The 72,089-nt window shown below is 43.1% G+C and overlaps 2 protein-coding genes across 17 annotated transcripts; both read left to right on the top strand.

Annotated features, from left to right (window-relative positions):
• The first annotated feature begins 22,106 nt into the window (after positions 1 to 22,106).
• Positions 22,107 to 62,231, top strand: LOC139557836 (polyhomeotic-like protein 2). Of its 10 annotated transcripts, XM_071373112.1 has the most exons (16): positions 35,811 to 36,023; positions 38,063 to 38,125; positions 41,105 to 41,345; positions 42,357 to 42,515; positions 42,728 to 42,814; positions 42,919 to 43,086; positions 44,934 to 45,086; positions 45,350 to 45,632; positions 50,761 to 51,113; positions 51,289 to 51,481; positions 54,771 to 54,973; positions 57,793 to 57,925; positions 58,055 to 58,175; positions 58,303 to 58,423; positions 58,526 to 58,832; positions 60,760 to 62,231. In XM_071373112.1, exons 2-16 carry the CDS (start codon positions 38,115 to 38,117, stop codon positions 60,912 to 60,914), a joined length of 2,688 nt encoding a protein of 895 aa, XP_071229213.1. In that variant the 5' UTR covers positions 35,811 to 36,023; positions 38,063 to 38,114; the 3' UTR covers positions 60,915 to 62,231. The 10 variants fall into 10 exon arrangements, with proteins under 10 accessions (XP_071229246.1, XP_071229257.1, XP_071229213.1 ...); XM_071373145.1 differs by lacking the exons at positions 35,811 to 36,023; positions 38,063 to 38,125 and adding an exon at positions 22,107 to 22,256; XM_071373137.1 differs by lacking the exon at positions 38,063 to 38,125 and having other exon boundaries at positions 41,105 to 41,333; positions 42,728 to 42,805; positions 45,000 to 45,086.
• Positions 62,232 to 67,432: 5,201 nt separating this feature from the next.
• LOC139557806 (putative nuclease HARBI1) lies at positions 67,433 to 71,214 on the top strand. 7 transcript variants are annotated; one of them, XM_071373047.1, is made up of 12 exons: positions 67,435 to 67,893; positions 68,183 to 68,253; positions 68,341 to 68,517; positions 68,608 to 68,669; positions 68,752 to 68,838; positions 68,926 to 68,967; positions 69,036 to 69,209; positions 69,289 to 69,324; positions 69,423 to 69,977; positions 70,047 to 70,160; positions 70,257 to 70,368; positions 70,463 to 71,214. In XM_071373047.1, exons 1-8 carry the CDS (start codon positions 67,736 to 67,738, stop codon positions 69,322 to 69,324), a joined length of 807 nt encoding a protein of 268 aa, XP_071229148.1. In that variant the 5' UTR covers positions 67,435 to 67,735; the 3' UTR covers positions 69,423 to 69,977; positions 70,047 to 70,160; positions 70,257 to 70,368; positions 70,463 to 71,214. The 7 variants fall into 7 exon arrangements, with proteins under 7 accessions (XP_071229126.1, XP_071229118.1, XP_071229140.1 ...); XM_071373025.1 differs by having other exon boundaries at positions 67,433 to 67,893; positions 69,036 to 69,324; XM_071373017.1 differs by having other exon boundaries at positions 67,433 to 67,893; positions 69,036 to 69,977.
• The last annotated feature ends 875 nt before the right edge of the window (positions 71,215 to 72,089 follow it).

Here is a 72,089-nt window from a genome sequence, read left to right as displayed (position 1 = left end):
CTCTCTCTCTCTCTCTCTCTCTCTCTCTCTCTCTCTCTCTCTCTCTCTCTCTCTCTCTCTCTCTCTCTCTCTCTCTCTCTCTCTCTCTCTCTCTCTCTCTCTCTCTCTCTCTCTCTCTCTCTCTCTCTCTCTCTCTCTCTACGTGCGCATTGCCTCATATGTCCTCTCTCATTCTCTCTTCCTCTGAGTCAAAATGAGAAACCACACACCATGAGCTCTGTAATGGTCATAAGGATAGACCTAAAACAGACCATTATAGTAATTTGTCTTGCTCTCTCTCTCTCTTTCTCTCTCTTTGACTCTCTCTAGGCTCTCTCTCTTTGACTCTCTTTGACTCTCTCAAGGCTCTCTCTCTCTTTCTCTCTCTCTCTCTCTCTCTCTCTTTGACTCTCTCTAGGCTCTCTCTCTCTTTGACTTTCTAGGCTCTCTCTCTCTCCCCCTCTCTTTCTCTCTCAGTGATGGCAGACGTGCGCATTGCCTCATACGTCCTCTCTCATTCTCTCTTCCTCTGAGTCATGCAGTAGTGGGGACCTGGGCAGCCTGGTCCCCACTACTTAACTCATTCTTTTGAGGTGCCTCAGGTCTCTCTACTGTCTGCGTGTGAATGGGCCAAACCACTACATCATACCAGACATAGCAGCACTGCCACTAGCCTAGCGCTCAGCTTGGCCGTTCATGTTCACTCACCTCAGGTGAACCCATCGCTTGCATTCACAACGTTACATCAAAACACTCCTTATAATCAACTGAACCAGATGCAGCAGTGTTGCACATTTCCATTTGTATTTCAATATGAAGATTGATGCAAAGGCTATTTGTCCCTAATGATATGGTTTCTCACCATAATATTTGATGACACGCTAAATCTCTGGCTCAATTGCCATCCAGGTCCTCTATATCAGAAAGGAAGGCCCAGAAATTCCTTAAAGACTCTAACCATCCAAGCCATAGACCATTCTCTCTGCTTCCGCATGGCAAGTGGTACGGTGGCGGCAGGTAGCCTGGCGGGTAGGAGCGTTTGGCCAGTAACCGAAAAGTTGCTGGATCGAATCCCCGAGCTGTCAAGGTAAAAATCGGTCGTTCTGCCCCTGAGCAAGGCAGTTAACCCACTGTTCCCCGGACGCCGTGGATGTCGATTAAGGCAGCCCTCCGCACTTGGGTTGGGTTAAATGCGGAAGACACATTTCAGTTGAATGTATTCAGTTGTACAACTGACTAGGTATCCCCCTTTCCTTTCGGTGCATCAAGTCTGACACAAACAGGCTCCTGAACAGCTTCTATTCCCATGCCATAAGACTGCTAAATAGCGAACAAAATGGCTACACAGACTATTTGAGTTGACCTTTGTATTTTATTCTTATTTTTGCACTCTGCACACTCACAGGGCAATACACACTACACACACTGATACTCCATCACACATAGAAACACTCACTCCATCATTTGATCACACACACATAATATGCAGATACATTTATACTGACTCTGACACTCACTCACATGCAATCACCATATATGCTGCTGCTCTGTTGATCATATATCCTGATTCCGTCTCACCTTACCCCTATACATATCTACCTCTATCCATCCAGTATCCCTGCACATTGTAAATATGGTACTAAAACTGACCCTGCATATAGTATGCTTACTTACTTTATCATGTTCTTCTTATTTTTATATCTTGTGTGTCTTTGTTCTACCTTGTTATTTTTAGTATTATATTGTTATTGATTACTGCATTATTGGGGTTATAGCTAGCAAAAAAGGCATTTCACTGTACTTGTGCATGTGACATTAAAACGTAAAACTGAAACAGACTCTCCTTCGTTAGACTCTTTACAATGATACTGAGAAACAGCTAAAGGAATTTGTCACGGACGTACAGTATCTCCATTTCACTTGAAGGACAGGCAAATTAGTCTAAAAATGTTCGGTCGAGCACAAGGTAGTCTCGGAAGCTCAGGCTTTTCATGTTCTGTTACAATATTCGAGTCAATGAGAGGGGTTTCTAAATCAGCCCACCCCCCAAAATGAGAAACCACACACCATGAGCCTGTAATGGCCATAAGGACAGACCTAAAACAGACCATTATAGTCCTCTCTCTCTCTCTCTCAGTCATGGCAGACGTGCGCATTGCCTCATACATCCTCGCTCTTCTTCTCTCTCTCTCTCTCTTTGACTATCTAGGCTCTCTCTCTCTCCCCCTCTCTTTCTCTCTCAGTGATGGCAGACGTGCGCATTGCCTCATACGTCCTCTCATTCTCTCTTCCTCTGAGTCATGCAGTAGTGGGGACCTGGGCAGCCTCTGTCTCACTCTCTCTAAACCTGTCTAGCTACAGTGGTGTAACACTCTCAATGACATACTGTAACGGGAACAGATGATGTGTTCGTGACTACAAGCATGTTACATGCAGTCAGTAGAAAGATAACTCGCCACAACACGAAACTGGACCATAAAAAGCTTGTAGATGTAAGTTAAGCAAATGTTTCAGAGGAGCTAGTAAACCTCCCCTGTCACCACATTCCATCCCAGAGATTTTCACCTGCCCAAACAAGGACCTAAGGCTGCCAAGGAGGTAACTACTTGTTGATTATATAGGAATAGTTAATCATCCATTTACAGGAAGGAGAAACATTGACAGGGTCAATCACACTGAGATTGAGTTCTATGTTATGAACAACTGTTAAGTAATTTATGCAACACATATATTATTTTCAAAATGCTTTTCTCAGAAAAACAAGAAAAAGAAAAGCATGTCGTAATCCACATAATTAGATAATAATTGTATTTCAATGAATTGCGATAATTAATGTGTGCACTGTGTAAGGTCACTCAAGCGTGCCTCAGAGACGACAGAGACACCTTCACCTCCTAAGCTGTTATTTGTAAACCTGCCCAACGGGAAAAATAATACTTAAAGTATAGTTAAATATACTACAAATTCATAAAGTGTATTTTAATTTGCTGTTTTTCAGTCTTTAAGTCCAAAATTATTGGCACCCTTGATAAAGATGAGCAAAAAAGACTATAAAATAAATATTACAAATACTGAGCTATATTGTATGCTTCAAAAGATAGGGGTCAAAATTATTGGCACCCCTGTTTTCAATACTCAAGCTCCCCTTGTGATGATAACAACACTGAGACGTTTTCTAAAATGTTTTTGGAGATATGGACTGCCCTCTTCATTTCAAACCACAGGTTTTCAATGGGGTTCAAGTCCGGAGACTGAGATGGCAGTGTTTCTTTGCAGTAGCTTGGTGGTAAATAATAAACTAAATTCAAATCTTGGTAGTGTTTTCAGTATTTAATTACTTTTTTGCCATGTAGCGGTGTAGCTAAGTACTGGAACTACACACTACGTTTTTGCAAAAAGAAAAGAAAATATGTGTGAAGTAGGCAAGAATTTCCATATTTTTTCAGCATCAGACCAGCTTAATTCTCACTTCAAACATAGTTTTTGTGTTTAATAGGCTAAATTACCCATTCTGTTAACATCTGACTCCTCAGTGAACTGTTCTTGCCATTGAACAAAAATATAAACGCAACATGCAACAACTTTGAAGATGAACTGAGTTACAGTTCATATAAGGAAATCAGTCAATTGAAATAAATTCCGTAAACCCTTAAATCAAATCAAATCAAATGTATTTATATAGCCCTTCTTACATCAGCTGATATCTCAAAGTGCTGTACAGAAACCCAGCCTAAAACCCCAAACAGCAAGCAATGCAGGTGTAGAAGCACGGTGGCTAGGAAAAACTCCCTAGAAAGGCCAAAACCTAGGAAGAAACCTAGAGAGGATCTAGGCTATGAGGGGTGGCCAGTCCTCTTCTGGCTGTGCCGAGTGGAGATTATAACAGAACATGGCCAAGATGTTCAAATGTTCATAAATGACCAGCATGGTCAAATAATAATAATCACAGTAGTTGTCGAGGGTGCAGCACCTCAGGAGTAAATGTCAGTTGGCTTTTCATAGCCGATCATTGAGAGTATCTCTACCGCTCCTGCTGTCTTTAGAGAGTTGAAAACAGCAGGTCTGGGACAGGTAGCACGTCCGGTGAACAGGTCAGGGTTCCATTGCCGCAGGCAGAACAGTTGTAACTGGAGCAGCATGACTGGGCATGTGCAGCCATGGGTGGGCCTGGGAGGGCATAAGCCCACCCGCTGGGGAGCCAAGCCCAGCCAATCAGAATGGATTTTTCCCCTCAGACGATCCCGCAGGTGAAGAAGCCGGATGTGGAGGTCCTGGGCAAGCGTGGTTACACATGGTGTCCGGTTGTGAGGCCAGTTGGACACACTGCCAAATTCTCTAAAATGACGTTGGAGGCAGTTTATGGTAGAGAAATTGACATTAAATTATCTGGCAACAGCTCTGGTGGACAGTCCTGGCAGGAGGCATGCCAATTGCATGCTCCGCGAAAATTGAGACATTTGTAGCATTGTTTTGTGTGACAAAACTGCACATTTTAAAGTGGCCTTTTATTGTCACAAGGTGCAACTGTAATGATCATGCTGTTTAATCAGTTTCTTGATATGCCACACCTGTCAGGTGTATGGATTATCTTAGCAAAGGAGAAATGCTCACTAATAGGGATGTAAACAAATTTGTGCGCAAAATTTGAGAGAAATAAGCTTTTTCTGGGATTTTTTATTTCAGCTTATGAAACATGGGACCAATACTTTACATGTTGCGTTTATATTTTTGTTCAGTGTAGAAATGATAATTTATCACAAAGAAGTTTGGATTTAGTGAACTACTTTTTCAAAGTAACTTTAATTAAGTAAACTATGTTTTTCTTAAGGCTAGATTTAGTGTAGCTTAACTTCTTCCAGTGTGAAGTAATTGGTACGTAGCTTAGTAAACTATATTTGCAGAGCAGCTTCCCCAACACTGTAAGATGGTCATTGCAAAATGTTGATTTTGTGGAAATTTTGATTAGTGCTTGGGGTTATTGACTTGCATTAAGATCCACTTGCAGTCATTCAATTTATTTACAATTGTTCCAATTTAGATAATTTAAAATATACAAAAGTAGATTTATCATGGACATACAGTACTTCTTTCATGATAACACTATTCAGATGTTGACTTTTTTGGTGATTAATCCTTTTGGTGAATCCATCAGTCGCTGAAAGATTAATTCTGAGAATGATAACTCAGTGGGCCCAACAAGCCGTGCCCTCTTTGGCAGTATGACCAAAGTTAGGAAAATACTGATGAAATATGTGGTCAAGCTGTTTGTAACATATTGGCTCCCCCTTGTGGATCAAAACACAAGTCCAAGGTACATTACCACAGTATACTGTAAACACAGCAACAGACAGACATTATCTGGTCAAACTAAAGATGTTTTGCTCAAAATCATTAATGTTTTTTTCTTCCTATAATAATAGTAATATAGTAATAGTAATAATAGTCACATCTGGACATGGTAACCTCTGGGTTCTCCTGGACTGGGAAGGAAAGTATAGTACAGTAAGTACCGTATAGGGAAAGGGAAAGGGGGATACCTAGTCAGTTGTACAACTGAATGCATTCAGCTGAAATGTGTCTTCCGAATTTAACCCAACCCCTCTGAGTCAGAGAGGTGTGGGGGGGGTGCCATAATCGACATCCACGTCTTCGGCGCCTGGGGAACAGTGGGTTAACTGCCTTGCTCAGGGGCAGAATGACAGATGTTTACCTTGTCAGCTCGGGGATTCAATCCAGTAACCTTTCGGTTACTGGCTCTAACCACTAGGCTACCTGCCGCATAGTGTAGTGCGGGTATTCCCAAACTGGGGTACACGCACAATGCCGTCGAGGGTACGCCTGTAACGGTCGTTCTCCTCCTCTTCGTCTGAAGAGGAGGAGTAGGGATTGGACCAAAGCGCAGCGTGTTGTGAAGACATAATGATATTTATTTAAACAAGAATAACGATGACGAAACACGAAGCAGACTTTAAATTACAAAATAACAAAACGAACTAAACAGACCTGAACTTGAGAACTTACATATAACGAAGAACGCACGAACAGGAACAGACTACATACACGAACGACAAAACGAAACAGTCCCGTGTGGTAGACATACAGACACAGGAGACAACCACCCACAACAAACAATGTGAAACGACCTACCTATGTATGGTTCTCAATCAGAGGAAAACGTCAAACACCTGCCTCTGATTGAGAGCCATACAAGGTCAATTAACACTGACACTAAACATAGAACAAACACAGACTGCCCACCCAGCTCACGTCCTGACCCACTAAACACAACTATACAAAAAGGAAACAAGGTCAGGAACGTGACAACGCCAAATAAAAATGTGATTCACATTTTTTTTTAAATAAATAAAAAAAAACATAAATATACACTACCGTTCAAAAAGTTTGGGGTCACTTAGAAATGTCCTTGTTTTTGAAAGAAAAGCTACTTTTTTGTCCATTACAATAACATCAAATTGATCAGAAATACAAGGTAGACATTTTAATGTTGTAAATTACTATTGTAGCTGGAAACAGCTGATTTTTTATGGAATATCTACACAGGCGTACAGCCCATTATCAGCAACCATCACTCCTGTGTTCCAATGGCACGATGTGTTAGCTAATCCAAGTTTATCATTTTAAAAGGCTAATTGTTCATTAGAAAACCCTTTTGCAATTATGTTAGCACAGCAGAAAACTGTTGTTCTGATTAAAGAAGCAATAAATGTAACGATCTGGGTGTAGTGGGTGCGAAGTCAGGCGCAGGAAGCAGAGAGTTCAGTGGTAGTGCTAATTGAATGCACTAAACGGCGAACATAAGCCACCCCACAAAACACAGGGCGCACACAAAACAAATGCCCCAAAACCAGGGACTGCAACAGTCCAACAAAACCCACAAAACACGAAACACGTTTACCTCAAACGTGCACCCTAGTTACACAAACAATCCCGCACAAATAGGCGGGCCTGCTGGGTAATATAGCCCAACTAATTAACCAAACACAAAACAGGTGAAACCCAATAAACAGAAAAGGGGAAAAAAGGATCAGTGGCAGCTAGTAGGCCGGTGACGACGACCGCAGAGCGCCACCCGAACAGGAAGGGGAGCCACCTTCATTAGGAATCGTGACAGTACCCCCCCCCCCCCCCCCCCCCCCCGACGCGCGGCTCCCGCAGCGACCCGGAGGGCGAGGCGCAGGGCGATCCGGATGGAGGTGATGGAAATCCCTCAACAGTGACGGGTCCAAAATGTCCCCCACCGGTACCCAGCACCTCTCCTCCGGGCCGTACCCCTCCCAGTCCACGAGGTACTGCAGGCCCCTCACCCCGGCGTATCATGTACGCCGGGGACCCCTCGATGTCCAGAGGGGGCGGAGGGACATCCGGCACCTCACCTTCCTGCAGGGGACCAGCTACCACCGGCCTGAGGAGAGACACATGAAACGAGGGGTTAATACGATAATATGAAGGGAGTTGTAATCTATAACACACCTCGTTTATCCTCCTCAGGACTTTGAAGGGCCCCACACACTGCGGCCCCAGCTTCCGGCAGGGCAAGCGGAGGGGTAGGTTTCGGGTCGAGAGCCAGACCCTGTTCCCCGGTACAAACACGGAGGCCTCACTGCGGTGGCGGTCAGCACTCCTCTTCTGCCGTCCACCGGCTTGCTTAAGGGATTCCTGGACGGCTCTCCAGGTCTCCTTGGAGCGCTGCACCCACTCCTCCACCGCAGGAGCCTCGGTCTGACTCGGATGCCATGGTGCCAGGACCGGCTGGTAGCCCAACACACACTGAAATGGTGATAGGTGCGTAGAGGAGTGACGGAGTGAGTTCTGGGCCAACTCCGCCCATGGGACGTACCTAGACCACTCCCCTGGCCGATCCTGGCAATATGACCGCAGAAACCTACCCACCTCCTGGTTCACTCTCTCCACCTGCCCATTACTCTCGGGGTGATAACCGGCGGTCAGGCTGACCGAGACCCCCAGACTCTCCATAAACGCCCTCCATACCCAGGACGTGAACTGGGGACCTCGATCAGAGACGATGTCCTCCGGCACCCCGTAGTGCCGGAAGACGTGGGTAAATAGCGCCTCCTCAGTCTGTAGGGCTGTAGGGAGACCGGGCAACGGGAGGAGATGGCATGACTTAGAAAACCGATCCACAACAACCAGGACCGTAGTGTTCCCCTGAGACGGGGGGAGATCGGTCAGGAATTCCACTGACAAGTGAGACCATGGCCGTTGTGGAACGGGGAGGGGCTGTAACTTCCCTCTAGGAAGGTGCCTAGGAGCCTTACTCTGGGCGCACACCGAACAGGAAGAGACATAGAACCTAACGTCCTTAGCCAAGGTGGGCCACCAGTACTTCTCCCTGAGACCCCGCACTGTCCTCGCCACACCTGGATGACCCGAAGAGGGTAGTGTGTGAGCCCACCGAATCAGTTGATCACGAACACCAAGCGGCACGTACTTGCGACCAGTCGGACACTGAGGTGTCCACCCGTAACGCCCGCTCGATGTCCGAGTCCACCTCCCATACCACTGGTGCCACCAGCCTAGAGGCTGGAAGGTTGGGAGGAGGATCGGTGGGCGCCATCTGTGAACAGCACCTTCAACCGATTGAAGGCTCTGTCAGCCTCTGCCGACCACCGCAAACGCACCCCCCCCCCCCCCCCCCCCCCCTTCAGCAGTGAGGTAATGGGGGCCGCTACCTGGCCAAAACCCCAGATAAACCTCCGGTAGTAATTGGCAAACCCTAAGAACCGCTGCACTTCCTTCACCGTTGTTGGAGTCGGCCAATTACGCACGGCCTTAACGCGGTCACACTCCATCACCACCCCCGAGGTGGAAATGCAATAACCCAGGAAGGAGACGGCTGGTTTGGAGAACACACACTTCTCAGCCTTGACGTATAGGTCATGCTCCAGCAGTCTACCAAGCACCTTGCGCACCAGAGACACATGCGCGGCGCGGGTGGTGGAATAGATCAGAATATCATCGATGTAGACAACCACGCCCTGCCCGTGCAGGTCCCTGAAAATCTCGTCTACAAAGGATTGAAAGATGGCTGGAGCATTCTTTAACTTCTTTGGGCTGCAAGCCCGAAGCCGGGCACAATATGACAACAGCCACTTCAAGTGCAGGGCGCGAAATTCAAAATATATTTTTTAGAAATATTTAACTTTCACACATTAACAAGTCCAATACAGCAAATGAAAGATAAACATCTTGTGAATCCAGCCAACATGTCCGATTTTTAAAATGTTTTACAGCGAAAACACCACGTATATTTATGTTAGCTCACCACCAAATACAAAAAAGGACAGACATTTTTCACAGCACAGGTAGCATGCACAAAACCAACCTAACTAACCAAGAACCAACCAAACTAACCAAGAAACAACTTCATCAGATGACAGTCTTATAACATGTTATACAATAAATCTATGTTTTGTTCGAAAAATGTGCATATTTGAGGTATAAATCAGTTTTACATTGCAGCTACCATCACAGCTACCGTCACAAATAGCACCGAAGCAGCCAGAGTAATTACAGACACCAACGTGAAATACCTAAATACTCATCATAAAACATTTCTGAAAAATACATGGTGTACAGCAAATGAAAGACAAGCATCTTGTGAATCCAGCCAATATTTCCGATTTCTTAAGTGTTTTACAGCGAAAACACAATTTAGAGCTGAAATCAGTGGTTATACATTGTGCTTATGACACTCAACTATTCTGACCAAATAACTATTCGTAAACGTTACTAAAAAATACATGTTGTATAGGAAATGATAGATACACTAGTTCTTAATGCAATCGTCGTGTTAGAATTCAAAAAATAACTTCATTACGACATCCAGCTTAGTTATAGCGAGAGAGTGCCCAAAATCTGGGCGCAAACTAATAGTACACATGTTCGACAGATATATGAAATAGCATCATAAAATGGGTCCTACTTTTGATGATCTTCCATCAGAATGTTGTACAAGGGGTCCTTTGTCGGGAACAATCGTTGTTTGGTTTTAGAATGTCCTCTTCTCCAGTCAATTAGCACGGAAAGCTAGCAAAGTGGCGCGAAGCTCTCCTTCGTGAACAAACGCAGACAAAGCAACACGCCTAACGTCCCGAAAAAATGTCAATAATCTAATAAAACTATATTGAAAAAACATACTTTACGATGATATTGTCACATTTATCAAATAAAATCAAAGCCGGAGATATTAGTCGTCTATAACGACAGCTTTTCAGAAGGCAATACCAGGTCCCTTTTCGCGTGTTCCAGAAAACAGGAAATTGGTGTCACGTCATGCCAAGAGCTTTTATTCGACCTCAGATCATGTTATACACTCCATTTCTTCTCTCACTGGCTGTTGACATCTAGTGGAAGGCGTATGAAGTGCATGTATACTAATACATATCAAGCACATTTATAGGCAGGCCCTAGAACAGAGCATCGATTTCAGATTTTCCACTTCCTGTCAGGAAGTTTGCTGCAAAATGAGTTCTGTTTTACTCACAGATATAATTCAAACGGTTTTAGAAACTAGAGAGTGTTTTCTATCCAATAGTAATAATAATATGCATATTGTACGAGCAAGAATTGAGTACGAGGCCGTTTGAAATGGGCACCTTTTATCCAGGCTACTCAATACTGCCCCTGTAGCCCAAACAGGTTGTTAACCCATACGGCATGACGAGGTACTCATAATGACCCGATGTGGTACTAAATGCGGTTTTCCACTCGTCTCCATCCCGAATACGCACCAGATTATACGCGCTCCTGAGGTCCAGTTTTCTGAAAAAACGTGCTCCGTGGAATGATTCCACCGCCGCAGCGATGAGAGGTAGCGGGTAACTAAATCCCACTGTGATGGCATTTAGACCTCTATAATCAATGCACGGACGCAGACCTCCCTCCTTTTTCTTCACAAAAAAGAAACTTGAGGAGACGGGTGAAATGTAGGGCCGAATGTACCCCTGTCCCAGAGATTCCGTGACGTATGTCTCCATAGCCAACGTCTCCTCCTGCGACAATGGGTACACGTGACTCTTGGGAAGCGCAGCGTTTACCTGGAGATTTATCGCACAATCCCCCTGTCGATGAGGTGGTAATTTAGTCGCTCTCTTCTTACAGAAAGCGATAGCCAAATCGGCATATTCAGGGGGAATGCGCACAGTGGAAACCTGGTCTGGACTCTCCACCGACGTGGCACCGATGGAAACTCCTATACACCTCCCTGAACACTCATCTGACCACCCCTGGAGAACCCCCTGTCTCCACGAAATCCTAGGATTGTGACTAGCCAGCCAGGGAACCCCCAGCACCACTGGAAACGCAGGTGAATCGATAAGGAAGAAACTAATCCGCTCCTTATGATTCCCCTGTGTTACCATGTCCAGGGGAACCGTGGCCTCCCTGACCAACCCTGACCCTAATGGCCGGCTATCTAGGGAGTGCACGGGAAAGGGGGGATCTATCGGCACTAGCGGAATACCCAGCTTGATGGCGAGTCTCCGATCCATAAAGTTCCCAGCTGCGCCTGAATCGACTATTGCCTTATGCTGGGAAGAGGGGAAAAAGTCAAGAAAATACAAACATGTGACCAACAGGGGGTTCTATGTGAGTTTGGTGCTGACTCACCTGGGGTAACCGAGAAGTGTTCCGCCTGCCCTCTCGACTCCCAGACGGGCTCCCCCAGCACCGGTCGGCCGTGTGTCCTCTCCGACCACAGCTGGTGCAGGAGGAGCCTCCTCCTCCGGTACCCCTCGGCACGGCCCCCCCTAACTCCATCGGAATGGGAGCGGGAGCGCTAGGTAGTGGAACAGACAGGACCCTCTCCGAACGCCCGCGGGCAGCCAGCAGATTGTCCAGCCGGATAGTCATGTCTATTAGTTTGTCGAGGAAGAGAGTGGCGTCCCGACATGCTAGCTCCTTGCGGACGTCCTCCCGGAGACTACACCGGTAGTGGTTTATCAGGGCCCTGTCGTGCCACCCAGCCCCAGCGGCCAAGGTCCGGAACTCTAACGCGAAATCCTGCACGCTCCTCTTCTCCTGCCTCAGATGGAATAGTCTCTCACCCGGCGGGTGAATTCTGGATAGTGCTCCTTTGCCGAGTCTGGACCATTCCAGACCGCGTTGGCCCACTCCAGAGCACGACCCGTCAGGCAGGAGACGAGGGCACTCACCCTCTCCTCATCCGAGGGAGTTGGTTTCACGGTAGCCAGGTACAGCTTGAGTTGGAGCAAAAACCCCTGGCACCCAGCCGCTGCTCCATCATACTCCCTCGGGAGCGCAAGACGAAGTGTGCCCGAGCCGGATGCGGAGGGAGGAGAAAGTGGAATCGTCGGAGGAACCGGAGGTGAAGAGAGAAGACCACTCCTCTCCCATCGGTCCATTCTCTCCATCATCTGATCCATCGCCGATCCTATCCGATGAAGGACGGTGGTGTGATGAAGGACGCGTTCCTCCATCGATGGAAGGGGGTTGGCAGCTGCTCCTGCTGACTCCATTTGATGGTGCGGGATTCTGTAACGATCTGGGTGTAGTGGGTGCGAAGTCAGGCGCAGGAAGCAGAGAGTTCAGTGGTAGTGATAATTTAATGCACTAAATGGCGAACATAAGCCACCCCACAAAACACAGGGCGCACACAAAACAAATGCCCCAAAACCGGGGACTGCAACAGTTCAGCAAAACCCACAAAACACGAAACACGTATACCTCAAACGTGCACCCTAGTTACACAAACAATCCCGCACAAATAGCAGGCGGGCCTGCTGGGTAATATAGCCCAACTAATTATCCAAACACAAAACAGGTGAAACCAATAAACAGAAAAGGGGAAAAAATTATCAGTGGCAGCTAGTAGGCCGGTGACGACGACCGCAGAGCGCCACCCGAACAGGAAGGGGAGCCATCTTCATTAGGAATCGTGACAATAAAACTGCCCTTTAAACTAGTTGAGTATCTGGAGCATCAGCATTTGTGGGTTCAATTACATGCTCAAAATGACCAGAATCAAAGAACTTTCTCCTGAAACTCGTCAGTCTATTATTGTTCTGAGAAATGAAGGCTATTCCATGCGAGAAATTGCAAAAGGGTTTTCTAATGATCAATTAGCCTTTTAAAATGATAAACTTGGATTAGCTAACACAACGTGCCATTTGAACACAGGAGTGATGGTTGCTGATAATGGGCCTCTGTACGCCTATGTAGATATTCCATAAAAAATCTGCCGTTGTCACGATCGTCGTAGAGAGGAGGCCAAGGCGCAGCGTGATTTGAATGCATACTTCTTTTAATAAAGAAATATACTGAACAAACGAAAATACAAAATGAACGTGACCGCTATAAACAATGAGTGCAGACATGCAACATCACAAAGACAATAACCCACAAAACCAACATGGAAATGGTAACCTAAATAGGATCCCCAATCAGAGACAACGATAAACAGCTGTCTCTGATTGGGAATCAATCAAGGCCACCATTGACCTACAAATGCCTAGACTAACTACACACACCTAGACATACATAAACCCTAGACAATACCAAAACCCCATAGATATATAAAACCCCTAGACAAGACAAAACACACATACCACCCTCGTCACACCCTGACCTAACCAAAATAATAAAGAAAACAAAGAATACTAAGGTCAGGGCGTGACAGCCGTTTCCAGCTACAATAGTAATTTACAATATTATCAATGTCTACACTGTATTTCTGATCAATTTGATGTTGTTTTAATGAACAAAAAAATAGCTTTTCTTTCAAAACAAGGACATTTCTAAGTGACCCCAAACTTTTGAACTGTGGTGTATATATTTTTTTAAATTCTTCACATTTTCATACAGTTAATTTATATTTCCCAACGGGGCTATACATTTGGGCTAGGTTTTTTTCTCACCTGGGTAGCCTCATTTCACTGCCAAAAATAAAATTCAACCATCTAGTGTTCAGCGAAATAACAACACAGTGTCAAATACAGGTAGCCTAGTCAAAGAATTAACATCCAATCACATTAACCTTACTCTCTCGCTGGAATTCCACTAACGGTCCGTATGTAGCCAAACGTAGCTGCTGCTCATTCCGTTTGCTCAAAAATGGTTAAAAAAAAGAAGGGCCGCATAACACACATAACAGGACAACAAGAGAGGATATTTGTAAAGTACTGGACAGCTTTGTGACATCAAATGGACTTTGGTGGACAAGATGTGTTGGTATCTGTACTGATAGCGCAAAAGCCATGACAAAAGCCATGACAGGTAGACATAGTGGAGTGGTAACGCGCGTGCAAGCAGTTTCTCCCGACGCCACTTGGGTACACTGCAGCATCCACCGAGAGGCTCTTGCTGGCAAGGGAATGCCTGACAGCTTGAAAGACGTTTTGGACACTACAGTGAAAATGGTTAACTTTGTTAAAGCAAGGCCCCTGAACTCTCGTGTATTTTCTGCACTATGCAATGATATGGGCAGTGACCATGTAACGCTTTTACAACATACAGAAGTTTGCTGGTTATCAAGTAGCAAAGTATTGACACGTTTTTTTAAATTGAGAGACGAGCTTGTCTGACCGCTTGCATGATGCCGAGTTTCTCACAAGACTTACCTATCTACTGTAGGTGATGTTTTTTCTCGCCTAAATGATCTGAATCTAGGATTACAGGGAGTCACCGCAACTATATTCGATGTGCGGGACAAAATTGAGGCTATGATTAAGAAGTTGGAGCTCTTCTCTGTCTGCATTAACAAGGACAACACACAGGTCTTCCCATCATTATATGATTTTTTGTGTTCAAATGAAATGAAATGAGCTTACGGACAATGTCAAATGTGATCCCTTTCATGCCCTGCCTCCAGTCCACTTACCGATATCTGACCAAAAGAGCCTCATCGAAATTGCAACAAGCAGTTCTGTGAAAATTGAATTTAATCAGAAGCCACTGACAGATTTCTGGGCAAATCGCTTGGCAAATCGCACTGTTAAGACACTGATGCCCTTTGCAACCACGTACCTATGTGAGAGTGGATTCTCGGCCCTCACTAGCATAAAAACTAAATACAAGCACAGACTGTGTGTGGAAAATTATTTACGACTGAGACTCTCTCCAATACAACCCAACATTGCAGAGTTATGTGCATCCTTTCAAGCACGCCCTTCTCATTAATCTGTGGTGAGTTATTCACAATTTTCAATGAACAAAGAAGGTTTTATATGTAAGATGGTTAAATAAAGAGCAAAATGATTGATTATTATTATATTATTATTTGTGCCCTGGTCCTATAAGAGCTCTTTGTCACTTCCCACGAGCCGGGTTGTGACAAAAACTCACACTCATTCTTATGTTTAATAAATGTATCGTATAGTGTGTGTGTGGCAGGCTTACAATGATGGCAAAAAACAACATTTGAGAGTGCGCTGACCCTGGTGCTGGAGGGGGTACGCAGCTGGAGTGCGCTGACCCCAATGTTTGAAGAGGTACGGCACTATAAAAAGTTTGGGAACCACTGGTGTAGTGTAATAGTCTAGTGTAGTAGTATCTTTTTTTCCTCTCAGACTGTTACCCAAGCACTGCTGCTGGCATTTCACACACTTTGCCAAGCATCTCACAGACACTACTGCCAGACGACCTCAAGCCCAGCTTTCACCAGCTTCCAGTCATTGTGCAGATGCTCGCAGATACAGTCATTGTGCAGATGTAGCAGATACCCATAGACATCCAGTCATTGTGCTAGTTAGCATTGGCTCGCAAATATACCTCTACCTTCCTTCATACTGGACACAGAGACATACAAATGTATTCCTTTAAGATTAATAAACTTACTGTAAGTTGCTCTGGATAAGCACATCTGCTAAATTACAAAAATGTCAAATGTAGATGTTTTACATCTAGATCTGATATTACTTTTTTATTTTTTTATTTTTTTTTACAAATATTGATGTCACATTTTTTACATTTGACTGTTTAAAATGTAGTTATTTGTTACATTTGACTGTGTAAAACCTAGCAGTACTACTTATTTCTCTGAGAGACATTTTGCAAGAAAACTATTTGTCACTCTGAAATGAAACCAAGTAAGTGATTTTAAACAAATATGTCTGTCATTGAACAACCCAATGATATGATTAGATAGTGAAAAAACACACCAATTTCTTTCATAATTTCTTCAAACAATTAAAGCTCATTTACCAACATTTCTGAAAATGGATATGCTGTATAGCGTTTTGGAATATATGTAATAGTAATTTAGTGATTGTGTTTTATAGCATAGTCATGGAGTTCAGCAGTGATATATGAATGAAACAAGATATTAAGTTGATAGTAGAGGTCGACCGATTAATCGGAATGGACGATTAATTAGGGCTGATTTCAAGTTTTCATAACAATCGGAAATCGGTCATGTTGGACGCCGATTTTGCCGATTTTTTTATTTAACTAGGCAAGTCAGTTAAGAACACATTCTTATTTTCAATGATGGCCTAGGAACGGTGGGTTAACTGCCTTGTTCAGGGGCAGAACGACAGATTTTTACCTTGTCAGCTCAGGGATTCAATCTTGCAACCTCACGGTTAACTAGTCCAACGCTCTAACCACCTGCCTTACGAAGAGCCTGCCTGTTATGCGAATGCAGTAAGAAGCCAAGGTAAGTTGCTAGCTAGCATTAAACTTATCTTATAAAAAACAATCAATCAATCAATCATAATCACTAGTTATAACTACACATGGTTGATGATATTACTAGTTTATCTAGCGTGTCCTGCGTTGCATATAATTGATGCAGTGCGCATTCGCGAAAAAGGACTGTCATTGCTCCAACGTGTACCAAACCATAAACATCAATGCCTTTCTTAAAATCAATACACAGAAGTATATATTTTTAAACCTGCATATTTAGCTAAAAGAAATCCAGGTAAGCAGGCAATATTAACCAGGTGAAATTGTGTCACTTCTCTTGCATTCATTGCACGTAGAGTCAGAGTATATGCAACAGTTTGGGCCGCCTGGCTCATTGCGAACTAATTTGCCAGAATTTTACGTAATTATGACATAACATTGAAGGTTGTGCAATGTAACAGGAATATTTAGACTTATGGATGCCACCCGTTAGATAAAATACGGAACGGTTCCGTATTTCACTGAAAGAATAAACGTTTTGTTTTCGAGATGATAGTTTCCGGATTCAACCATATTAATGACCTAAGGCTCGTATTTCTGTGTGTTATAATGTTATAATTAAGTCTATGATTTGATAGAGCAGTCTGACTGAGCGATGGTAGGCACCAGCAGGCTCGTAAGCATTCATTCAAACAGCACTTTCGTGCGTTTTGCCAGCAGCTCTTCGCAATGCTTCAAGCATTTTGCTGTTTATGACTTCAAGCCTATCAACTCCTGAGATTAGGCTGGTGTAACCGATGTGAAATGGCTAGCAAGTTAGCGGGGTGCGCGCTAATAGCGTTTCAAACGTCACTCGCTCTGAGACTTGGAGTAGTTGTTCCCCTTGCTTTGCATGGGTAACGCTGCTTCGAGGGTGGCTGTTGTCGATGTTAAAAGGAACCACCAGCTTTCATATGTTCTCATATGTTCTCATGTTCTGAGCAAGGAAGTTAAACGTTAGCTTTCTTACATGGCACATATTTCACTTTTACTTTCTTCTCCAACACTTTGTTTTTGCATTATTTAAACCAAATTGAACATGTTTCATTATTTATTTGAGGCTAAATTGATTTTATTGATGTATTATATTAAGTTAAAATAAGTGTTCATTCAGTATTGTTGTAATTGTCATTATTACAAATAAATTTTAAAAATCGTCCGATTAATCTGTATCGGCTTTTTTTTGGCTCTCCAATAATCGGTATCGGTATCGGCGTTGAAAAATCATAATCGGTCGACCTCTAGTTGATAGGTCTATTTCTATGAAGGTCAACTTACAAATGCTGTATATTTACAGGCTCTGTGACCTGACCATGCAGCTGGTCATTCAGTAGCAGCCTTGAATCTCCATGCCAGACAAGATTACTGTCTGCAACACATTGGCAGGAGAGAGCCGGAGTTTACTCTGGGGCAACCAGCAGAGCCAAAATAAATCTGATCTGAGGAAAGTTCTGCCCTCTGTGTCACACCGTGACCTTAGAGATCCTTATTATTCTCTATGTTTGCTTAGGTCAGGGTGTGACTTGGGTGGGAAAGTCTATGTTTTTTTTTCTTTGTTTTTGGCGGAGTGTGGTTCCCAATCAGAGGCAGCTGTCTATCGTTGTCTCTGATTGGGGATCATATAATAGTTGTCATTTTCCTTTTGGGTTTTGTGGGATCTTGTTTTCTGTTTAGTGTCTGTGCCTGACAGAACTGTTCGCTTTCGTTTTTTCGCTGTTGTTATTTTGTTTGAGTGTTTTTTTTAAATAAACGAATCATGAACACTTTCCACGCTATGCTTTGGTCTACGCTTCCTACCACCAACGAGAGCCGTTACACTCTGTGATATGAGCCCCTTTAGTTTTATGGGTGATGCACAGTGACCAGCAGATACAGTTCAAACTGACTGGTACGTCAGAGTGGAATTGTGACTGGCAGAACTCTTACGCATGAGTCACAGTAAGTTTAGGCCAAATGTTTCCACGCCCCTATCAGCTTTTGTTACAGTTGTATCCTATACTAACCAGTCAAATATGTCCGGATGTACACTACATACATTATTTCAGCTTTAATACCAAACAATTATCTTATTACACAGGAATGCAAGCCTTGTCCCTCATCATTGACTCTCTTCTATCAACACAGTGTAGGTGTTGTTTTCCGGATCCTGACGGTACCACAGAAATATTGTGTAATGAATTTCTTCAGCTTACCTTTTGTCACATTGATTTATTTGACACTCATTCAATAAAGCATACATTACTTATGCACCCTTTAGCTACTGCACTATAATAGAAGGGATTGCAAGATCTAAGTTGAAAGATATTCACTGTAAAGTCCAATAATCGAACACGTTCATCAAAGTATATCTACCCCACATTGTAATATGAGTACCCTACATTGACAAGTATAAGTATAAATGGTAATGGCCTACCATTGCACAATGAAATCAACAGGTGCTTACCTTTGTATCATAAGATCCCTTCACCAAGGCTGTTTTCTCTGTGGAGATGATCTGCACCTGTTTAACCCCATTGATAACAGTCATCCTCAAGTCTCTGTTATCACAACAATGGAGTTAATAGAAAGACCATCTGTTATAGGAGCGTACAGCGTCAGTCTTCTGAATCTATGATCCTGGAGAGAAAAAAGAGGTGAAGAGAGTAAAAAGAAAGTTAGCAGATGTCAGTCAGTCTCAGCCTCCCACTGATGATTCACTTGTCTACAACAGTCCCTCTCTCTCCCCTCTCCTTTCATCACCTGATGCACTAATGCTATGAAACCATTAGCTTCTCAGGGAGACCATCAGCCCATCATGGGGTTTCAGACTGTTTTTTTCACTTTATAAAAGGCCATTCAGTGAACTTGTGGCAGTATCTCAGATTTCTTAATTGAATTCACAACTAGGCCACCTCTCAAAATAGTGTTTCTCAGAGAAATGGTGTGCCTCAGAGAGATGGTATCTTACAACTTCATAGCTCTGAGCAAATTGTGGGCCCTTTTTTTGTATTATGTAGATTGTTATGTTCTCCTTTTGTTTGGTTATGGGTTTCATGTGGATTTAATTTAATCATTGTAAAGATAGGGTAGCACATCCTGAGTAATACAGCTTATTTTTCCACCAGCAGGTGGCTGTGTTATTTTGTGATCCTTGCTGCAGCTCATTTCAGGAGATTGATAAGCTACACACCGTTTCAATATTGTCCACTTGGTGACTGTGAATGTGCTCCGTGCTTAACTAACTGGGTGATTCATATGCAACGAGCCCATTCTCTAATGACTCCTCACATCTGGTCTACAACAGCACCACAACAGAGTATCTGGTGTTATTACTTTACATTTTTTGCAAGAAAGCCAAACTGCACTAGATTGTAAAACAATTATTCTAACTCTTCTACTCACAACAGTTTAATGTAGACACATCCATGTCGGTTTCTGTTTAGTTTCAGATCTAGGACTATATATTCTGTTTATATATTGATTTGTGAGTTTGCATGCTCAACTAATGATGTTGCTGTTGAAGCATTGGTGCATATGAGAAAAAGGGATTGGCTCATAGACTAATGTTTTTAGTCAACCAGGGGATCAACTAAGCTGAGGTAGCCATCATTAATATTTCATTATGATTCGCATGAATAATTCACACATTTGCTTCATATGGTCATGGTCATCATGGTCCCGTGTGGCTCAGTTGGTAGAGCATGGCGCTTGCAACGCCAGGGTTGTGGGTTCATTCCCCACGGGGGGACCAGGATGAATATGTATGAACTTTCCGATTTGTAAGTCGCTCTGGATAAGAGCGTCTGCTAAATGACTTAAATGTAAATGTAAAAAATATGGCAGAATGGTGTATTGAACACACCTCGTCATAGTTGATTTGAGGTATTGCATACCATTGCATTTTCCTGCTGTCTGCCTTTTCAGTCTTTTGGGAATAACCAAGTTACTGAAACCTCACATCTATGAAGGTTCTGGGAGGTAGGTATCAAGGGGGCTGTGAAAGAGCAGATAATTAACTCATGGTCCAACCAAATATGTAGTATTCTGATAAATTATTCAGCATTTGCACTCCATTTGCACTTCCTGCTCATGTTACAGGAAACACACCCTGACAAATTAGCAATTCATCTATTCTATCTTCATATTATTACCATTGGTCAAAATTCGAGCCTCAGCCTCATGATTCAAAGTTGATGCATAAGGCTTTGAAGAATTACAAAAAAAAATTGAAAAGTACATAATCTTTCAGAAAATGTTTGATTTTTGAGAAAGAGCCTGTCCATCCCTTGTCATCATTTCAAACTACTACACTTGCTGTTCTGAATCTGCCTCTGTTCAATCATACATGTTACTTTTAACAGTAGCTTACATGCGGTGTGAACAGAAAATGAAAATTTTCTCTCATTGGTTTAATGAGAGAAAAATTATGGAAAACTCACTGAGGCTTCAAAGGGGTGACTGGCTGATGGTGCACAACCCCTTGAGGTCAAGGATAAGGTTCCGTGCCCCACACATGCCTCATAATGAGGTTTCCCAAATGACATGGAATTGTATGGCCACCAGAGGAGGCTGGTGTGATGAGCTATAGGAGGATGGGCTCATTGTAATGGCTGGAATGGAATAGAATTTTATACCGTTCCATAAATTCCATTCCAGCCATTACAATGAGCCCATCCTCCTACAGCTCCTCCCACCAGCCTCCTCTGATGACATCATATGCCCTATTACATCTTTGACCAATCAGCATTGCCACAGAGCCTATTGTGTTTTCATGCACTGCATTTGTGATAGCACTTACACCCTGACATTTGAATACATTTGCCTGCATTGTAACCCCTACCCTCTGACATAATAAAACGGGTGTATCCCTTCCCCCAGCCCTGAATTGTACTCTGGACAATATTACAATAATTTAGTGGAAGATGATAGCAGCTGACATAGAATTGTAGTTCTATATGATCATTTTGAAAATGCCAATGTTTACAATTTTCTTATCCAGAATTGATGCTGACCTCATTATCGAGTAAGATATTTCACAATGCAACATTAACTCTTTTCTATTTCGCTCGCTCTCTCTTTTTGCTCACACGTTATTTTCAAACACTGCGCTGTCTACGTAACAATTTAAGGGCATGAGCCAATAAAATCCCGGCAAGGGTTAAATCCCTCTGTGTTGCTATGGAGACCATGACAGTCAGTAGTACGGTAACCACTAGATAGCACAGCCACTAAGTAAAAATTCGTACAAATTTGCTTTTCGGTCTTAATTTAAGGTTAGGGTTAGGGAGAAGGTTATCCATGTCGTTAAGGTTAGGGTTAATGTTAAGGTTAAGTTTACAATCAGATTTTAAGAAGATAAATTGTAGAAATAGGCGGGATTTATTACTTTGTGACCGTGGTAACTAGTGACGACCATGTAGTCTGAACGTTCTGCCCATTGGGTGAATGCATGTCACATGTTATATTCTGGAACGCTAATTCATCGATTTTTTCCTCCCACCCCTGCTCCTACACTTGTGCTGGTTTATTCCGACTGTATCAGAAAAAAAAACAAGATTCAGAAATGGTGTAGAATAACAGGAAAGGAACACGAGAGTATTTCCAAGCAGGGAAATACAAGGCATTTGTGGAAGGTATGGCAACAACATTTTATTTTGTTATGAAAGTTCGTTATCGGCCTCGGTCCTCTAGTTGTACTTCTGCGGTTAATGACCGTGTTTGTTTGAGCGTGTACATGCTAGCCGGGAGGGACCTTTATTGAGCAGACAACCCGTGTCTGACTGGCAGAGCCCTGACAGAGCTGGATGGCTGACGTTAGCAGTTAGCTAGCTAAACTATAGGAACTTCATTGCATTTGTGCATTACACAGGAACACACCAATGAGCAGGCATAAACGGAACTATTTTGTCTATTTAAAAACAGAAGTGCTCGCATCAACTAACGTTAGTTGGTGTTCGCTGTCTGCATGTGCCTTTGCATGGGTTGTACATTCTCGAACACCCAGCTCTACCTTCCCTGGACATTTTTGGAGGGGGTAGGTTGGTGCCTTTTGAGACTGTGTCCCTTGGGTAACGACCCCTAGGGCGTGGGGGAGGAGGGGGTTACTTATTTTGACAAGTGCAGTAACGTTAACGTTATGGCTGAACGCTCATTGTAGTAACGGGCTAGTTGTAGTGCCCTTGGCTCTCTGTGACCCAAATTACACAAATATATAAATATAGGCTACATGAGTACCCCACACCTCTGTTCAATGTGTGCCTGGGTATATTACATGCATATTACATACCTACCAATCGTCACTATGTAAGCTGTCAAACTGGATAATAAAAAAATAGGTTACTACTATTACAGTGAGGCTCCTGTAATTTCCTCAAGGCTTTTGAGGTTAATTGTACTGGGACTCCCATTTAGTGCTCAGTATGACAGGAAAGTATTATGGGATAGACATAGTATCTTCCCTTGGATGCCAGGTCACAGTGCTCTGGGAGAATAATTTGGAGTAGTGTGTAGGCTACTATTTGAACATGCACAATTTACAGTCATCCCCTGTGTGTGTGGGGGGGGTTGTAAGTTCTTAACTCACTCATTTGACCCAACCTAATCGGATATTTAGATTTCCGAATATATGACAACTTGCTGCTGGCCAAGGCACTCATTCCATTGTATTCAATACTTCGAAGATAAAGTGGCATTCTTTTTATGGTTCATAGTCTACTCTGTAAATAAGCAAGATGGGGGAACTGCCCTTACCGCTAGTCTTGCCCCTGCCCCACCCATGATGCATCAACGTTTTTATTAATTTACTTCCTCATGGAGAGCTAATCCTTTACCTCTGCAGAGATCACCCCCCACAGGGAGACCTCCTGGTCACAGGGGGATTGGTGTCTGCAGACTTCAGCTGCATGAGCCCACCAGCCCAGGCCTCTTCTCTTCTACCAGGGGGATATCAGTTAACTCTGGGCCTCCACTGCATCCCAGGGAAAGAGGGCTAATTGAAGACCGTGTCACCCTTGTGGTAGTCTGGGCTTCTCTGAGGATGATTAGGGTGGATGGACGCTTGGCTTTAGTTTGCTCTAGGAGTGTCTGCTGACTTGTAACTGCAAAGTCATATTTTCTCATCCACGACTAAACAGCATGAGTTGCTGTTTTCATTTTATTGACTGAAACTAGACATAGTTCAGAGTAAGCAGTGAGACAGCTCATGTCTAAGGGTAGGCTAACTTTATTCAAGCAATAATGCCAGAGTAGGTGTGTATTTAAGCAATAAGGCCTGACCCACTTGGCACACATTGGTTGAATCAACATTGTTTCCACGTAATTTCAATGAAATTACGTTGAACCAATGTTGAATAGACGTTGAATTGACATCTGTGCCCAGTGGGGATGGGGTGTGGTATATTAATAATAATTTATACTTTTTCTATGGTGCTTTTCATTACAATCTAAAAATGTTTTAAAGATGCAATATGTAACTTTTGGGGCAACCCAACCAAATTCACATAGAAATGTTAGTTATAGATCTGTAATTCTCATTGACAGCTAGTCTAAGAAACGGTAAATATATTCTGTATATACTTTCTATGATTCCCGTTCTGACGTTTTTTTTGTCTTTTAACTTTCAGTTTTGTACACCACCTGGAAACACAATATTTGGGGTTATTGAAAATATATTTCACAGCAGTTTAGATGGTACAATGAATCTATACACTATGCATTGCTTGTTTTGTCACAAACTTAAATTAGGCTAACTATTTAGATTTTTAGCAACCAGGAAATGGTGCAGCGATTTCTGCATATTGCACCAATAAGCAAAAAAATACATAAAAAATGACATTGGCCATATACCACAACCCACCGAAGTGTCTTTTTGCTATTGTAAACTGGTTGCCAACATAAATAGAACAGTAAACAAGTATTTTTGTGTCTAATATACATGGCTGAAATGCTGTTGCAGCCAATTGGCATCCAGGACCCAAACTACCCATTATGACACTGAGGTATCACACAGCACATTGTGTTCCAAAGCAAGCATTTCTCAAGAAAACATTGATAATGATATCAGAGGGAGCAGAACATCCAGCCAAGGGTTTTGGGAGACCTTGGGAGACCCTGACTATCATGACAAAAAACAAGGGCATAGCAGGCCAGTCACCCATCTGCATCGAAGGTACAGTATTTGACTGCTAAGAAAGCAAGTCAACCACCATCCGCAGGGTGGTTTTGTCATGCTCTGTTATGTCCAACCAGGGACAGGCTGGCCCACAGCTGGCAGAGTCTTGCTAAATGTCTTCTGATGAGCCCAGTGCTTTCAAACCTCTGTGCTCACTAGTCACTACCATTGCTCATGCCTGACCTATTTTTCCCTTTGTTGTTTAGTCCCACATAGGGGAACGATTCCTATGAGATTGAATCATAGAATAGTGTCTGGTTTGAACCATGCTGATAATCTGTGGCTTCGGGGGTGCTGTTTGATAGAGGTATTTATAGACTGTAGTAAGTGAGGAATGTTCAGTATGAGATTAGTTATGTGGTTTTGTTATTGAGGTTTACTGGGGGAGTCAGTAGGGTTTTAGCACCTAACAGCTGGCTGTAGTATCGTTCTAATTGAAGATGTAGAGAAAAGCAGAGAAAGAGCAGGCAGGTCCTCTGGGCTACATCTGGTGTGGGTGATTTTTTTTGTTTTGTTGTTGTAGCATGCTGCCACATAAGGCGGAACAGTATGGGCCCAAAAATCTAATAGTGATAAAAATACTAGGGACGCACGATATATATATATATATATATATATATATATATATATATACTGTGGGCCAAAAAAACATTGTAGGATTTTTAATGAATTTATTTGCAAATTATGGTGGAAAATAATAATTTGGTCAATACTTTGTTATATACCCTTTGTTGGCAATGACAGAGGTCAAACGTTTCCTTAAGTCTTCACAAGGTTTTCACACACTGTTGCTGTTATTTTGGCCCATTCCTCCATGCAGATCTCCTCTAGAGCAGTGATGTTTTGGGTCTGTTGCTGGGCAACACGGACTTTCAACTCCCTCCAAAGATTTTCTATGGGGTTGAGATCTGGAGACTGGCTAGGCCACTCCAGGACCTTGAAATGCTTCTTACGAAGCCACTCCTTCGTTGCCCGGGCGGTGTGTTTGGGATCATTGTCATGCTGAAAGACCCAGCCACATTTCATCTTCAATGCCCTTGCTGATGAAAGGAGGTTTTCACTCAAAATCTCACGATACATGGCCCCATTCATTCTTTCCTTTACACGGATCAGTCGTCCTGGTCCCTTTGCAGAAAAACAGCCCCAAAGCATGATGTTTCCACCCCCATGCTTCACAGTAGGTATGGTGTTCTTTGGATGCAACTCAGCATTCTTTGTCCTCCAAACACGACGAGTTGAGTTTTTACCAAAAAGTTATATTTTGGTTTCATCTGACCATATGACATTCTCCCAATCTTCTTCTGGATCATCCAAATGCTCTCTAGCAAACTTCAGACAGGCCTGGACATGTACTGGCTTAAGCAGGGGGACACGTCTGGCACTGCAGGATTTGAGTCCCTGGCGGCGTAGTGTGTTACTGATGGTAGGCTTTGTTACTTTGGTCCCAGCTCTCTGCAGGTCATTCACTAGGTCCCCCCCGTGTGGTTCTGGGATTTTTGCTCACCGTTCTTGTGATCATTTTGACCCCACGGGGTGAGATCTTGCGTGGAGCCCCAGATCGAGGGAGATTATCAGTGGTCTTGTATGTCTTCCATTTCCTAATAATTGCTCCCACAGTTGATTTCTTCAAACCAAGCTGCTTACCTATTGCAGATTCAGTCTTCCCAGCCTGGTGCAGGTCTACAATTTTGTTTCTGGTGTCCTTTGACAGCTCTTTGGTCTTGGCCATAGTGGAGTTTGGAGTGTGACTGTTTGAGGTTGTGGACAGGTGTCTTTTATACTGATAACAAGTTCAAACAGGTGCCATTAATACAGGTAATGAGTGGAGGACAGAGGAGCCTCTTAAAGAAGAAGTTACAGGTCTGTGAGAGCCAGAAATCTTGCTTGTTTGTAGGTGACCAAATACTTATTTTCCACCATAATTTGCAAATAAATTCATTAAAAATCCTACAATGTGATTTTCTGGATGTTTTTTTTCTCATTTTGTCTGTCATAGTTGAAGTGTACCTATGATGGAAAATTACAGGCCTCTCTCATCTTTTTAAGTGGGAGAACTTGCACAATTGGTGGCTGACTAAATACTTTTTTGCCCCACTGTAGGTGAACATATCGGAATTGGACAATATTAGCTATAAATGCCAACATCGGTATCGGCCCGATGTGTTGTTTAACTTCTTATGGCTGCAATCCCGTTAACGGGATGATATGACAACAGCCAGTGAAAGTGCAGGGCGCCAAATTCAAACAGAAATCTCATAATTAAAATTCCTCAACATACATGTATTTTATACCATTTTAAAGGTAATCTTGTTGTTAATCCCACCAAAGTATCCGATTTCAAATAGGCTTTTCACCACAAACGATTATGTTAGGTCACCACCAACTCACAGAAAAAATTTTGCCATTTTTCCAGCCAAAGAGAGGAGTCACAAAAAGCACAAATAGAGATAAAATTAATCACCATGCACAGTGAACGGCAAGTAGTGGTGTTCGAGCAACTGCACTCCTTGATTGACAGGGGCGGGGCCTGGTGTGTGTGGGAAGCGGGGGAGAGATGACTCAAGTAGCAAATGGAGTAAACTATTAAAACGGACATTACATGCGGCAGAGTGGCGTTTCAAAATCTTGCAGATTCACAGCCTCTTGCAATATGGATATTGAATTTTCTATCTAAATTTGATTATTTGTGCAGCCTTACTGCCACACATCCTTAGTGAATGGGCCACGTGTGGCTAATTGTCAATACACACACACACGCATCCACACTTACGAAGGCACACACTGCCACAAGTCGTAGACACACACACCTGGAAGGGGGCCAGACTCTCTTTGTAATGGCCTACTCAGCTGTGTAATAAAAGTCCATCCGAGTCAGACAGCTCAATTACACCCCAGGTCGATCCGGCCTCTGGATCAAGGGAGACTTTCTCTCTTGTTACTAGGCATGGGGGATATACCATTTTTTTTGGGGGGGGGGGGGTTGAGGGCATCCCTACATTGTGGGGGTGCGTGCTACGCCACTGCTTATAACTAACTATAAGTAGAAATCTAAGATGCGTCAAATAAATGATATCCAGCTCAGGGCTCCAGCAATGCATTTGGTTTGCTAACATGCTAGCTAAGTGGCTAGATGTCAAGCTCAAGCTCCTTGGTTACAGCAGAGACATTCAATCCCCTCCTGGATCATAGATCCCTGTCAAATATAGCGCCCCTTGTGTGCACTTCTGATTATACCGTATAGCCGGTATGGTACAGAAACAGTAAGACTGTATGAAAATCTGGATTTTTAAAAACATTTATTTCACCTTTTATTTAACCAGGTAGGCCAGTTGACAACAAGTTCTCATTTACAACTGCGACCTGGCCATGATAAATCAAAGCAGTGCGACACAAACAACACAGAGTTACACATGGAATAAAGAAACGTACAGACAATAACACAATAGAAAAATCAATATACAGTGTGTGCAAATGTAGTAAGATTAGGGAGGTAAGGCAATAAATAGGCCATTGTGGCGAAATAATTACAATTTAGCAATTAAACACTGGAGTGATAGATGTGCAGAAGATGAATGTGCAAGTAGAGATACTGGGATGCAAAGGAGCAAAAAATAAATAACAATATGGGGATGAGGTAGTTGGGTGGGCTATTTACAGATTCAATGATCGGTAAGCTGCTCTGACAGCTGATGCTTAAAAGTTAGTGAGGGAGATATGATTCTCCAGCTTCAGTGATTTTTGCAATTCGTTCCAGTCATCAAGATATTTTCTACCTGCAGGCTGCAATGTTTTTATTTGTTGGAATTATGTAGGCTATTTTTACAGCCTTGGCAGTGGCAATAGAAGTAATTTTTTAGGTTAATTATTTTAATTTATATTTGGATAGAATTTTGATTTAACTACATGACAATGATTTTGAGATATGAAGATGTTATTATAAATTCAATGAAACTGTTGAATGAAAATGTGCATATGAAAACCGTAACTGGTTTGCAGATTGGTAAAAATGGTAAGATAAATTGGCATTCAACATGAGAAAGGTTGCCGACTCCTCGTGTCGCGTATTATCGGAAACTTCAGAATTTGAGAAAGGTTAAGTTTTTATTTTCTTCTGGTTATCTAGATCTCTGGCACCCTCTTGAGGCGTTTGTCTTATTTCATCAAACCTGTAAGCTTAATGCATCAGACAAGCTCAATGCATATAGTGGCTTTTATTAAAACACATAGGGTGTGTCTATGTGGAGAAATACACGTTTAAAAATGTGGACTAATCGACCAAATTTTTGTCAGGGACAGCCCTAATGAGTCTGGAGTCGCTATGGCAACGGGCCTGCCTGCTCTGCTTGGAGAAGATGGGGGAGGAGCAGACGTGCCGAAAACGGAGAGGAGAAAAAATTAAAGGAAAAAGATAGCAGTGGCAGCTTTACAGATAACTCATCCAAATGGCTTTGACTTCTCAAACACGGCAGAAAGATAACACAATATGATGCCCCGTCACCTTATTAATTCAGCCACTTACTTAACTAGCAAGTAGTGATGCACCGATATTACATTTTTGGCCAATACCGATATTTTCCTTGCCGGAAAAAACAACAACAATACTGATAACCGATAATAAAATAAAATGTGCAGCCTTTTAAGCATTCTAGTACAGTTAAATAGTTAACATGCACACGGGGACGCAGCGGTCTAAGGCACTGCATCTCAGTGCAAAAGGCGTCACTACAGTTCCTTCACGTAAACCCTGTTTTTTGTCTGCATCGAAGTAGCGGTCCTTGTACATAGCATTGAGCATGGTGACGACACAGTAAAGAGAGAATGCCACCGAATCGCTTGTTCACAGCTTGTGTCTGCAGTTTTGTTGAGCAGGCGTTTCAATGCCATGACAGAGGATAGCACGTCTGCTGCAGGCGCAGTTGATGAGATTATTTCTCGAGTCAGTTGTTCGACTGGAGCTAGCTAGTGTGTTCATGTTTCCAAGTTTCAAACATGTTCTCAAATGCCATTAAAATGGCAGCAGCGGTATGACAACCAGCATATTCTTGAACATGCAATACGACTTTCCTCAGTACGAAATCCTCAACAACCCACTGTGTTGTCAGACTCGGCATGCTCATGGGGCTGATATCGCTGGTCCAAATGTCAGTCGTGACGCTAATAGCAGTGACGCTATTACTGTGTAACTCTGGTAGGGCAACATCTGAAAAATTGCGCACTTAGTAGTGTGTACCGGTGCTCAACCAGTCGGTGAAAGCTAACATCACCCACGACAGAGAACAGTTGATTGTCAAGGGCAAAGAATTCCATTATCTTGCCGTTAATGTATTTTCGCCTTGGAGTTGTCTCGCTGAAATTTTCTTACTCTTTCAAATGACTGCTCGACTTGTTGCAGACATGGTGGGTTAGGTTAGGAATGCTTTGTTGCACGTGTAGCTCTAAATGTTATGCGGCGTCATTACTAGGGTTGCACATTTTGGGGAATATTCAGAGGTGGAAACTTTCCGTGGGAATTAACGGGAATATATGGGAATTAACAGGAATATATGTGAATTAATGGAAATATATGCAAATTAATATTAATACCATTTAAATGTAATGTTTTTTGCATTGGATATGTTTAACATTTTATATGGAGACAGAAACATAAACATTTTACCTTATCATAAGTAGACATAATTACAAATGATTAAATCCTTCCAATAGAAAAAAAATAAAATAATTTAGTTACGAATTTTACTTTAATTAAATGAGTTGACTCTTCACATGGGATGATTTCACTGAACATCAAAAGAAAGGGAATATTGAATGATCCCCAATGATCCATCGCATCTCCCAAAAATGTTTTCAACATACAGTTGAAATCGGAAGTTTACATACACTTAGGTTGTAGTCATTAAAACTTGTTTTTCAACCACTCCACAAATTTCTTGTTAACAAACTATAGATTTGGCAAGTCGGTTAGGACATCTACTTTGTGCATGACACAAGTAATTTTTCTAACAATTGTTTAGACAGATTATTTCACTTATAATTCACTGTATCACAATTCCAGTGGGTCAGAAGTTTACATACACTAAGTTGACTGTGCCTTTTAAACAGCTTGGAAAATTCCAGAAAATTATGTCATGGCTTTAGAATCTTCTGATAGGCTAATTGACATAATTTGAGTCAATTGGAGGTGTACCTGTGGATTTATTTCAAGGCCTACCTTTAAACTCAGTGCCTCTTTGACATCATGAGAATATCAAAAGAAATCAGCCAAGAAATTGTAGACCTCCACAAGTCTGGTTCATCCTTGGGAGCAATTTCCAAATGCCAAATTATCAGATAAATTAGCATTCCACATGAGAAAGGTTGCCGACTCCTCGTGTAGTTTATTACCGGAAAAATCTGAGTAATGGCAGAATCTACGAAAGGATTATTTCACTGAGATTGGCTCGACTCAGACAGGTGTCTCATGTGCCATAAAAATATAAACTCAGCAAAAAAGAAACGTCCTCTCACTGTCAATTGCGTTTATTTTCAGCAAAGTTAACATGTGTAAATATTTGTATGAACATAACAAGATTCAACAACTGAGACATTAATTGAACAAGTTCCACAGCCATGTGACTAACAGAAATTGAATAGTGTGTCCCTGAACAAAGAGGGGGTCAAAATCAAAAGTAACAGTCAGTATCTGGTGTGGCCACCAGCTGCATTAAGTACTGCAGTGCATCTCCTCCTCATGGACTGCACCATATTTGCCAGTTCTTGCTGTGAGATGTTACCCCACTCTTCCACCAAGGCACCTGCAAGTTCCCGGACATTTCTGGGGGGGAATAGCCCTAGCCCTCACCCTCCGATCCAACAGGTCCCAGACATGCTCAATGGGATTGAGATCCGGGTTCTTTGCTGGCCATGGCAGAACACTGACATTCCTGTCTTGCAGGAAATCACGCACAGAACGAGCAGTATGGCTGGTGGCGTTGTCATGCTGGAGGGTCATGTCAGGATGAGCCTGCAGGAAGGGTACCACATGAGGGAGGAGGATGTCTTCCCTGTAACGCACAGCGTTGAGATTGCCTGCAATGACAACAAGCTCAGTCCAATGATGCTGTGACACACCGCCCCAGACCATGACGGACCCCCGCCTCCAAATCGATCCCGCTCCAGAGTACAGGCCTCGGTGTAACGCTCATTCCTTCGACGATAAACGCGAATCCGACCATCACCCCTGGTGAGACAAAACCGTGACTCGTCAGTGAACAGCACTTTTTGCCAGTCCTGTCTGGTCCAGTGACGGTGTGTTTGTGCCCATAGGCCACGTTGCCGGTGATGTCTGGTGAGGACCTACCTTACAACAGGCATAAGAGCCCTCAGTCCAGCCTCTCTCAGCATATTGCGGACAGTGTGAGCTGTGAGGGATTGTGCGTTCCTGGTGTAACTTGGGCAGTTGTTGTTGCCATCCTGTACCTGTCCCGCAGGTGTGATGTTCGGATGTACCGATCCTGTGCAGGTGTTGTTACACGTGGTCTGCCACTGTGAGGACGATCAACTGTCCGTCCTTTCTCCCCGAGCACTGTCTTAGGCGTCTCACAGTACGGACATTGCAATTTATTGCCCTGGCAACATCTGCAGCCCTCATGCCTCCTTGCAGCATGCCTAAGGCACATTCACTCAGAAGACAAGGACCCTGGGCATCTTTCTTTTGGTGTTTTTTTGAATCAGTAGAAAGGCCTTTTTAATGTACTAAGTTTTCATACCTGTGACCTTAATTGCCTACCGTCTGTAAGCTGTTGGTGTCTTAACGACTGTGCATGTTCATTAATTGTTTATGGTTCATTGAACAAGCATGGGAAACAGTGTTTAAACCCTTTACAATGAAGATCTGTGAAGTTATTTGGATTTTTACGAATTATCTTTGAAAGACAGGGTCCAGAAAAGGGGACGTTTCTTTTTTTGCTGAGTTTATTTATTTATTTGCTACTGCTCCACAACAACAAAAAATCTTGGTCGACCAAACAATCGACCTGTCGACAAATTGGGGTCAGCCCTAGTTGCACGTCCCTGATCACTCTATTGAATCAAAAAAACACTGACTTTTGATATGAAATGCAACCCCTGTCAATACACAGCTGGACTGACCTGGTCCTGCTTTCTCCCGTTGTGCTATTTACAAACAAATACGTGACTGGCTCAACTGTTCTGGGGAACTACAGTAATCTTCATAATGTAAAATAATGTGACAGGTGAAATGTAGAACGCAATCTGATTTATCTCTTACGTATTGCACAAGTTGACGCCAGGTATTCACTTAAGTAGCTACAAATAATACAATTTATTGAAAAACTTCGGGTAAATAGTTTTAACGGTATTGAAAAAACATTCCGTGGATATTTCCAAATACCCCAGCATACTGCCCAAGTCTAGTTTGAATTCCACTGCATCTAATTTTGCTCTTGTTGGGGGAATTTAGTTTTTAGGACTAGGCTATAGGCCTATCCAATAATTGTTTCCATTTACTTGCATCATAATGAAACAACTCTATATATAATTGTGGTTGTTATTGTAATTGAGATAATTAATTAATTTGAGAAATGTACTCAATAAATCAGACTGACATAATACCCAATAATATCACCTAGTTTTTTTCCAGTTCCTATTAGCTTATTTCCTAAAGGATTCCTACAGCTAGCATACAGTGCATTCGGAAGTATTCAGACCCCTTGACTTTTCCAAATTTTGTTACGTTACAGCCTTATTCTAAAATGTATTAAATTCTCAATCTACACAGAATACCCCAAAATGACAAAGCAAAAACAGGTTTTTAGAAAACAGATATCACATTTAGAGTTGAAGTCGGAAGTTTACAAAATGGCTTAAGGACAACAAAGTCAAGGTATTGGAGTGGCCATCACAAAGCCATGACCTCAATCCTACAGAACATTTGTGGGCAGAACTGAAAATTGTGTGCGAGCAAGGAGGCCTACAAACCTGACTCAGTTACACCAGCTCTGTCAGGAGGAATCGGCCAAAATTCACCCAACTTATTGTGGGAAGCTTGTGGAAGGCTACCCAACACGTTTGACCCAAGTTAAACAATTTAAAGGTATTGCTACCAAATACTAATTGAGTGTATGTAAACTTCTGACCCACTGGGAATGTGATGAAAGAAAGACAATCTGAAATAAATAATTCTCTCTACTATTATTCTGACATTTCACATTCTTAAAATAAAGTGGTGATCCTAACTGACCTAAGACAGGGAATTTTTACTTGGATCAAGAATTGTGAAAAACAGTTTAAATGTATTTGGCTAAGGTCTATGTAAACGTCTGATGTCAACTGTACATGAGTATTCAGACCCTTTACTCAGCCCTTTGTTGAAGCTTCTTTGGCAGAGATTACAGCCTCGAGGCTTCTTGGGTATGACGCTACAAGCTTGGCACACCTGTATTTGGGGAGTTTCTCACAATTCCTCTCAGCAGATCCTCGCAAGCTCTGTCAGTTTGGATTGGGAGCGTTGCTGCACAGCTATTTTCAGGTCTTTCCAGAGATGTTCAATCCAGTGTCTGGCTAGGCCACTCAAGGACATTCAGAGACTTGTCCTGAAGACACTCCTTCGTTGTCTTAGCTGTGTGCTTCGGGTCGTTGTACTGTGTGAAGGTGAACCTTAGTCTGAGGTCCTGAGCACTCTGGAGCAGGTTTTCATCAAGGATCTCTCTGTACTTTGCTCTGTTCATCTTTGGCTGACTAGTCTCTGTCCCTGCTTGTGGAAAAACATCCACACAGCATGATGCTGCCACCACAATGCTTCACCGTAGGGATGGTGCCAGGTTTCCTCCAGACGTGACACTTGGCATTCAGGCCAAAGAGTTCAATCATGGTTTCTTTAGACCAGAGAATCTTCTTTCTCATTGCCAAAAGGCACCTAAAGACTCAGACAAACTCCTAGCAGGCTTTTTTTGAGGAGTGGCTTCCGTCTGGGCACTCTACCATAAAGGCCTGATTGGTGGAGTGCTGCAGAGATGGTTGTCCTTCTGAAAGATTCTCCTCCACAGAGGAACTCTAGAGCTCTGTCAGTGACTATCGGGTTCTTGCTCACCTCCCTGACCAAGGCCATCCCCGGTTGCTCAGTTTGGCCGGGCGGCCAGCTCTAGGAAGAGTCTTGGTGGTTCCAAACTTCTTCAATTTAAGAATGGAGGCCACTGAGTTCTTGGGACCTTCAATGCTGCAGAAATATTTTTGGTACCCTTCCCCAGATCTGTGCCTTGACACAATCCTGTCTCGGCGCTCTACGGACAATTCCTTCGACCTCATGGCTTGGTTTTTGCTCTGACATGCACTGTCAACTGTGTGACCTTATATAGACAGGTGTGTGTGCCTTTCTAAATCCAGTCCAATCAATTGAATTTACCACAGGTGGAGTCCAATCAAGTTGTAGAAACATCTCAAGGATGATCAATGGAAACAGGATGCACCTGAGCTCAATTTCGAGTCTCATAGCAAAGGGTCTGAATAGTTATGTAAAGGTATTTCTGTTTTATAAACCTGTTTTCTCTTTGTCATTATGGGGTGTTATGTGTAAATTATGAAGAAAAAATATATTTGATACATTTTAAAATAAGGCTGAAACAAAATATGGAAAAAGTCAAGGGGTCTGAATACTTTCCGAAGGCATTGTATATGACCCTATCCTGAATGTTAATGTGTGGACTACAATGTATGCTTATAGACTGATATGTTATAGCCTAATGCAATAATAACAGATTGAATAACATTTTCTGTAAAATAAATAGATAGCTCTATACATTTACAGATTGAGTTTTGTGCTTATCCAATATGATTTTGGTGATGGTTTGGCTATTATATGGCAGAGGCTTCATGCTACCATATTCAGTATTCTGGCAGGGGGAGGGTAGAGGGTGAAATCATTATCATCTTCATTAGAGAGTGTCCTTCTGACCAATCAGCATCCTGCACTGCACTGGATTCCATAGGCACCCAGTTGGCTGTCGCTAGGATACCTCATAATCAGGAGGAAGGCAGAGGCCTGGTTGGCAGGCTGTGTCTGTGTTGATGTTGGGATGGGGAGCAGAGTGTTAGTAGGGGAGAGAGAGAGAGAGAGGCTAATGTTTGAATCCACCACACAGACATAGTCAGACAAAGAGGAGCAGCATCCTACAGGACCAGGGTCCCGGGGGATGGGGCATCACACTCCCGCAGCACGCTGGGAGGCCCAGAGGAGGTAGGAGCATTGGGGGCGTTGTCTCTGCAGCACCCCTTGTTCTATTATACCCATAAAGCCTTTCTAAAAGCCATTGATGTACATTAGCTGTGTTCTTTTACTATATTGATCCCGATAATTTGACTAATGCATTTTGTGGTATATATATACAGTGGGGAGAACAAGTATTTGATACACTGCCGATTTTGCAGGTTTTCCTACTTACAAAGCATGTAGAGGTCTGTAATTTTTATCATAGGTACACTTCAACTGTGAGAGACGGAATCTAAAACAAAAATCCAGAAAATCACATTGTATGATTTTTAAGTAATTAATTTGCATTTTATTGCATGACATAAGTATTTGATCACCTACCAACCAGTAAGAATTCCGGCTCTCACAGACCTGTTAGTTTTTCTTTAAGAAGCCCTCTTGTTCTCCACTCATTACCTGTATTAACTGCACCTGTTTGAACTCGTTACCTGTATAAAAGACACCTGTCCACACACTCAATCAAACAGACTCCAACCTCTCCACAATGGCCAAGACCAGAGAGCTGTGTAAGGACATCAGGGATAAAATTGTAGACCTGCACAAGGCTGGGATGGGCTACAGGACAATAGGCAAGCAGCTTGGTGAGAAGGAAACAACTGTTGGCGCAATTATTAGAAAATGGAAGAAGTTCAAGATGACGGTCAATCACCCTCGGTCTGGGGCTCCATGCAAGATTTCACCTCGTGGGGCATCAATGATCATGAGGAAGGTGAGGGATCAGCCCAGAACTACACGGCAGGACCTGGTCAATGACCTGAAGAGAGCTGGGACCACAGTCTCAAAGAAAACCATTAGTAACACACTACGCCGTCATGGATTAAAATCCTGCAGCGCACGCAAGGTCCCCCTGCTTAAGCCAGTGCATGTCCAGGCCTGTCTGAAGTTTGCCAATGACCATCTGGATGATCCAGAGGAGGAATGGGAGAAGGTCATGTGGTCTGATGAGACAAAAATAGAGCTTTTTGGTCTAACTCCACTCGCCGTGTTTGGAGGAAGAAGAAGTATGAGTACAACCCCAAGAACACCATCCCAACCGTGAAGCATGGAGGTGGAAACATCATTCTTTGGGGATGCTTTTCTGCAAAGGGGACAGGACGACTGCACCGTATTGAGGGGAGGATGGATGGGGCCATGTATCGCGAGATCTTGGCCAACAACCTCCTTCCCTCAGTAAGAGCATTGAAGATGGGTCGTGGCTGGGTCTTCCAGCATGACAACGACACGAAGCACACAGCCATGGCAACTAAGGAGTGGCTCCGTAAGAAGCATCTCAAGGTCCTGGAGTGGCCTAGCCAGTCTCCAGACCTGAACCCAATAGAACATCTTTGGAGGGAGCTGAAAGTCCGTATTGCCCAGCGACAGCCCCGAAACCTGAAGGATCTGGAGAAGATCTGTAGGGAGGAGTGGGCCAAAATCCCTGCTGCAGTGTGTGCAAACCTAGTCAAGAACTACAGGAAACGTATGATCTCTGTAATTAAAAACAAAGGTTTCTGTACCAAATATTAAGTTCTGCTTTTCTGATGTATCAAATACTTATGTCATGCAATAAAATGCAAATTAATTACTTAAAAATCATACAATGTGATTTTCTGGATTTTTGTTTTAGATTCCGTCTCTCATAGTTGAAGTGTACCTATGATAAAAATTACAGACCTCTACATGCTTTGTAAGTAGGAAAACCTGCAAAATCGGCAGTGTATCAAATACTTGTTCTCCCCACTGTGTATATATATATATATATATATATATATATATATATATATATATATATATTTGTGTCAACACAAACCGTCTGGTCCTCGTTAAGTGATGGGGGCTACTGCCCTTACTGCACTCTTAGCTCTGTAGAGAAAAATGCAAATTGACACCAGACTGTCTCTTATTTTGGTCTGGAATGACAAGAGCAAGCCCATGAATCCAATAGCATATTTGTTACATCTCTGTGTCTAGAGACTTGGTTTGCGATACAGCCCACTCCTAGTGTAGCCCTGTGCTCTCACCAACAGCGACCCAGTACAGGATTCCTGCTGCCTGCCAGTTGTGGGGGAGTAGGGTTCCATGACTGATGGGTGAGTGATTCCTCTTGGAGAGACAGGGGCAGCAGGATTGCCAGAAAAGGCAATAAGACCAAGGCTGTTCCCTACACCATGATGAAGAGAACTATGCTTTGTTCGATCCAAAATCCCTGTGTAACCAGACTAGATGTCAGGCATAACTCTCTCTCTGGAGCAGGCTTAATTATAGGGGGTACATCCAGATGTGAAATAATGCTCTCAATGATTGGAATTTTTGGCAGAATAATGCTGTTGTATTGTATAGCCATGGATAACCTGTAACTGTATGATGCTGTGTGTTGGAGTTAGTCTGGTTGTGCATGAGGTTGTAATACACAGTACCAGACGTTATGGTGGAAAAGGTGAGGTTTGTCACCACTCAATGTTTCTTAACCTACAGTGCACTGTATGCTATGGCTATGCCTGAATCCACTGAAAGCAGAATTAAAAGGAGGGAAGAGAAAATAGCTTAGGAATTGCAGCATAGCTGTTAAAGATCTTAATTATTTCCATCACAACCCTCCCCCAACCACTCACACAGTCAAAATCCACAATACATTCCAAAAACTCAATCTCTGCCCTAGGTTCTCTCTTTCCCAGTCCACCTTCCTCCCAGCTTTCTTAACCCCGTCAGCTGTTCTGCTCTCTCAGCCCATCCATCTCATCTGCCCAGTCTACTGAACCTCACTTCCTCTGCTAATGGGGCAGCAGAGCACTAGGGTGACAGACAGTCACTGGGATGCTCTAGAGTCAACTACTAATCTGTTCATTCTCACATGTTGAGGACAGAAAGGGTTCAGCAGCCAAAAGTTTAAAAAAAAAAAAAAAAAAAAAAAAAAGTGATTGGAGTAGATACAGTATCGGTGTACTTTAACTGTCATTTAAGTCCTTATGTTGTCAGTCCAGCTGTGGTTAGATACACCCTTCTTTCACTTAAATATGTCACTGGAATTCATTATCTTTCAGAACTTGCATTTTTCTGCCCCTACCAAATTGGATTTAATGCTCACCATTAGATGTTGAATTAAGTGGGTTATTGTTGTGGTAATCTGAGAATGGCGTGGGGTTAGTTTATTTTTAAAAGGCCCCCGAAACTCAGTTCCTCTTCTCTGTTATGAATTTCAATATGAAAACACAACGGCCTTCATTCACCAGAGAGCTCACGCATGGTGTGATGGTTACGGACATTTGTATTGATGAAAACCTACACGTCCCCCTGTCTGTCACGAATGTTGAATCAAATTAAGTTGCCTATTGTCCATAGGTTTGGTTCTTATATAGGTCGGAATTTGAGATAAAATATCCAAAGGAACATAATAATAAACTAACTTTCCAAACGTGGGTCTGCTGCACTCTTCCTCTGTCAAAATAAAAGTCCGCCACAAGTTATCGCTTGCTTGCGCACATAAGGAGCACGTGCATTACTTTTATTTTGACATGTGTTGAAGCAGCGAGGAGGTGATATGCCATGCACCTGCTGCAAACTCATGTTTATTTATATGTTCCTTTGGATATTTTGTCAAATTCCACCCTATATAAGAACCAACTGCATGGACAATTGGCGGAATAAGTTCAAATGGAATTATATTCAACATTTGTGACACAGTGGACGTGAAGCTAGCTTTCCTGTTTTCACAATGGCCTTTTGCGTGCTGATGATGTCCAAGAGATAGCATCGGTGCATCACGCCTGGGTGTGATGGGGCCTGTGACGATGTGGACTGCAGCGAGCTAGTTATCTAGTTTCCTAACTCACTCATTCTCCTCTATTCCCCATTCATGGACCAAAACATAAGTGCCTGAATATGACCTGCTAATTTTTTATTTAGCTAGCTAGTGTTCTTGATACTGTGTAACATGTTAATGTGTAAAATCGCTATGAAGGCCAAGTATGCATATCACCCTTGCTAGATGCTTTTAGCAACGCTGGTATATTGACACTAGCGTTGTTGGGAATTGGGTTGCAAAAAAACCTTAACAGACGGCAGGAAGCCAATTTCAACTCTGCCGGTGGTCTGGATGGTTGGTCCTTATAACCGGGGAATTAGAGACAAAATATCTAAAGGAACGTATTAATAAAAATACTTTCCAAACGTGGGTCTGTTGGTTTATTGTGGGTCTGTTTTATTTTGACATGAGGTAAACAGAGAAGAAGTGGGTCAACAACAGATCCACTTATGAAAAGTCTTTAATAATACGTTCCCTTTAGACATTTTGTATCAAATTCTGCTTGGCCTTCATAGCGATGTTAGACATTAACATAACGATGTTACACAGTATAAAGAACATTAGCTAGCTAAATAAAAATATGGGCAGGTCATATTCAGGTAATTATGTTTATTGAATGTGTATTGGTAAATATGAATACTGAAGGCCTAAATATTAGCTGTACATTGAGATATTTTCTGTTTACAATTTAATGTTTATAATTAAAATTGAGGTACTTGAACCTGTTTTGAAGTCTGAGTTTAATTTACCCCTTTTATTGGACCAAGAGGTATTGTTCAGGGAAGGGATAGGCAATTTAATTGTTTTCAGTCTGCTGAGGTTGTGAAACAAAGAGGGGCTATATTCCTAATGAACAATGTCATTGTAAGATGTGTCATGTCGCTTATGCATTTGTATTTAGGTGTCTAGGGATCTTAAAGTTTATTCAGCGAAAACGTATTTGTAACTCAATTTCCTTTTTGTTTTGTGTACATAGTTTGGTATTTTCGTCATTCACTAATGTTATATGGACATCCTGCATTCCTGCACCTGTAAATAACTCATTCTGTCTCATTTTAGCACATACTGAAATAAGACAAGTATGTATACACTATGATACATTGTATATCGCCTTAGAAGCGTCATGTCATGCTTATACAGGCTTATAGGCTTTAGGGATGCTTTATTAAGTTATACTGAGTGGGCTTACACAGTGACTGTCATGAACATGGCCCAATATGTCTGAGCCTATAGCTTCATTTTAACGTCCCTGTTTCCTGTCTTTTAGGTTCAGGAGAGCTTGTCCAAAGGGCAGCAGGGGAAGGGCCAAACGAGGAGAGGGCACCATGGACAGTGAGCAGGGGCCTCCAGCCTCTAGTGCCAGCAGCACTGGAGCCACTGCCACCAGCACCAGTACGACCAGTAGCAGCACTACCACCAGCAGCAACAGCACAGGAAGGCAGGCTGTGCCTCAGATCTCTGTGTACAGCGGGATTCCTGACAGGCAGACGGTTCAGGTAAACTTCAGGGTAAAAAAACATGCCAGTCCAGTGTGACACACACCCACATACACGTGTTTTGCATAAACCGTTTTCTCCATTTGCGTTCCCTGCAATAATGAAATTGTCATTGCCCTACTGCCATCTGTTGGTTAAACCATGTATGCACCGTATATCGGGCAGTATTGCACTTAGCTCACTATGGAATTTACTACACTGCTTATAATAAACAAGACTTATTACATTTAGACGAAGGTGCAATTCGATAATTTTTTCGCATTGTTATTTGATGTAGTACACTGGCATCATGTAATCTATCAATACTGACGACAGCAGATCAGGGTTGCTATGGTTCCAAGTTCCAGGCTCTGTCCTCTGCTATTTGCCCATTGACCAATGTGAAACTCAGCTTGGATTAGGCTCTCAGTTTACCCTCCTCTTAAAGGGTGACAGACAGATCTTAGGTCTCTCCTATCCTTTCTTTCAAATGCATGCACTCATCTGCCCGTAGGGAACTAGCAGCATTGTCACTACCGGCCTACTTAACATAGTGCAAGGCTTGTCATTTGGGCTCAATAAGAGAGAAGTGAATGGATGTTCCATCACAATCTCCGCCCTCTTTTCACCCTTGGAAGCTTAGCCTAATAGAGCTTCTCTGACCTATGTGCTCTGGGTCAATCCATCTCTCATGTTGCTTTGGCAACTATGCTGAGGCTGTCAGTAAAAAAAAATATCATGAAGATTGAAGAAAATATGTGCTCAAGGCCATAGGGGTGAGCATAGGATGCGATTAAGTTCATTACAATGTGCAGGGGGTGCAGAAGTGAGCCTGTTCTCCCTACATGAGAAGCACATTTTGCAACGGGACCAATATACCGTAGGAATCTCCCATACCTGCTTTTCAATGGCTCAGTAAAAACAGTGCAATTGGAACTTATTTTTTTCAGAGCATTACTCCAACCCAGTAAGTCCTTTTTAGAGCCTGTTTTTGAGAATGTTACCCCAACCGCTTACCTGTCTCTTTCTCCCTGTGTACTTAAGGTGATCCAGCAGGCGTTGCACCGGCAGCCCAACACGGCTGCGCAGTACCTGCAGCAGATGTATGCAGCGCAGCAGCAGCACCTCATGCTGCAGACAGCAGCACTCCAGCAGCAGCACCTGAGCAATGCACAGCTCCAGAGCCTAGCCGCCGTACAGCAGGTGAGCACTGAAAACACAAGAGACTGTTAAACTGGCGAATTAAACAGGCCGCCAACAAGCTGTGTTAGGATTTTAACAAAGACGTGAGATAAGGTCAGTGCTGGGGTTAGGGTTCTGAAAGTTTAGTTAGTAAATCTAACAGTTATCTTCAGATGAAGAGAAATATACTGTAAGTGTTGATCCCCTAACTGTTCTTACCTGTCATGCCACAGGCCAGTATTGCGGCAGGAAGGCAGAGCTCCACCCAAAATGGCACTTCATCCCAGCAAACAGGATCATCCCAGGCCACAGTGAGTGCAGTGAGTCATGTCTAGTAACTTAGGGGCCGGGTTCATAGATGTGTAATGTTTTTGTTGTTGGTGATGTTCTGTAATCCTTTCTGTCTTCTCTGTCCTGTCCCCAGATTAACCTGACCACGTCCCCGGCTGCAACCCAGATGATCAGCCGAACCCAGAGTGTCAGCTCGGCCCCAGCCGGCAGCATCTCCCAGCAGGCCGTGCTCCTGGGCAGCTCGTCCAGCCCCACCCCCCTCACTGCCAGTCAGGCTCATATGTACCTGCGTGCCCAGATGGTAAATCCCCAGGAGCATGCCCACTGGCACACACTAGCTGTCTTAGCCACACGTCTGGAGGCTTAGTGTGATGGAAGTGTTTGTGTGTGCTACCACTGTTGGAAGGAGTGTAGTAGGAAGGTTGTCCTGCATCTCAAACTGAATCAATTCAGTCTGATTACTTCACATTTTTTAAAGATTTTTGGACACATGATGCATGGGGAGAGTGAGTGTGAAAGAAAGCGACAGAGAAAAATCAGCTGCTTACAGTATTCTTTTTCTGTTCTCAAACCCATGGAGGAATTGTCTACACATACAGTACCAGTCAAAAGTTTGGACACCTCCTCATTCAAAGGTTTTTCTTTATTTTTACTATTTTCTACATTGTAGAATAATAGTGAAGACATCAAAACTAGGAAATAACACTTATGGAATTGTGTAATAACCCCCCAAAATTAACAAATCAAAATAGATTTGAGATTCTTCAAAGTAGCCACCCTTTGCCTTGATGACATCTTTGCACACTCTTGGCATTCTCTCAACCAGCTTCATGAGGAATGCTTTTCCAACAGTCTTGAAGGAGTTCCCACATATGCTGTGCAGTTGTTGGCTGCTTTTCCTTCACTCTGCGGTCCAACTCATCCCAAACCATCTCAATTGGGTTGAGGTCGGGTGATTGTGGAGGCCAGGTCATCTGATGCAGCGCTCCATCGCTCTCCTTCTTGGTCAAATAGCCATTACACAGACTGGAAGTGTTTTATGGGTCATTGTCCTGTGAAAAACAAATGATAGTCCAACTAAGCGCAAACCAAATGGGATGGTGTATCGCTGCATAATGCTGTGGTAGCCATGCTGGTTAAGTGTGTCTTAATTCTAAATAAATCACAGACAGTGTCACCAGCAAAGCACCCCCACCACACCTCCTCCTCCATTCTTCATGATGGGAACCATCATCCGTTCACCTAGTCTGCTTCTCACAAAGACACGGTTGTTGGGACCAAAAATCTAAAATTTGGACTCATCATACTAAAGGACAGATTTCCACTGGTCTAATGTTCATTGCATGTGTTTCTTGGCCCAAGCAAGTCTCTTATTATTGGTGTCCTTTAGTAGTGGTTTCTTTGCAGCAATTTGACCATGAATGCCTGATTCACGCAGTCTCCCCTGAACAGTTGATGTTGAATGTGTCTGTTATTTGAACTATGTGATGCATTTATTTGGGCTGCAATCTGAGGTGCAGTTAACTCTAATGAACTTATCTTCTGCAGCAGAGGTAACTCTGTGTCTTCCTGTCATAAGAGCCAGTTTCATCATAGCGCTTGATGGTTTTTGCGACTGCACTTGAAGAAACTTTCAAGGTTCTTGAAATGTTCCGCATTGACTGACCTTCATGTCTTAAAGTAATGATAGACTGTCGTTTCCCTTCTCTTATTTGAGCTGTTCTTGCCATAATATGGACTTCATCTTTTACCAAATAGGGCTATCTTCTGTATACCACCCCTACCTTGTCACAACACAACTGATTGTCTCAAATGCATTAAGAAGGATAGAAATTCAACACTTAACTTTTAACAAGGCACACATGTTAATTGAAATGCATTCCAGGTGACTACCTCATGAAGCTGGTTGAGAGAATGCCAAGAGTGTGCAAAGCCGTCATCAAGGCAAAGGGTGGTTACTTTGAAGAATCTCAAATTTGTTTAACACTTTTTTGGTTACTACATGATTCCATATGTGTTATTTCATAGTTTTGATGTCTTCACTATTATTCTACAGTGTAGAAAATAGTAAAAGTAAAGAACATCTCTTGAATGAGTAGGTGTGTCCAAACTTTTGACTGGTACTGTATGTTGGTGTGTGATTTTCAGGCACAGCAAAGCAACCTTGTGCAAGTAGCTAGGAGCCTAGGCCGTGCTGTTCCTTTGTCCCCCCAGCTCATCTTCACACCTACGGCCACAGTGACTGCAGTCCAGTCTGAGAGCTCCACGCAGTCCTCTGGACAACAGTCTGCCCCCTCACAGGTACGCTATTATTATCTCAACCATACACACAGAGTTGCTGTAGTAACTGCACTAGATGGCATATAATATCAGCACAATGAACCATCATTCATACAGGTGGATAGCAGATGCATTATGTTTACAGTTATGCTGTGATAACTAATTTAGTCTAAAAAAGTGCATTTCTCACTAATTCTGGAGACCCTTGACTGTGGGGCACCCCACCTCTCTTGCCTCAGGCCATGTGTCATTGCCTCCAGCACCTGACCTCTGTGTCTTTTCAGGTCCAGAACCTGGCTATCCGTAGCCAGCAGGGGGCGACCATGTCCTCCTTTCAAACACACAACCTCCAGGCCCTCAGCCTAAAGCAGACCCCTGTTGCCATCCAGCCCTCTCCCCTGATCAAAAACCCCAGCCAGGGGAGCCGGGGCTCTGGGGGGAAGGGCAGCCCATCCGACGTCCCCTTAGATGGGAGCAAGAAGGGGGACAGCATTGTGACGGAGGTGTGCGCTATAAACATGAGTCGCAGCGTCACGGCTTTGAGTGGCCAGCCTCTCAGCACTCCAGGTATGTATCAACCCCAACGTTCGCTAGCTTCTACAGACACTGGCTTTCATATTATTTCATGAAGTTGACCCATTCCCCGCTTGGAGATTTAGGCATGTTTGCTGAAATGATATATCGTTTTTTGTCCAGCATCAGTAAATCCACTGGCTGTTGTGAGAAGGCATAATTTTGCTGAGCTCCATGGTGATACTGAAAACACTGCCCCTGTGACTGTTTGTAGTAAGCTAGCTAAGTGGCTAGATGTCAAGATAAAGCTTATTGGTTACAGCAGAGACATTCAATCCCCTCCTGGATCATGCTCCCTGTTGCTTGTGCGTTGTTTTGTGCGTAAAAAAAGAAATAATGCCCCTTGTGTGCACTCCCGGTAATACCGTATACCCCAGTATGGTACAGAAATGGTATGAAAATCTGGATACCGCCCAACACCTACTCTGTGCCACAGATGCATCTTTTTAGACCACTTATTGTGTGGCTGAAAGTCAGCAGCTGGGTGGTTTTGTCACAGAGAATGACTGTGTATATGCCAGCAGTTGAACAGATTAACTCTGACTGTGTGTATGTGTGTGAGAGAGTGCGTGTGCTAAGCACTGCATGGGTTAACTTTGTGTGTTTTGCCATACGCCAGACTGGATGGATTAGCTGAGCGTGCGACTGCACAACTGTGTCTTTGTCTCGCTTTGTTTAAGTAATGGATTCTGATTAAACTAAAGGAAGGATGAATCTAAAAACCTGGCTACATACACTTATAAAATTAACATGGGTTGCCATGGCAATGGCCATGGGGAACAGACAGGTGTGCCCTGGAGATGTGAGAAGTATTCTGTCAGTTCACAGTGGATGAGACAAGGGGGAGATGGGGTAGCAGCTGTGGTGCCTGCCTGGCGGACTGGGGTTTAGGGTTGGATAAGAGGCTTCAATTTATAGAGCTGGGTGACATGGACACAAATCCATAGCTTGAATTGATGTGATAAATAGAATGATAAGTTTATAACATTAATGTGCACCACATTTGTTTTAAATTATCCTTTAAACTGCTACTACAAGTTTGATGGTTGTAGCCATCAATTGTCCCATTAACTATCACCCATATTAGCAAACTTCATTTCTCTAGTATGGGCTACTTATTGGAATGAAGGACATCCCTGCGATAAGTCCCTGCTCTACCATCTTATTCTATATGCACTGGCATCAACTGGGTCATTCATTATATATGTTGGTTCTTCAATGGACTCTAAGGTATCAGCATGCCTCAGTTCGGCTAGCCGAAGTTGGCTAGGCAAACCGAACGAGTGTGATCACATACCCCCTTAAAAAACACTTTGCTTGAAAAATGAGGAAAAAAGTGGCAATAGTACTTTTTGTCCCTTTTGAGACACCGTAGCCAGTATACACTTCCTAAAAAATAGTCTGAATTAATCTACGATAACGCAAGAAATCTGTCATGAATTTACGTTTTTGCCGAGGAGATCTTAGTCCCACAATTTTACATCTAACTTAAGATGTTTGGTGCAGTATTTCTCAATGAAAAAATGTGCATGAAAACAAGTCGTCTCTTTGTTGAATGACAACAAAGACTATTGAAGAATCCCTACTGTTGACCAATCACCGACGACGGGGCTTAGACTTCGGCTCCGAATTTCGGCTTGCCTCCAGAAAGATGTGTGTGCCTGAACAGCCAAAGGAAAAGTCCAAAACGTCACATTGTTGTAACATGCACAAACTTTTCCAAACTATTTCGGTTCTGAAGCATGCGGACACCTTTTTTCTGTTAGGCAACAGAATGTTGTAGTTTTGAATAAGGAAATACTTCAATGAAACACAAGTCCAATCTACCCCTCAATAATAATAATACTAATAATATGCTACATAACAAATATCTAAAGCAGTTTTACTTTCAACATGCTGTGAGAGAACACAGCACAGGAATAGGCCTAGTTTGTGTTGTCGTCTATTTTAGGACCGAGTAGTAATTGAGCCATCGGAGAGAAGAAGAGAGCAGATCTTGTGGGAGCAGCAGTGTGTCTGCTATTCCTACCACAGACAGGAGCTCGTTTTCCCTTGAATAGGGATTGGCTGGAAGCAGCTGTTCTGGTCATTGTGTACTTTAGTCTTTTCATCACCTCCTCCTTGGCAGACAAGTCTTCCCAGCACCCTACTACACCCACAGAACAGCACCGCATCAAACCCCACAAAGACTACCTTCCAGACTAAGTCTAGTTCTCTGCCCCTGCTAACTGCACTGTGGTTTTCAGTTTTTTCAACAAACAAATCCGTCCCTGGTGTCAAGTCTTCTCTTCAGTTGTCTTTGTGATTTGAAGCATAGCTTTAAGTTGGTTTTTAGCTAAGCATCCGTTTATGTGTTTGGACTGAGTGTAGTACACCTGAAAGGATCTCCCCATTCTGTTAATTCACCAAGCCCTTGAGTGCTTCCATGTACCCATACATAGTATCTCCATTACTTACTCCTTTTGACAAGCACTTAAAACACAATTAGTATAGATATGTTTGACATGTACACAGTTTATTAGGTACCTCACCCTGTTCATAAAAAGGGTTCGGTCCTACAGACAGTGAGTCATGTGGCCATGGCTTGCTATATAAAGCAGGCAGACAAGCATCGAGACATTCAGTTACTGTTCGATTGAACGTTTGAATGGGGAAAACTGACCTAAGCGACTGAGCGTGGTATGATCTTCGGTGCCAGGCGCGCTGGTTACAGTATCTCAGAAAGGTCCGGCCTCCTGGGCTTTTCGAGCATGATAGTGTCTAGGGTTTCCCGAGAATGGTGCGACAAATAAAAAAACATCCAATCAGCTGTAGTCCTGTGGGCAAAAACAGCTCGTTGATGAGAGAGGTCAAAGGAGAATGGCAAGAATCGTGCAAGCAAACAGGCAGGTCACAAACAGGCAAAGTACAACAGTGGTGTGCAGAACGGCATCTCGGAGCGCACAACTCGTCAGTCCTTGTCACGGATGGGCTATTGCAACAGACGACCACACCTGTTTCCACTTCTATCAGTTAAAAACAAGAAGAAGCAAGAGATCACCAACACTGGACAATTGAGGAGTGGAAAAACATTGCCTGGGCAGACGAATCCCGGTTCCTGTTGCGTCATGCTGATGGCAGTCAGGATTCGGCATAAGCAGCATGAGTCCATGGCCCCATCCTGCCTGGTGTCAACGGTGGTGGTGTAATGGTGTGGGGAATGTTTTCTTGGCACACGTTAGGTCTCTTGATACCAATTGAGCAACGTTTGAACGCCACAGCATATCTGAACATTGTTGCTGACCAGGTGCATCCCTTCATGGCAACAGGTTGGTCCGACACGGTACTAGACAGGTGTACCTAATAAGCTGGCCAACGAGTAGTTTTTCTCAAGCTGTGTTAAGATGTGTGTAAAGTGATTTACACTGTTGTGTGGGTGAGGTTTCTAAACTAAAGCAGCAGCAGTTGATTGCAGAAACTCAGGGATTTTCCAAGATCTGCTGTTGAAACATTTCCTCTAGACATCCTGAAACAACACACAGGCATGGGGGAGTGGTAGCGTAGTGGGGCCATAGAGGGGGGTCCGGCCTGAGTCATTCCACTCCTTAATCCCAAGGCCTTGAGGGAGAAAGGCATTTCAATGAATCCCCCTTTCTCTCCTTCCAAGACATTTCTCTGTTACTCATTAAAATGCTTGAAAAAGCTGTCAAGCAGGACTGAGTTCTGTTTCTTGTATCCGGTGAGCACCGGTTGGGAAATCCACTCAAGGGCTAGCTAGGTCTATTTGCTGAATTGATAGTCATTATTATACAACTTCTGTTTTCTATTTATACTTAATGAGGGCTGGGTGGTAGGTGTTATCATGTAATGTAACACTTTACGGTGTTATCATGTAATGTAACACTTTACGGTGTTATCATGTAATTGAGAGTATCCGTCCAGGGCTTTTATCAGAATACTTTCTGGAAGATGTGTCGGTCTTCACCCTGTACTTAGTGAAACCATAGCTAACCACATGCTGTGGTTTACATAGAGTTTTGCCGTGTGAAAATCAAACACTTTCCAGCAGATCCTGGGGTATAAATAACTAATGACATGCAATTCTGCCGGATGGAAACGTCTCTATTTTCACAGCAGGGTAGAGACTGTGGTTACAGAGAAACATTCAGACCAGATGGAGCCTATCCCACACAAAATATACAGATAAGGGGTTATGTATTTGGCATCAATCCATAATCAAAAGAGATCCACAAAGGTTAATGTTAGACACCTTTAGTTTACTAAAATCATGAAGCTACTGTAAGACCATAGGGCTTACTCCTGAGACAAACAGCTTAACAGCTCCTAGGAGAGATGATGCATTACAACCCTTTCTCTATATTTCTGTAATGATGAGGGCCAGATCCAACCTCATTGTTTCCTACGGAAAATTGCTTGGGCAACTGAAGGTTTGGGGGATTGATTCACAGATGACTACATACAGCATGGTCATAGATTATTGGCTTCTTATTGCCCTCTTGCTTTCTTCCTGCATCTGTCTGGCCCGGGGTGGCAAGTAGCCTAGAGGTTAAGAGCGTTGAGCCTGTAACCGAAAGGTTACTGGTTTGAATCCCCGAGCCGACTAGGTGAAAAATATGTCTATGTGCCCTTGGCAAGGCACTTAACCCTAATTGCTCCTTTAAATCGCTCTGGATAAGAGCGTCTGCTAAAAAAAAATGTTTTTATTATATTGCCCTCTTGCTTTCCTCCTGCACATATCTGGCCCGGGGCTACTCTGACTGTTGGTGTGTAGAGCACGTTTCACTAAATGACAGTACAATACATGATTGGTTCTGGGAAGATATGGGTCCTGGTTGTAATTTTGTCAGCAAAAACCCTGTCAGGTGATGATAGACCCTTTGGAGACATTAGTGAGTAATGTCTGGCCAAAACCTTGACAACAGTTTAGGGCAAGTCTGTCTTGTGCTTTTTGATGTTACATTTTGTCAACAATAGGTGTACTACTGGCAAAGGAGAGTAAAGAAACAAAACATTATTCCACTCTTCCATTGTTTTGAGTTAGTTAGGGTAGTCCATTTTCCTTTTGTATACAGACTTAACTGTCAGATTTTTTATGTATCCTATTTCTCGATTTCTGTTCCAGCATACACCCAGATCCCTTCCCACTCCCTGGTCCAGCAGCATAAGCAACATCAGTTTGTGATCCAGCAGACCCATGCTTCCCAGAGGACCCAGGGACAGCTGCTGCAGACTGCCTCCATCCAACCCCACCTGCAGACTCCCTCCCTGGTCCCCCAGTCCCCCAGCCAGGCAGGCCCTGTCCCTGTGCTACCCAAGCCTGCCTCTCACCACCAGCCCTCTACACCCAGCCAGCAGGCAACCATCTTCCACTCCACCATCAGCCCACATGCTCTCCACTCCAGCCTGAGCCAGACCAAAGCCCAGCCAGTGCAACTCACAGCCATCAACCTCCAGATACAACCAGCGCTCTCACAGGTGAGTACACAGCAGTAACAACAAGAAGTATGGAAATGAAAGAGGATCACTCTCACAATATACAATGAATCAGTAAACAAAATACTATATATCAGTAATTTCTAATCAATAGTCAAATATTATGTTTCACTAAACTCTTTCTCCCTTCTCTCTCTATTCTATTACGAACTCCCAGGCTTCCCGATTGGTCCAGGACCGTAAAGGACAGGAGAAGCCAAAGTCATTGGTGGTCAGGGATCTCTGCCCGACTCCCAGTGTAGAGCAGCAGCCCACCCCATTTACCCCCTCTGCCCCGTCTCCACCACAAGCCACCAAGCCAGCAGAGCAGCCCAAGACTGACCCAGTTATGCCCATCAGCCAACTACAAGGTAACAGGACTTTTGGTTTTAATAAGTTAACAAGTTTTTATTTCCCACTTTCTTCGTTATGTTGCCTAGAGGCAGGACTGTAACTAGGGGTCTATTGTTGTCATATCATATTTGCAACCAATTACAACCTTGGAGAACCAGACCAAAGATCAGTCGCTCTGCTATTTTCTGCTCTCCAGGTGTGGAGGCAGATCTGTTGTCTTACTATTTATTGTCAGCTGTGCTCGTCGTTTTGAGTCAGGGTGAATAATTTTGTCTGATTATCCCCAATGGGACCATTGAGGAGCAGTGAACACAGTGTTCCAGTCAAGGAAAGTTAAATGATAGATGTGTCAAATTATCATGGACAGGAAAATGTGTGTATCTATCCATCTATCTTTCACTCAAATGGAAAATAATCTGTGTTTTATGATGGTAGTCTTACACTCGCACACTAAGGCCCATTCAAAATGCTGAACATGCAGATTATATTAAGAGCTTTCATTTTTATTGCTACTTTTCTTGTAAAAATGAAAAAATGTAAACCCACAAGGCTCCTTTTTTATGCTTGGGTGTGAATGCATAGTTGAGGTGCTCCACTTGTTCAAAATAAACATAGTTATCTTTGATGTCTAAAAATAGAGCGGTAGGCCTGCAAGACCACTGGCTGTCTGCTTGGACCAGATTGCAACACAAAGTTACAGAATAGCCAACTGCTCCTGGTTTTAATGGAGTCCATGGTATTTATTGTGCATCTTTCGACAGACATACCAAGATATGTGCAGTATAGTATGTTGCCAAATAAAGAGAATTGGTTTGCAAGAATTGTCTGCTACATTGGGCCACAGGACCTACATTTGTATAAAGTGGTTCCTGTATGCCAATAGTTACTCAGATAGATTTGTGACCTGTGAATTTTCAGGGCTAAGATTATAGATGTGAGAAGAACCAGAAATGTATGTGTCAACATGAGTGAAGTGTTTCTATTTTATTGTGTGGAAATTGAATAGTAAACTCAAGAAAAGAAAAAAAGAAACGTCCTCTCACTGTCAACTGCGTTTATTTTCAGCACACTTAACATGTGTAAATATTTGTATGAACATAACAAGATTCAACAACTGAGACATAAACTGAACAAGTTCCACAGACATGTGACTAACAGAAATTGAATAATGTGTCCCTGAACAAAGAGGGGATCAAAATTAACAGTCAGTGTCTGGTGTGGCCACCAGCAGCATTAAGTACTGCAGTGCATCTCCTCATGGACTGCACCATATTTGCCAATTCTTGCTGTGAGATGTTACCCCACTCTTCCACCAAGGCACCTGCAAGTTCCCGGACATTTCTGGGGGGAATGGCCCTAGCCCTCACCCTCCGATCCAACAGGTCCCAGACATGCTCAATGGGATTGAGATCCGGGCTCTTCGCTGGCCATGGCAGAACACTGACATTCCTGTCTTGCAGGAAATTACACACAGAACGAGCAGTATGGCTGGTGGGTGATGTCAGGATGAGCCTGCAGGAAAGGTACCACATGAGGGAGGAGGATGTCTTCCCTGTAACGTACTGCGTTGAGATTGCTTGCAATGACAACAAGCTCAGTCCGATGATGCTGTGACACACCGCCCCAGACCATGACGGACCCTCCACCTCCAAATCGATCCCACTCCAGAGTACAGGCCTCGGTGTAACACTCATTCCTTCGACGATAAATGCGAATCCGACCATCACGCCTGGTGAGACAAAACCGCGACTCGTCAGTGAAGAGCACTTTTTGCCAGTCCTGTCTGGTCCAGTGACGCTGGGTTTGTGCCCATAGGCGACGTTGTTGCCGGTGATGTCTAGTGAGGACCTACCTTACAACAGGCCTACAAGCCCTCAGTCCAGCCTCTCTCGACCTATTGCGGACAGTCTGAGCACTGATGGAGGGATTGTGCGTTCCTGGTGTAACTCGGGCAGTTGTTGTTGCCATCCTGTACCTGTCCCGCAGGTGTGATGTTCGGATGTACCAATCCTGTGCAGGTGTTGTTACACGTGGTCTGCCACTGCGAGGACGATCAGCTGTCCCTCCTGTCTCCCTGTAGCGCTGTCTTAGGCATCTCACAGTACAGACATTGAAATGTATTTCCCTGGCCACATCTGCAGTCCTCATGCATCCTTGCAGGATGCCTAAGGCACCTTCACACAGATGAGCAGGGACCCTGGGCATCTTTCTTTTGGTGTTTTTTTTAGAGTCCGTAGAAAGGCCTCTTTAGTGTACTAAGTTCTCAGAACTGTGACCTTAATTGCCTGTAAGCTGTTAGTCTTAACGACCATTCCACAGCTGCATGTTCATTAATTGTTTATGGTTCATTGAACAAGCATGGGAAACCGTGTTTAAACCCTTTACAATTACGATCTGTGAAGTTATTTGGATTTTTACAAATTATCTCTGAAAGACAGGGTCCTGAAAAGGGGACGTTTCTTTTCTTTTTGCTGAGTATATATGAGCAGAGTACCTGTTTATGGAGAGAGAAAAAAGGGCGCTACCTTATTCAAGTATTTCATTCTTCAGCTCTGCCTGCCTCTCACAATTGGAGCAGGGCTGGGTCGAGCGAGCGTCTCAGCTCTGTCTTGCCTGCTTTGTACAGTTGACTGAATTCTCGCTTTCAAGGAGAGAGGCAGGCGACAGCGCGTTTTTGTATTGAATCGGATAAAGGCGCAAGTGAAGCGGGCAGGAATACGTTTGGTGAGCGAGTTCTTGTTATTTTACCTTTGAAATGGGACAGTTGTTAAACTTTTGCAGTACTTTTAAAATGTTTATCATTGTTGCAATTAGTCACCGAATCGTCTGCTGTTTTCATGCATAGCTAGCTACTAACGTTACTCGTTTACGGTAGCCATACGTGTTTTTGCTTTGGAAATTACAAACTAGTGATCTACCCGTCAAAAATGAGCGATGTTTTGGACTCGAATTACTTTTGACAGCCGTTTGTTTTATCTTCATATTTTGATATCGTGATCAATTTACATTAGTAACTATAATACGCGTCTAGTGAGTGACATTACAAACGCTTGATATTCGAAGTGGACCCCTTTGCACATGATTTGGCAGGTGGATGATAGATACAGTATATGATGCAAATTTGCTTGAGTACTTAAACGACTGTACAGCAGAGAACGTTAACTACATACTCTTAATAAATATTTTAGCATAATTTAAAGTGAAATTAATCAAATGAATCTATTCTAAAACATTGTGTACACATTTTGGCCACATAATTGAAAGTGATGCAATGTGTTAATTACTGCTTTGTTTTGTCATTGGCAGGAGTCCCTACTACCAAGAGGTTGAATGCACCTGAGACACCACCCCCAGCCATGACATCAGGAAATGAGAACGAGGCACCCACTGTGATCGGCAGCACCCCCCAGAATGGAGAGAACAAGCCACCCCAGGCCATCGTCAAGCCCCAGGTCCTCACCCACGTCATTGAGGGCTTTGTCATCCAGGAGGGTGCTGAACCCTTCCCTGTAAGTGCCCTCCCATGGTACTCCTTAGCAGCTACCAAGTAAGCAACATGTCACCATTTCGAGTGCATTCCCACAGGGGCATGTCCCTATTAGCAATAAACACAAACAATCATACAACTGCACTTACCGTGCTAAGCAATGATAAAGGGCAATGCCTTTATATTGTTTAACTTAGTAATGAATTCTAGTAGCCTACTGTAGTTCCAAAGCAGTGTATACAGAGATGTCTGTGAAAGAAGGCGCACAAATGTTAAGACCACCTTCCAAGTGTTATCATTCTGAGCAAAATGTTGATACACACACTTAAGTGACTCTGTTGGTGCCTGTTTTACTTATCGATTAACCTTCCTAGGACACACGTTCCGCTAGCGGAACCCCTCAACAACATTCCGCTGAAAGGGCAGCGCGGGAAATTAATTTTTTTTTTTTTGAAATATTTAACTTTCACACATTAACACGTCCAATACAGCAAATGAAAGATAAACATCTTGTTAATCTACCCATCGTGTCCGATTTTAAAAAATTACAAAATAAATAAAAATGCTTTACAACGAAAACACAACATATGATTATGTTAGATCACCGCCAAGTCCAAAAAACACAGCCATTTTCCCAGCCAAAGATAGGAGTCACAAAAAGCAGAAATAGAGATAAAATTAATCACTAACCTTTGATGATCTTCATCAGATGACACTCATAGGACATCATGTTACACAATACGTGTATGTTTTGTTCGATAATGTGCATATTTATATCCAAAAATCTCAGTTTACATTGGCGCCATGTTCAGAAATGCCTCCAAAATATCAGGAGAAATTGCAGAGAGCCACATCAAATAACAGATACTCATCATAAACTTTGATGAAAGATACAGTGGGGAGAACAAGTATTTGATACACTGCAGGTTTTCCTACTTACAAAGCATGTAGAGGTCTGTCATTTTTATCATAGGTACACTTCAACTGTGAGACGGAATCTAAAACAAAAATCCAGAAAATCACATTGTAAGATTTTTAAGTAATTAATTTGCCTTTTATTGCATGACATAAGTATTTGATCACCTACCAACCAGTAAGAATTCCGGCTCTCACAGACCTGTTAATTTTTCTTTAAGAAGCCCTCCTGTTCTCCACTCATTACCTGTAGATCTGCACAAGGCTGGGATGGGCTACAGGACAATAGGCAAGCAGCTTGGTGAGAAGGTAACAACTGTTGACGCAATTATTAGAAAATGGAAGATGTTCAAGATGACGGTCAATCACCCTCGGTCTGGGGCTCCATGCAAGATCTCACCTCGTGGGGCATCAATGATCATGAGGAAGGTGAGGGATCAGCCCAGAACTACAGGGCAGGACCTGGTCAATGACCTGAAGAGAGCTGGGACCACAGTCTCAAAGAACCATTAGTAACACACTACGCCGTCATGGATTAAAATCCTGCTGCGCACGCAAGGTCCACCTGCTCAAGCCAGCGCATGTCCAGGCCCGTCTGAAGTTTGCCAATGACCATCTGGATGATCCAGAGGAGGAATGGGAGAAGGTCATGTGGTCTGATGAGACAAAAATAGAGCTTTTTGGTCTAAACTCCACTCGCCGTGTTTGGAAGAAGAAGGATGAGTACAACCCCAAGAATACCATCCCAACCGTGAAGCATGGAGGTGGAAACATCATTCTTTGCGGATGCTTTTCTGCAAAGGGGACAGGACGACTGCACCGTATTGAGGGGAGGATGGATGGGGCCATGTATCGCGAGCTCTTGGCCAACAACCTCCTTCCATCAGTAAGAGCATTGAAGATGGGTCATGGCTGGGTCTTCCAGCATGACAACGACCCGAAACACACAGCCAGGGCAACTAAGGAGTGGCTTCGTAAGAAGCATCTCAAGGTCCTGGAGTGGCCTAGCCAGTCTCCAGACCTGAACCCAATAGAACATCTTTGGAGGGAGCTGAAAGTCCGTATTGCCCAGCGACAGCCCCGAAACCTGAAGGATCTGGAGAAGGTCTGTATGGAGGAGTGGGCCAAAATCCCTGCTGCAGTGTGTGCAAACCTGGTCAAGAACTACAGGAAACGTATGATCTCTGTAATTGCAAACAAAGGTTTTCTGTACCAAATATTAAGTTCTGCTTTTCTGATGTATCAAATACTTATGTCATGCAATAAAATGCAAATTAATTACTTAATCATACAATGTGATTTTCTGGATTTTTGTTTTAGATTCCGTCTAATAAAAATTACAGACCGCTACATGCTTTGTAAGTAGGAAACACTGCCGATTTTGCAGGTTATCAAATACTTGTTCTCCCCACTGTACATGTTTTACATAGAATTAAAGATACACTTGTTCTTAATGCAACCGCTGTGTCAGATTTCAAAAAAACTTTACGGAAAAAGCAATCACAGTAGAAGCATTTCAATAGGCGTTGAGTTGAAAATCGACCAGCCTCAGAATTTCCACTTCCTGTTTGGTTTTTTTTTTCAGGTTTTTGCCTGCCATATGAGTTCTGTTATACTCACAGATATCATTCAAACAGTTTTAGAAACTTCAGAGTGTTTTCTATCCAATAATAATATGCATATATTAGCATGTGGGACAGACTAGGAGGCAGTTCACTCTGGGCACGCTATTCATCCAAAGTGAAAATGCTGCCCCCTATCCCTAAAAAGTTAAAGACGGCATCCTAGTGGATGTTTGCTGCACATGTCTAAGTCTTTTCTCAGGCTTTATTATAGCTTATGGACACTGCATGGTAAGTTTGCCATTGTATTGCTGTCATAGCTTGGAAAGAGTAGCATTCATGTGTCACACTCTGTCTTAACCAGATTGAGCGGTTGCCTGTAATGATGGACAGCCCAAAGAAGCTGCATGAGCAGCTCTCCTCTGACCCAGACAAGACCCCTGTTAGTAACCCCACCAACACCACAGACTCTGAGACAGAGGAGCTGACCCCTCAAGGTAATAGAGGTCATGGCTGGAGTGATTAAAGCCATGCTATTTGACTATAAACCCCATAATGGACTTTCTAAATACTAACAATTCAGATGTAAGAGATGTTGTTGATCTACTATTTTGATTTGCACACAGAATTAAAAGACCAAGAGGTTTCAGATGCCCCCAAACTGAGATGTGAATTCTGTGGCTGGGTGGACTTTGCCTACAAATTCAAGGGGTCAAAACGGTTCTGTTCCATGGTGTGTGCGAAAAGGTAAGTCGCATTTGATGGGCCATTTCTATGCTTTGACTGGGTTATATCCCTTAGTGTCAGAGCTTCTCAGTAGTGTTGTCTTGGGATGGTAGTTGCCATAACAGCTATTATCGTTGTTGTGGAATAGGTATAATGTTGGGTGCACTAAGCGGATAGGCCTCTTCCGTCCAGAGAGGAGCAAAGCATCCAACCGCTGGCGCAGAAGGTCACACAACAGCTGCCGCCAGAGTGTCGAACCTAAGAAGCAGGTAGGATCCTCTCCTACTTCTCCACTGACAGGACAGCTCTCCTGTGAATTAACATCCTCCCCTCAGTGACACCAGGGCTGACTCATGGGTTTTATGTTTCAGAAGCTTTCCCCTAAACCTCAGCAGACTCAGGGAGGTTCAGTGTCCTCCCCGCTCCCCTCCCAACCCAGCCAGGAGGAGTCCAGCCCCTGCTCAGACATGTCTAGCTATGAGGAGCCTCCGTCACCCCTGTCAGGAGCCAGCTCAGGTCCCCCAGCACCCCAGGCGTTGTCACACCAGGCAGGGAGAGGCTCAGACCAAGAGGCCCCCCGAGGCAGAGAGCTGCCACTCCTCACTCAGCACTTCCTGCCCAACGACCCCACCAAGTGGAATGTAGAAGAAGTCTATGAGTTTATCCACTCCCTTCCAGGTCAGTCTCATACAAACACTACATGACCAAATGTATTTGGACACCTGCTCATGGAACATCTCATTCTAAAATCATGGGCATTAATATGGAGTTGGACCCCCCCCCCTGCCTTTTGCTGCTATAATAGCCTCCACTCTTCTGGGAAGGCTTTCCACTAGATACTGGTACATTGCTGCGAGGACTAGTGAGCCATGAGCATTAATGAGGTTGGGCACTGATGTTGGGCAATTAGGCTTGCAGTCAGCTTTCCAATTCATCCCAAAGGTGTTCAATGGGGTTGAGGTCAGGGCTCTGTGCAGGCCAGTCAAGTTCTTCCACACCTATCTCGACCAACCATTTCTGTATGGATCTTTATTTGTGCACGGAGGCATTGTCATGCTGAAACAGGAAAGGGCATTCCCCGAACTGTTGCCACAAAGTTGAAGCACAGAATCATCTAGAATGTCATTGTATGCTGAAGCGTTATTTCATGTCACTGGAACTAAGGGGCCTAGCCAGAAACATGAAAAACAGCCCTAAGCCATTACTCCTCCTCCACCAAACTTTACAGTTGACACTATGCATTGGTGCAGGTAGCGTTCTCCTGGCATCCGCCTAACCCAGATTCGTCCGTCGGACTGCCAGATGGTGAAGCATGATTCATCACTCCATAGGACGTGTTTCCCCTTCTCCAGTCCAGTGGTGGCGAGCGTTACATTACTCCAGCTGACGCCAGGCATTGCGCATGGTGATCTTATGCTTGTGTGCTGCTAATTTTTGTCTTGTGGAAACCCATTTCATGAAACTCCCGATGAACAGTTCTTGTGCTGACGTTGCTTTCAGAGGCCGTTTGAAACTCTGTAGTGAGTGTTGCTACGTGCTTCATCACTCGGCGGTCCCATTCTGTGAGCTTATGTGGCCTACCACTTTGTGGCTGAGCTGTTGTTGCTTCAAGACGTTTCTACTTTACAATATCAACACTTACAGTTGACCGTGCGGCTCTAGCAGGGCAGAAATTTTATAAACTGTCTTGTTGGAAAGGTGGCATCCTATAACTGTGCCATGTTGCAAGTCATTGATGTCTTCAGTAAGGCGAATTGTCTATGGCAGTGGTTCTCAATCCTGGTCCTGGGGATCCAAAGGGGTGCACATTTTTGTTTTTGCGCTCGCACTACACACCTGACTCAAGTCATCAAAGTATTTTGATGAGTATCATTTGAATCAGCTGTGTAGTGCTAAAAAAACATACTACGTATGTTATGCCTGAAGCAAAAACAAAAATGTGCAGCCTTTGGGTCCACAGGGCCAGGATTAAGAACCAGTGGTCTATGGAGATTGCATGGCTGTGTACTCGATTTTATACACCTGTCAGCAATGGGTGTGGCTGAAATAGCCGAATCCACTAATTTGAAAGGGTGTCTACACACACGTGTGTATGTATATATGTGTGTGTATATATATATATATATATATATATATATTAGTGCATTTAGTTAGGCCTACACCATAACTACATTCTTCTGAAGTATGTTGTAGTAGTGATAGTATACTTATTTCCGCTCTGGGGATGAATAAAGTCTATTCATTCGTCAGTGGATTGTCTAATGTAGACAGTGTTCATGAATTGTCTTTGAAATTAGATAGTTAAATTATTAGTCACATGCGTAGGTGTAGACCTCACAGTAAAATGCTTATTTACAAGCCCCTAACCAACAATGCAGTTTAAAAATATATGAATAAGAAATAAAAGTAACAAGTAATTAAAGAGCAGCAGTAAAATAACAATAACGAGACTCTATACCGGGGGGTACCAGTACAGAGTCAATGTGCGGGGGCACCGGTTCGTCGAGGTAATATGTGCATGTAGGTAGAGTTATTAGTGACTATGCATAGATAACACAGAATAGCAGCATTATTTAACTGGTTCACTGTGGCTTGTTGTTCCTAGGCTGCCAGGAGATAGCAGATGAGTTCCGCTCGCAGGAGATAGATGGGCAGGCCATGCTCCTACTCAAAGAGGACCACCTTATGAGTGCCATGAATATTAAACTGGGACCTGCACTTAAGATCTACGCACACATCAACATGCTCAAAGACTCTTAGCCATGATGGGTCGATATAGTGCTGGTTTGTTGTATGTTTTTGTATGTCTGTGTATGGTGTGCGAATGAGTGCATATGTCTGTGTTTGGTGGGAAGGAGTCACACTCTGGGACAAGACAAAACATGTCGCTATCGCACTGATGACTACCTGACCTCTGCACTACCATCTTTCATCCCACCTTTGGATTGGCTACTTCACGGTACGTTTAGCCATGGCCTGCAAACAGACAACTGATCATCCCTTTGGCTGTCAAAAAGAATAGTTTACAATAAATTTAATGGACTGACTGCCTTAGAATAATGGCACTAATAGTGCTAAAAGCACTGCAAGGATACATTTGAGTCTGTTTGAAAAGAGAGATGTGGGTATATCTGAAATACTTTCTCCTGAGATATAATTGTGAATTTAATTATCATTGACTGCATATGTAGTATGTTTCTTTTGGTGCTGATCTGATGTTATTGACAGCCATACATGTACTTTGTGTGTCCTGGGACAAATGAAAGCCGTCGCCAGTCTGAGTCTTATCCAACAGATGCTAAGCTCTATTTCATAATGATCACCAACTATACACATACATACACTGCATGGCCTTTGACTTTGCTCAGAGCAGTTTACGCTATGCTTTGAGACATTGATTTTGGTTTGTGATATTGATTTTGGTTTCATGTACAAAATCGTTATTTCCCTGTACATTATACTGGTTTAGAAGACACACAACCTTTTTTCAAAATGTGATTTACCAAGACATGCCATACCTTATTTATTTCTGGGTCAGATTTCACGTCCTGTGAGATCTTCTATGACAGTATGTGTCAACCCTACAATCTATGGGTTGACCCTAGTGGCGAAAAGACCACTAGAAACTCACTGTCGACATTCACCATCATACCTCTTACTCCACTAGCACTTAAAATTATTGGTTATATTCTCTTTAGTTTTAATTAATACAACCAAAATGACTTGATTGGGTCTGAAATTCATAAGTTAGGTTTGTTTTGAGTTGTTGAGCTATTTCGCTCCTGAGAAAGACTTAGTTCTGTGTGAGTCTAAAGCTGCCTGTATTTTCCTTTAAATTATCCATAATTGTTATATGAAAATCAAGTATTTAGAAATATGCAAACATGTAAATATCATGGCTCGAGGGAAGTGTCTTTTTAGTGTTTTTATAAAAATCTTGTTTACTTGTGCTTGTCATGTAATGAATGGTCAATTGTGTTTAATGTTTTGTTTGAGAATACTTTGTCAAATGCCTGTATTTATCAAATAACTGATTTTGTTACGCAACATTTTTCAATGATAAATAATCTGAAACAAGTTATTTGTCTTTTTGTGTAAAAATCTATATGTTCTAGAGTTTGATATTATGGCAAGTTCAGTACAATAGCAAGATCTTTTCTGAATTGCAGTTCTTTACGGAACTCTGAAAGATCCTTCGTCCTTCCTGTATCTTAACATGAGTATGTATTACATTAGTTAAGTGTACATTGTAACATATACTGAAGAATAATATAAAAGCAACAATTTAAAAGATTTTACTGAGTTACAGTTCATATAAGGAAATCAGTTAATTGAAAAATTCATTAGGACCTAATCTATGGATTTCACATGACTGGTAATACAGATATGCATCTGTTGGTCACATAACTCTTTTTAAAAGATAGGGGAGTGCATCAGAAAAACAGTCAGTATCTGGTGTGACTGCCATTTGCCTCATGCAGCGCGACATCTCATTCGCGGAGTTCATCAAGCTGTTTATTGTGGCCTGTGGAATGTTGTCCCACTTCTCTTCAATGGCTGTACGAAGTTACTGAATATTGACGGGAACTGGAACACCCTGTTGTACACGTTGATCCAGAGCATCCCAAACATGCTCAATGGGTGACATGTCTGGTGAGTATGCAGGCCAGGGAAGAACTGGTACATTTTCAGCTTCCAGGAATTGGGTACAGAACCTTGCGACATGGCGCAGTGCATTGTCATGTTCAAACATGAGGTGATGGAGGCGGATGAATGGCACAACAATGGGCCTCAAGATCTCATCACGGTATCGCTGTGCGTTCAAATTGACGTTGATAAAAAAGCAATTGTGTTCGAATTCTAGTTTATGGCTCCTGCCCATACCATAACCCCACCACCACCATTGGGCACTGTTGAGAGCAAACCGCTTGCCCACGATGCCATACACCTGATCTGCAGTTGGGAGGCCGGTTGGGCGTACTGCCAAATTCTCTAAAACGAGTTTGCTTATGTTAAAGAAATGAACGTTCAATTCTCTGGCAACAGCTCTGGTGGACATTCCTGCAGTCATCATGTGGCCTTTTATTGTCCCTAGCACAAGGTGCACCTGTTTAATGATCATGCTGTTTAATCAGCTTCTTGATATGCCATACCTGTTTTGGTTAGGGATTATTGTCTTATTTCACTGTAGAGCCTCCGGCTCTGCTCAAAATGCCTCAGCTAACCTTCTTGTCCCACCTCCCACTCATGTGGTGACCTCACCTGGTTTAATTGATGTCTCTAGAGACAATACCTCTCATCGTCACTCAATGCCTAGGTTTACCTCAACTGTGTTCACATCCTACCTTACCTTTGTACATTATGCATTGAATCTATTCTACCGCTCCCAGAAACCTGCTCCTTTTACTCTGTTCCGAACGTACTAGACGACCAGTTCTTATAGCCCTTAGCCGTACCCTTATCCTACTCCTCCTCTGGTGATGTAGAGGTTAATCCAGGCCCTGCGGTGCCTTGCTCCACTCCCATTACCCCAGGCCCTATCATTTGTTGACTTCTGTAACTGTAAAAGCCTTGGTTTCATGCATGTTAACATTAGAAGCCTCCTCCCTATGTTTATTTTATTCACTGCTTTAGCACACTCTGCCAACCCGGATGTCCTAGCTGTGTCTGAATCCTGGTTTAGGAAGTCCACCAAAAACCCTGAAATTTCCATCCCTAACTATAATATTTTCTGACAAGATAGAAGTGCCAAAATGGGTGGAGTTGCAATCTACTGCAGAGATACTGCAGAGTTGCAATCTACTGCTTGCTGTTTGGGGTTTTAGGCTGGGTTTCTGCACAGCACTTTGAGATAACAGCTGATGTAAGAAGGGCTATATAAATAAATTTGATTTTGATTTGAGATAGCCTGCAGAGTTCTGTCATACTATCCAGGTCTGTGCCCAAACAATTTGAGCTTCTACTTTTAAAAATCCACCTTTCCAGAAACAAGTCTCTCACCATTGCCGCTTGCTATAGACCACCTTCTGCCCCCAGCTGTGCCTTGGACACCATATGTGAATTGATCGCCCCCCCATTCTATCTTAAGAGCTTGTGCTGCTAGGTGACCTAAACTGGGACATGCTTAAAGCCCCGGCCATCCTACAATCTAAACTTGATGCCCTCAATCTCACACAAATTATCAATGAACCTACCAGGTACAACCCCAAATCCGTAAACACAGGCACCCTCTTAGATATCATACTAACCAACCTACCCTCCAAATACACCACTGCGGTCTTCAACCAGGATCTCAGCGATCACTGCCGCATTGCTTGCGTCCATAATGGGACTGCGGTCAAACGAACACCCCTCATCACTGTCAAACGCTCCCTAAAACACTTCAGCGAGCAGGCCTTTCCAATCGACCTGGCCCGGGTATCCTGGAAGGGCATTGACCTCATTCCGTCAGTAGAAGATGCCTGGTTATTCTTTAGAAGTGCTTTCCTCATCTTAAATAAGCATGCCCCATTCAGAAAATTTAGAACCAGGAACAGATATAGCCCGTGGTTCACTACAGACCTGACTGCACTTGACCAGCACAACAACATCCTGTGATGTACGGCATTAGCATCAAATATCCCCCGCGATATGCAACTTTTCAGGGAAGTTAGGAACCAATATACACATGGAGTTAGGAAAGCATCGGCTAGCTTTTTCAAACAGAAATTTGCATCCTGCAGCACAAACTCCAAAAAGTTCTGGGACACGGTAAAGTCCATGGAGAACAAGAGCACCTCCCAGCTGCCCACTGCACTGAGGCTAGGAAACACTGTCACCACCAATAAATCCACAATAAATGAGAATTTAAATAAGCATTTTTCTACGGCTGGACTTGCTTTCCACCTGGCTACCCCTACCCCGGTCAACAGCCCTGCACCCCCCACAGCAACTTTCCCAAGCCTCCCCCATTTCTCCTTCACCCAAATTCAGATAGCTCAAGTTCTGAAAGAGCTCCGAAATCTGGACCCCTACAAATCAGCTGGGCTAGACAATCTGGACCCTCTCTTTCTAAAATGATCAGCCGAAATTGTTGCAACTCCTATTACTAGCCTGTTCAACCTCTCTTTCGTATTGTCTGTTCAACCTCTCTTTCGTACCCCCTTCTTCAAAGACACTCTAAACCTAAACTGCTACAGACCTATATCTATCCTACCCTGTCTTTCTAAGGTCTTCGAAAGCCAAGTTAACAAACAGATTACCGACCATTTCGAATCCCACTATACTTTCTCCGCAATCTGGTTTCCGCGCTGGTCATGGTTGCCCGTCAGCCACGCTCAAGGTCCTAAACGATATCATAACCGCCATCGATAAGAGACAATACTGTGCAGCTGTATTCATCGACCTGGCCAAGGCTTTCGACTCTGTCAATCATCACATTCTTATCGGCAGACTCAACAGCCTTGGTTTCTCAAATGACTGCCTTGCCTGGCTCACCAATTACTTCTCAGGCAGAGTTCAGTGTGTCAAATCGGAGAACCTGTTGTCTGGACATCTGGCAGCCACAGGGTTCAATTCTCGGGCCGACTCTTTTCTCTGTATATATATATCAATGATGTCACTCTTGCTTCTGGTGATTCTCTGATCCACCTCTACGCAGACGACACCATTCTGTATACCTCTGGCCCTTCTTTGGACACTGTGTTAACTAACCTCCAGACGAGCTTCAATGCCATACAACTCTCCTTCCGTGGCCTCCAACTGCTCTTAAATGCAAGTAAAGCTAAATGCATGCTCTTCAACCGATCGGTGCCCACACCTGCCCGCCCGTCCAGCATCACTACTCTGGACAGTTCTGAATATGTGGACAACTACAAATACCTAGGTGTCTGGTTAGACTGTAAACTCTCCTTCCAGACTCACATTAAGCATCTCCAATTCAAAATGAAATCTAGAATTGGCTTCCTATTTCGCAACAACGCATCCTTCACTCATGCTGCCAAACATACCCTCGTAAAACTGACTATCCTGCCGATCCTTGACTTCGGCAATGTCATTTACAAAATAGCCTTCAACACACTACTCAGCAAATTGGATGCCCCATATACTACCCACCACTGCGACCTGTATGCTCTCGTTGGCTAGCCTCACTTCATATTCGTCGCCAAACCCACTGGCTCCAGGTCATCTATAAGTCTTTGCTAGGTAAAGCTCCGCCTTATCTCAGCTCACTGGTCACCATAGCAGCACCCACCCGTAGCACGCTCTCCAGCAGGTATATTTCAATGGTCACCCCCAAAGCCAATTCCTCTTTTGGCCGCCGTTCCTTCCAGTTCTCTGCTGCCAATGACTGGAACGAATTGAAAAATCACTGAAGCTGGAGCACCAGCTGTCAGAGCAGCTCACAGATCATTGCACCTGTACATAGCCCATCTGTAAATAGCCCATCCAACTACCTCACCCCCATATTTTTTATTTTTTTTGTTCCTTTGCACACTAGTATCTCTACTTGCACATTCATCTTCTGCACATCTATCACTCCAGTGTTTAATTGCAAAAAAAAAAAATGTTGCCACTATGGCCTATTCATTGCCTTACCTCCCATATCTTACGTCATTTGCACACACTGTATATAGACTTTTTTCTCTAGTGTGTTATTGACTGTACATTTGTTTATTCCATGTGTAACTCTGTGTTGTTGTTTGTGTCGCACTGCTTTGCTTTATCTTGACCAGATAAAGCAAAGCAGTGCTTGTTCTCAACTAGCCTACCTGGTTAAATAAAGGTAAAACAATTTTTAAATCGAAATACCTGTCAAGTGAATGGATTATCTTGGCAAAGGTGAAATGCTCACTAACAGGGATGTAAATAAATTTGTACACACATTTTGAGAAATAAGCTTTTTATGCATATGGAACTTTTCTGGGATATTTTATTTCAGCTCATGAAACATTGGACCAACACTGCGTGTTGCGTTAATCTTTTTGTTAAGTGTTATAACTGGATTATTTTGTCACACGTATCCTGTCCTCTAGTGGTGCTTAGAGGGTGGTGCTTGTACAACAGTTGAAGAATAGTTCAGTCAATGTCAAGTGGGTTTGAATCGAATAGGTTGGGGAATTGAATAGTTGGTCGAGTGGGTGCTCAATCACGTCAAGTGCGTGTTTAATTGCAAAGTCTCTCTTTCAATCATGTATACAATTGAATAGGATGTGTGACAGACAAATTATTTGGCACGACTTTTTTGTTGTTGTTTAGGAATGCAATATATGAACCTCAGGTTTCTAAAAAAGTAATGGGGGGGTAATAGTTCTTGAGATTACTTGATTCCTTTCTTACCACTAAAGAATGTATGACTCTGGCTTTGTTTTAGAGTAGGGGCCTGTTGCACAAAAGTAGAATTAAGACATCCGGGATAAATGACTCAGCTGAGCTCAATGAAGCCAAAACATGTGCGTCCAGGCTTAATTGGTTGCACAAAGACCAAGCCAGGATGAGCAGACACGGATTCATTAAGCCAGGTGAAACCAATCCTGGATAGGTGCGCGCTCACGGCTCACTCAAATAGACCCCGCCACAGATCACAGATTAACTGATTTACCATGGCAACTAGAGCCGCGTACTTTTCCCCGTCGGAAGCACAAATCCTCATGGAGGCATACGAGGAGGTAAAAGATATAATTAAGAAGAAAGGCAACACCGCCACAGTGATAAAGCAAAGAGAAAAAGCGTGGCAAAGTATTGCAGACCGCCTGAATGCGTAAGTAGTGCACAATTACACACTCACCGCTCCGCTGAAACATCACAATTACAATTCAAATATTTAATTCACATCTCCAAAAATGCAGTTGTACTGTAATTATGAAACGGTTAAATTTTTAATTGAAATGCACTGCAGATATGAGTGAAATTGTGTAAAGTAACTCCATCACACTGTATAAAGCTATGATACATTTTTTGATATTTTTACTGAAAACAAGACAAAAATACCAAATAATTTTTTGCAGTGTGACTCCATTAAATGTGTGTGTGTGTGTGTGTGTGTGTAGATTAAACATGAACGGGCCAAAACGGACATGGCAGCAGGTCAAAATCAAATACAAGAACATTCTGCAGAATGGTATGGTCCCTGACTAATATTTAACAAAGCACAAGCATATATTGTACCCAGAAGGTGCCTGCTCACACATTGTCTGTACTGTTTTAGCAGTGAAAAAGAATACCCACAGACAAGGCACGGGTGGTGGGTCACCAAAGGCTGACCTTACCCCAGCAGAGGACATGGCCTTGGAGCTAAATAAAGGCAGGCCCGTCTTAGAGGGGATCCCTGGGGGGAAAGAGACGAGCATAGGTTCCTCCCAAGATGCCACCCGCTTCATTCAAGGTATGTCCTTCCATCTCTACATGGGATACAACCACATTCATATTGAATCAATTTGGACTGTCTGACTTTGGTTTACCTATTGCCTTGCAGTGTCTGGCAGCACTGTGTTCCTGTTAGAGCCACCAGCACAAGCACCAGACGATGCTGATCCAGTGAGTACTCCATCAAAGGCATACTGTAGGCCTGGCATGTCTTGTCTACTAGCTTCAATATGAATCCGATTAAATGTGATAGGGTGAAGGCCCCAGTGCAGCAGCAACAGCACATGATGGAGACGATGATGAGGAGGAGACCATCTCTCTGGATTCCAGAAGGCATGAGGTATCATGTTAAGACTGTGAAAGTACTATTTACTCTACAATGGTGAGGAGTCCTCATCAAAATCAAAAAATCTAATTTCTTTTACAGGACCCAGATGCTATACAGTGGGAAAACCAGCCTGGCAACATAGTGCGTATTAATAAAAGGACACCACATCCTGCCAAATTCCAGCTGCGCTAATTGTATTGTGTTCACAGAGCTCACAAGCTATCAGAAAGTTGTATGGCAACCACCTCCGGCGCCAAATAGAACTGGCAGACATAGACATTCAGTACAAGAAGAAAAAGATGGAAAATCTTGCACTGGAGTCCGAAATAAAAAAGAGGACAATTAGGAAACTGGACCTTGAAATAAAAAAACTTGAGAGGGAGGTGAGATATGCCTTCAATGTACACTGTATGCTAACTGTAACACAAATGTATTAATCATTATTTTTCTTTCCTCCCCCAGCTCCAAGAAGATGACACAGCTCAAAATAAAAATTAGGTATATTCTCGTAAAGTCAAGTGAGCCATGACATATGAGCTCTTATTGTGAGCACACAGGACGGTGGCATCTTTCTAAGGTTTTTTTTATTTTCCCAGCAATCAGTACAACCAAGTCATCGTTATAAGGCATCGCCCTCTTTTGCCCACCCCCCCAGCACCAGGTGTGGCCACTAGCCTATATGAAGGCCCAAAATTGTGTGTTCCTTTCTGCTCTGACAATGGCATGCCCATTCGTGCGAGATGTGGTGGATGAAGAAGCACTTGTGCTGAGGAGAGCCTTCAGGCGAGAAAGGGTCTTCAGGGACCGGTTGGACCCACTGGCCTTCCCTGATGACCATCTATATGAAAGATACAGGTTTTCTGCAGATGGCATCAGGTATCTATGCAGACTACTGGGTCCCAGGATTAAGCACCGCACTGCACGGAGCCATGCACTGAGTGTGGAGCAAATGGTTTGTGTGGCCTTGCGCTTTTTTGCTAGTGGAGCCTTCCTGTACTCAGTGGGGGATGCAGAACAGCTGAACAAGGCCACAATTTGCCGCACAATAAGGAGTGTGTGTCTGGCTATCAAAGCATTAGCAGATGTCTTCATCTCCTTCCCTGGCCACAGAAGACTCTGTGACATCAAAGAGGAGTTCTATAGGATTGCAGGTAAGAGGATCTACAAATTACAGGACAACTGTTAACACATAGTAGGATACTCATTACTTTGTGTGACAGGTTTCCCCAATGTCATTGGTGCAGTGGACTGCACACACAAGGATAAAAGCCCCCTCAGGTGCCCATGAGGCCGATTTTGTGAATAGGAAATCCTTTCACAGCATTAATGTTCAGGTGAACATAACTTTTTGATATTGTCCATTGACGAACACTCTGCATTGCCAGTGATGTGCATTGATTGGTGTAATATTCCTCATCTTATGATTTCAGATGGTCTGCAATGCTGACTGTGTGATCAGCAATGTTGTGGCAAAATGGCCTGGCTCAGTCCATGACTCCAGAATCTTTCGGGCCTCTGAAATCTATCAGTGCCTATCACAAGGTAAGCCACACAACCCCTATTTATAACCATCATGGCTGTGTCAAGAATATCACTGTGTTTATGAGGTAGTAATGATGAGATTTTGTGTTGACAGGTGAATTCTCTGGTGTGTTGCTGGGAGACAGGGGTTATGGCTGCCAGCCTTTTCTCCTGACACCTTTCACAGACCCCCAGGAAGCACAGCAGGCCTACAACCATGCCCATGCCAGGACCAGGGCCAGAGTTGAAATGACCTTTGGCCTCCTGAAGGCACGCTTTCACTGCCTTCACAAATTAAGGGTCAGCCCTGTTAGGGCATGTGATATTACTGTGGCTTGTGCTGTCCTCCACAATGTGGCCTGCCTGAGGAAGGAGAGGGCCCCCAGAGTGCCACCAGCCATGGACTGGGACAATCCGGCAATCTTCCCTGATGACGACAGTGGTCGGCTGCTGAGGGACCAATATGTGTTGAATTATTTTAGTTAGTATGTGTGCTTTCAATTTTGGTTAAATATGTCCTGCGGTGGCAGAGGAATTTGGGTTTTTTTGGGTTCGTTTTTTGACGAATTTGGCCTCTTATGATGTTTGTGCGGTATACTGTGTGTAATACAAGGCTGCAGGGAGGCTACTGCATCCATTCATTTGTCTGTTCAGTTGATGTGTATGGATTTGTCCTGCATTTATTTTAGTGTGCAGACATGCAGGGTGTGTTATATACAGACCTTTGAATGTGTATGTATCATTTTGTATAATATGCTTGGATTCTGTGCTTTCCATCTTGTAGAGTCACTGTGACTTCAGTTTCGAAAGGAGCTGATGGTTTACCTGCTTTGTTTTGTCCTTATTCAATAAAGGAACATAATGTTACACATTGTGTTTTTATATTCATATGGAATGTGTATTTGTTTATATGACAGAGTACTAGGGCCACACTGAAGAAAAAGGATAAAGTCATAAATTTATGAGGCTGGTTCTTTCTGCAGAAAAGCTACATATTGTTTTTACAGTTTTGATACTTATGACAATGTGATACTTAATATTCTGGCACATCAGCATGTCTTTGTTTATGAAACCATACTGAAGTACAATTTCACGAAATGCCCCACATCTGTCATTTTAACAACTGTCCTCCTTTAAAACAACTGGTTACAATATTATGACTTGTGTTTTTTTCCCCTCTGTGGCCCTAATATTCTATCATTTTATATATAGCCTTATAGTCTATGGGAAACTGTAAATTATCTAATGATAGCAACATCATCTAAAAATCATTTTTTATCCAAAATCATTGAAATTAATGATCACAAACGTTTAAATAATAACAGTGGGTCTAGTTATATGTGATAACAATGTATAGTGAGCAGTGAAATAACTATTGGTTTCCATTTGTGGTGACTGCTGACTGACATTAGGGATGAGATTAAATAGATCCTGGAATTTAGCCTGGTCTGGAGCAGGCTAGCTCCACAGAATAAATCTCCATGGTAATTTATACCATAACATATCCTCCTGCCCCCTATCCATCTTTAGTGCAACCGGATTACGGATCAATTGAGCCAGGATCACCAAGATATCCTGGCTTAATCCCTTATCCTAGTTTTGTGCAACAGGCCCTAGGACTACCCATATGCCATTCACAGCAAGTTGCCATGGTACGTTCACACCTCTGGTATGCTTTCGTAACAAATTCAAAAAACGGACTAATATGGACATTTCCGGTTGTTTTACGGTTTCTATCTATT

Source organism: Salvelinus alpinus, chromosome 2 (genome assembly GCF_045679555.1).
Source record: "Salvelinus alpinus chromosome 2, SLU_Salpinus.1, whole genome shotgun sequence".
Classification (NCBI taxonomy): domain Eukaryota; kingdom Metazoa; phylum Chordata; class Actinopteri; order Salmoniformes; family Salmonidae; genus Salvelinus; species Salvelinus alpinus.
Note: the sequence above shows the minus strand (reverse complement) of the source record. Positions and strands in the feature narration are given on the sequence as shown.

What these genes read in the sequence shown, in the direction of transcription:
- LOC139557836 (XM_071373078.1), top strand. Translation starts at nt 35,980, where the DNA reads ATGGGGCATCACACTCCCGCAGCACGCTGGGAGGCCCAGAGGAG. An exon ending in TACAACCAGCGCTCTCACAG is followed by an intron (nt 51,114 to 51,288) that starts GTGAGTACACAG and finishes ACGAACTCCCAG; the next exon opens with GCTTCCCGATTGGTCCAGGA. An exon ending in AGAGGAGCTGACCCCTCAAG is followed by an intron (nt 57,926 to 58,054) that starts GTAATAGAGGTC and finishes ATTTGCACACAG; the next exon opens with AATTAAAAGACCAAGAGGTT.
- LOC139557806 (XM_071373025.1), top strand. Translation starts at nt 67,736, where the DNA reads ATGGCAACTAGAGCCGCGTACTTTTCCCCGTCGGAAGCACAAATCCTC. An exon ending in TGCCACCCGCTTCATTCAAG is followed by an intron (nt 68,518 to 68,607) that starts GTATGTCCTTCC and finishes ATTGCCTTGCAG; the next exon opens with TGTCTGGCAGCACTGTGTTC. An exon ending in AAAACCAGCCTGGCAACATA is followed by an intron (nt 68,968 to 69,035) that starts GTGCGTATTAAT and finishes TTGTGTTCACAG; the next exon opens with AGCTCACAAGCTATCAGAAA.